General features: G+C 42.0%; 1 protein-coding gene across 1 annotated transcript; it reads right to left on the bottom strand.

Annotated features, from left to right (window-relative positions):
- Positions 1-24,155: 24,155 nt before the first annotated feature.
- LOC138855468 (mucin-22-like) lies at positions 24,156-68,808 on the bottom strand. Its single transcript, XM_070104947.1, has 4 exons — positions 68,625-68,808; positions 68,166-68,335; positions 49,268-51,329; positions 24,156-24,268 (listed from the first exon to the last, which is right to left on the bottom strand). The coding sequence occupies exons 1-4, from the start codon at positions 68,806-68,808 to the stop codon at positions 24,156-24,158; spliced, it is 2,529 nt and encodes an 842-aa protein (XP_069961048.1).
- Between the last annotated feature and the right edge of the window lie 3,281 nt (positions 68,809-72,089).

The raw sequence follows: 72,089 nt of genomic DNA, 5'->3' as shown, positions 1-72,089 counted from the left end.
AGCCTACTAGACTGGAGAATACACTAGACCTCATCTTCACTAACAATGATGATCTGATAAGAAATGTCACCATATCAAAAACAATATACTCAGATCACAACATAATTGAGGTTCAGTCATGTATGCGCGGAGCCCCAGACCGACATAATGAGATTAGTCACGAGGGAGCATTCACCAAATTCAACTTCAATAACAAAAACATAAAGTGGGACCAAGTAAACCAAGTCCTAACCGATATAAGCTGGGAAGATATACTAAGTAACACAGACCCCAACTTATGCCTAGAACAGATTAACTCGGTGGCACTCGATGTATGCACAAGGCTTATTCCTCTAAGAAAAAGGAGGAGTAGATGTAAAACAGAAAGAGACAGGCGCTCCCTTTTCAGGCGACGGAAAAGAATAACAGAGCGTCTAAAAGAGGTCAATATATCTGAAATGCGCAGGGAGACACTGGTCAGAGAAATAGCAAACATCGAACTTAAGCTAAAAGAATCCTTTAGGAGTCAGGAATCGCGGGAAGAACTAAAAGCCATAAATGAAATCGAAAGAAACCCAAAGTATTTCTTCTCCTATGCCAAATCAAAATCGAGAACAACGTCCAGTATTGGGCCCCTACTTAAACAAGATGGGTCCTACACAGATGACAGCAAGGAAATGAGTGAGCTACTCAAGTCCCAATATGACTCAGTTTTTAGCAAGCCGCTAACCAGACTGAGAGTCGAAGATCAAAATGAATTTTTTATGAGAGAGCCACAAAATTTGATTAACACAAGCCTATCCGATGTTATCCTGACGCCAAATGACTTCGAACAGGCGATAAATGACATGCCCATGCACTCTGCCCCAGGGCCAGACTCATGGAACTCTGTGTTCATCAAGAACTGCAAGAAGCCCCTATCACGAGCCTTTTCCATCCTATGGAAAGGGAGCATGGACACGGGGGTCGTCCCACAGTTACTAAAAACAACAGACATAGCCCCACTCCACAAAGGGGGCAGTAAAGCAACAGCAAAGAACTACAGACCAATAGCACTAACATCCTATATCATAAAAATCTTTGAAAGGGTCCTAAGAAGCAAGATCACCACCCATCTAGAAACCCATCAGTTACACAACCCAGGGCAACATGGGTTTAGAACAGGTCGCTCCTGTCTGTCTCAACTATTGGATCACTACGACAAGGTCCTAAATGCACTAGAAGACAAAAAGAATGCAGATGTAATATATACAGACTTTGCAAAAGCCTTCGACAAGTGTGACCATGGTGTAATAGCGCACAAAATGCGTGCTAAAGGAATAACAGGAAAAGTCGGTCGATGGATCTATAATTTCCTCACTAACAGAACACAGAGAGTAGTCGTCAACAGAGTAAAGTCCGAGGCAGCTACGGTGAAAAGCTCGGTTCCACAAGGCACAGTACTCGCTCCCATCTTGTTCCTCATCCTCATATCCGACATAGACAAGGATGTCAGCCACAGCACCGTGTCTTCCTTTGCAGATGACACCCGAATCTGCATGACAGTGTCTTCCATTGCAGACACTGCAATGCTCCAGGCGGACATCAACCAAATCTTTCAGTGGGCTGCAGAAAACAATATGAAGTTCAACGATGAGAAATTTCAATTACTCAGATATGGTAAACATGAGGAAATTAAATCTTCATCAGAGTACAAAACAAATTCTGGCCACAAAATAGAGCGAAACACCAACGTCAAAGACCTGGGAGTGATCATGTCGGAGGATCTCACCTTCAAGGACCATAACATTGTATCAATCGCATCTGCTAGAAAAATGACAGGATGGATAATGAGAACCTTCAAAACTAGGGAGGCCAAGCCCATGATGACACTCTTCAGGTCACTTGTTCTATCTAGGCTGGAATATTGCTGCACACTAACAGCACCTTTCAAGGCAGGTGAAATTGCCGACCTAGAAAATGTACAGAGAACTTTCACGGCGTGCATAACGGAGATAAAACGCCTCAATTATTGGGAGCACTTGAGGTTCCTAAACCTGTATTCCCTGGAACGCAGGAGGGAGAGATACATGATTATATACACCTGGAAAATCCTAGAGGGACTAGTACCGAACTTGCACACGAAAATCACTCACTACGAAAGCAAAAGACTTGGCAGACGATGCACCATCCCCCAATGAAAAGCAGGGGTGTCACTAGCACGTTAAGAGACCATACAATAAGTGTCAGGGGCCCGGGACTGTTCAACTGCCTCCCAGCACACATAAGGGGGATTACCAACAGACCCCTGGCAGTCTTCAAGCTGGCACTGGACAAGCACCTAAAGTCAGTTCCGGATCAGCCGGGCTGTGGCTCGTACGTTGGTTTGCGTGCAGCCAGCAGCAACAGCCTGGTTGATCAGGCTCTGATCCACCAGGAGGCCTGGTCACAGACCGGGCCGCGGGGGCGTTGACCCCCGGAACTCTCTCCAGGTAAACTCCAGGTATACTCCAGACAGCCAGCCCACAAAGTTTCTAACCCTAGTCTTACTACCACTCGCCTAAGTAAAAATATTGACCAGAGTAACAACAGTCAGTCTCATACAAAAACACAGTCATCGAATTCCTAGACCAAGGCGAAACGTCGCCAGCAAACACCACCCCAACCTCACCTGCTAAGCGTGTAGTGACTTGTTTCAACTGTGGCAAACGTGGGCACTATCGATCGGAGTGTTACACACCTAAGTCCCCACAAAGTAACCGTCACAGTCCCCACGCTCAGTATCAAAGTAACCGTAACCGTCCCCATGCTCAATATCAAAGTAACCGTAACCATCCCCACGCTCAATATCAAAGTAACCGTAACCGTCCCCATGCTCAGTCTCGCGAGGGAGTCTGTGTGTACCACAATACTTCCAGTCATACCTCCCATGAGTGTAACAAGCTGCGAAGTATGCTGTCAGCTGAGTGGAGCAAACAATCGTCGCGCAATGCTCGTGCTCGTAGAAGCCCTTCCACTAGTTCGGGGGAAGAGGCGCGTCCACGAAACCAGCAAAAGACATAGTAACCCTCTCGGAGTCGCTGTATTCCGTCGCTGTCCGCAATGCATTCGCCGCCCTGGGCAGTGATACGCTTGCCGACAGTGAGGAAACAGAGTGTCTTGACGTTGTTGCCGAGACTCGTACCGTACCATCCAGGTCGAGCCTCGTCAACATGCATCGAGCCTCAAGCAGCTGTGACTCCGGGGATTCCGTCGGCCTGTCATGCCTTCATGTTCGGTATGACAACCCGTGTGGACCGCTCATCGAGTCCACTGTCCACCATAAGCCTGTTCAGCTTTTCCTAGATACAGGTTCGGTGGTTAACATTGTCCGCTCCACCTTTTTCCGAGACATTGGCCTTCACGCGGCCATGTTGACAGAGCCGTCTGCCATTCAGACCTTGAGAGGAGTCTCAGGTAGTCCGCTGATGGTCCACGGTCGCACAACGTTAGAATTTGCGGTCCAGGGTCACAAGCTGTCCGCAAAATTCTTAGTCGTAGATGGTATTGTTTTCCATGGTGACCTGCTCATAGGGTTCAAAACCATGGCAGATCTTAGGATCCGCTTAGATCCAGCTGAGTGGAAAGCGGAATTCAATGGAGTGGATGTGCCCTTCTGGGGCGTGCGCTTAGGATGCACTACGTGCTACTCTGTCTCAGAGTATGCACAGTGCCTGGAATCGTTGGAAACCGGTGGTTTCCATAGCACATTCTCCCCGGGGTCGGTCTCTTGTCCTGATCGTCCTCGTAGTAGAGCTCGTTGCCCGTCACCTCCTGGCCATCAGCACTTAGTTACCAGTGAAACCCAGTCTGGGGACGCCCAGTCTAACCTTCACTCTAACTCTGACGCTGTTGTAGAGAACAGCAGTTGTCAAGCCGCAGTATCCCTGTCGGCAGGCGACTGTCTGATTCGTGTCATGGCATCAGTGAGCAGAGTTACTGCTTGTACAAAGTATGACGTCACTTTGTCAGCTAACTCGCTCACTCCTGTTACGGTGTACGTGAGCAGAGCTTTTGAAGGAGACCATGTGCTGGTTGACAACGACACGTGCCGAGTCAAGGGCCTCTCCCTTGAACCTTCCTTACACACAGTGCAACGTGGTAAGTTGCAAGTCCTTGTTGTCAACATGCACAGTCGAGAATTTCCCCTGTGGAAGAATACCTCGCTTGTCGACCTTGTCAGATTCCCTCTCCCGGTGAGAGTGGAGGGTGAAGCCCCAGCTGACTTCCTCGTGAGTGCAGTTCTCCCAGGCGAGTCTGCTGCTGACTCTTCCAACACCCGGCCAGTGCAGGAAGATGATCTAGCCTTGACAGACTATCCTGAAGAGGTCCCAAAACTTCTCCAGGTTCTCAATCGTGCACATTCTGCAGTCGCACTAGATGGTGAGTCGATGGGTTTGACCCCACTGATCTCTCATCGTATTCCACTCGACAATGGTACTAAACCCATTTATGTACCTGCGTATCACCTGCCACATGCGCAAAGAGTCTTCGCCGAAGAACTCATCACACGGATGCTCCGTGATGGAGTTATTGAGGAGTCCACTTCCCCGTAGAATGCTCCCCTTATTCTGGTTCCCAAGAAAGACGGAACCTGGCGCCCTGTTATCAATTACAGGAAACTGAATGCATGTACCATCCCAGACCGCATCCCATTGCCAGTTCTGAACGACCTGTTGCAGAACATCGGCAATAATAAGGTCTTTTCAACTCTTGATCTTCTTCAAGGGTTCTGGCAGATCCCCCTTGATGACGAGAGCAAAGAGTTGACAGCTTTCTCTACGCCAACTGGTCATTACCAGTTCAGGAGGATGCCTTTCGGCTTGCGTGGAAGCCTAATCACATTTAGTCGTTTGATAATGACAATTTTCCGTACCCTCCTAGGTGGCACGCTCATGGTCTACCTAGATGATCTCATAGTCATGTCGCAAGATGTCCCGACACATCTCGAGAAACTTGACAGGGTACTGGACAGGTTAGCTCAGGCAAACGTTAAGGTAAAGCTCACCAAATGTCATTTCCTCCGGAAGGAAATAAAATTTCTGGGTCACGTAGTGACTCAGAATGGCATAAAGACGGACGAGTCTAAAATCTCGGCCGTGCAGAAATTCCCCAGACCCATGACGGCGGATGCAGTCCGGTCCTTCATAGGCCTGGCGGGTATCTACCGCACCTTTATTGCAGGTTTCTCCACCATTGCTGCACCCCTGACACGCTTACTCAAGAAGGTCGCCCCTTTTGAGTGGACGTGTGATCAGGAACGAGCTTTTGTCATTCTTAAGAACAAGTTAACATCAGCCCCAACCCTTAGATTCCCTTATTTCACCAAGGCATTTACCTTGACGACTGATGCCAGCAAAGTTGGCATCGGTGCAGTCTTGTCACAGGAATCTAATGGTAAGCAACAGCCTATTGCCTATGCTAGCCGTGTCCTTACTAAAGCGGAAGTCAATTATTCAGTGACAGAGCTAGAAGCTTTAGCCATTGTATGGGCCCTGAGTCATTTTTGGGATATCATCTATCATTATCCCATCAAGATTTACACAGATCATCTACCCTCATTGGCTCTTTTTGCGAATAAGAACCTCTCGGAAAGCATGCTCGATGGTCGCTCACGTTCAATGACTACAACCCTGAAATTTGCTATGTCCCAGGTAAGCAAAATGTTGTAGCTGATGCCCTGTCGAGGCATATAGCATTCGTGAGTGTCGGCAATTCGCTCTCTGTTGACGATCTCGAGAGAGCCCAACGACAGGACCCTGTGTGGTCTCCAGTCCTTCGTTTCCTGACCAAGGAGGACGTTGACTTACAGGTCAAGTCTCCCGTTCCACTGAAGGATTTGGTGGTCAACCAAGGAGTACTGTGCCGTGTTGCACAGCTGGGGGACCCCGGCAGAACCATATACCAACTGGTGATACCAGAGTCCATGATACCAGCTACTCTTAGGTTGATCCACGATGTCCCAGGTGTAGCGCATCCCGGGAAGGACTGCAGTATCAAACAGGCACGAATGAAATATTTCTGGCCTAAGATGGCAGCGGACATTGCCAAGCATGTGCACCAGTGTGTTGTTTGCCTACAGTACAAGGGTACCATTACAGGTCCCCACCCCATTCTAAAGTATCCCATTACAAAGGAGCCCTGGGAGAGAACTTCTGTCGACCTGTTGACGAACTTCTCGACCTCAGAGAAGGGAAATAAGCACCTGCTTGTAATGGTAGATAACTTGACGCGGTACAGTGAATTAGTACCCATTCCTGATAAAACCGCCGAAACGGTCGCTAGTGCTTTCCGAGAGCATGTTGTTCTTCGTCATACCTGCCCACGTGTCCTTCTGTCAGACAATGAGTCTGAGTTTATAAATGGCATAATGCAGGATCTTTGCTCCAGATTTAATATTCACCAAGCGCCAGTAGCTCCACGCCACCCTGCGAGTAATGGGCTGGCTGAACGTACAAATCGCAAAGTCCTGGAGGTGCTCAGGGTAACCGTTAACCCAAGTTGTACTACATGGGATGAGGCTATTCCAGATGTTCAGTGTACATTAAATTCCTCCCTCAACAGCTCGATCGGTGAGACACCTCATTTTGCTTTATATGGCTATGACAAACGCTTACCATATGAAATTCTGTTTGCGCCACCTAGACCTACTTACGATACTGATAACCCCAGTGTAGTAAAGATGCGGACAACGCAGCTTGTCTTCCAGCGGGTACGAGAGAACCTTATGAAAGCTACTGATAGGTTCACGTCTGAGCGCAATGCCGTGCCAAGGAAAGCAAAGTGGAACCAGGTTGCAAAGTTATGTTGCTCAACCCAGCGCAGACCCCAGGTATGCACAAACTTTTCCCAAAATTCGTGGGTCCTTACCGTGTTCTACGACAGCTCCGTGGCAATAAGTTCGAGGTGAGGGAGATTGCTACGGGAACTATTAAGGAAGCCCACCTTGATCACATGAAGTATGTGGACCATGTGCAGGCCGAAGCAGAGCTGGAGTAGCGTGCGTCGCAACACCACAATCAGACCAATGCTAGGGACAACCCGTCTATCCCTTCTCCCACTACTACTGTTACGGAAGACGGCCCAGTAAGGCTCCATACCTATGGCCTGCGACCCAGGACAACAGTACATTTCTGTGACATGGACGTACCTACTGACTTGTCTGACTCCTAGCTAGTTATGCTAATTGTTTGCTTGCAGAAATGGGTATAAATGCGCACACATTGTATAGCTAGTCGATAATGGAGTCAGGGTGGACAACATCATGTAATTATGTAAATACTTTTAGAAGGGTACCCAGAGTGTAATGAATTCCATGGATATAGTATTATTGTAGTTATGTGCACCCAGTGTTTTTATAACAAAAAAAAAACCTGTATTATGGTCAGGGCAGTGCTGCCCCCTGAGTTACATGTCACACCTTAGGAAATGCTACTGTCAGTCATTGTTTGCAGATGTGAGGGTGCAACAACATTAGTAGACGAGTGGTCAACTGATGTTCAGCCCTGCAGACAACCTGTATATAGAAGATTTTAGTTCCAGTGCTGATGTCTCCGGACTCTCTCCTCGATGAAACAGCGCGGGCAAACCAGTTTTCTCTTCCCATGGATGGGAGAGTTTTTTTTTTCCCTGTTGCATTTTTATGTCCATTTTTTATTTACCAGTGAGCGAAAGCCAGTCCCTCTCTGGGGTAGCTAGTGTAATTCCTGTATACCTATGGGCCCAACAGTATTGTCGCGTCGGGACGACGCGAGGTGCGTGGCCGAGCAAATGTAGACAGCCTGTACTGTTAGGGCACACAGCCTAGCCGTCTGCTCTGACTAGTTCATATTTCGCGGCATTCAGGTGCTGCCCTCTGTAGGCTCTCCCAGGTCAGTGGGAGACACAGCCCACACGGGCTCACTCCTAGGCCGACTGACTTGATAGGCACAAGTGCTCCCCCTCCTCGGACTGGCTTTGCAGTCACTCCCTCACACTGCCCGCTGTGTACTCACTCCTACCCAATTAAAGCCAAACTAGTCCACGGCCGTATCATTGCTACCTATGCTACCTTCATCGGCACTAAACCGTGTTCAGCAGCAAGAATAGTAATAACACACTCCATAAGCCTAGTCACCTCTACCTCAACCCACACAATAACACCAGACACCTATAGATCAACCTGCACCATAACCCTAGTCATATCTACTTCAACCCACACCTTACTTCCAGTCACCTCTAAATCAACCCACACCATAACAAAAGTCACCTCTACCTCAACCCACACCATAACCCCAGTCATCTCTATCTCAACCGACACCTTAGCCCCTGTTACTGCTATATCAACCCACACCATAACCCAAGTCACCTCTACCTCAACCCACACCATAACCCCAGTCACCCCTAATTAAACCATACTATAACGCCTGTCATCTCTACCTCATCCATCACCATAACTCCAGTCATCTCTAATTCCACCCACTCATCTCCCAGTCACCTTCGTCTCAACCCACACAATAACTGCAGGCACCTCTACATCATCCCACTCCATAACCGCAGTCACCTCTCCCTCAACCCAGACCATAACTCCAGTTAGCTCTACCTCAACACACACCATAACCCCCATCACCTATACATCAACCTGCACCATAACCCCAGTCACCCTTACATCATCCAACACCATAACCCAAGTCACATATACATCAACCAACACCATAACCCTAGTCACCTCTACCAAAACCCACACCATAACCTCAGCCACCTATATATCAACCCACACCATAACCACAGTCATCTCTACCTCAAACCACACCGTAAACCCAGTGAGCTCTACATCAACCCTCACCATAACTCAAGTCATCTCTACCTCAACCGACACCATAACCCGAGTCACCTATACATCAACCTACACAATAACCCCAGTCACCCATACATCAGCTAACACCATAACCCCAGTCATCTCTACCTGAATCCACACCATAACCCCAGTCATCTTTACCTCAACCCACACCATTCTCCCAGTCATCTCTACCTCAACCCACACCACAACCCCAGTCACCTCTACCTAAACCCACACCATAACTATAGTCATCTCTAGCTGAACCCACACTGTAACCCCAGTCATCTCTACATGAACCTTCACCTAAACCCCAGTCAACTCTACCTCAACCCACTCCATAACCCCAATCACCTCTACATCAAACCACACCATAACCCCAGTCTTCTCTACCTCAACCCTCACTATAACCCGATTCACCTCAACATCAACCAACACCATAACCCCAGTCATTTCTACCTCATCCCACACCATAACCCAAGTCAGCTCTACCTCAACCCACACCATAACCCAAGTCTGCTCTACCTCAACGCACACCATAACCCCAGTCACCTCTAAATCAACCCACTTTATACATCAAGCCACCATTACCTCAATGCACACCATAACCCCAGTAACCTCTACCTCAACCCACACCATAACACCAATCATCTCTACCTCATCCCACACAATAACCCTAGTCACCTCTTCAGAAACCACACCATAACCTGAGTCACCTCTACCTGAACACTCATTATAACCCGATTCACATCAAGATCAACCCACACCATAACTCAACTCATTTCTACCTCAACGCACACCTTAACCCCAGTCACCTCTACGTCAACCCACACCATAACCATAGTCATCTCTACCTGAACCCACACCATAACCCCAGTCACCTCTACATGAACCCACACTTTAACACCAGTCAGCTCTACCTCAACCCACACTATAACCCCAGTCTCCTCAAAATCAACCCACACCATAATTCAAGTCTTCTTTACCTCAAGGCAAAAAATAACCCCAGTCAAGTCTACCTCAACCCTCACCATAACCCCAGTCACCTCTAAATAAACTCACACCATAACTCAAGTCACCTTTACCTCAATGCACACCATAACCCCAGTCACCTCTTCCTCAACCTACACCATAACCCCAGTCATCTCTACCTCAAACCTCCCCTCAAGGAAGGTTCCTTGATGTTGGTGAGGGGCTCTTGATTTAGGGAATTGGATCTGTGCTCCAGTTCCCCGAATTAGGCCTGAATGCCTTCCACATCCCCCCCAGGCACTGTATAATCCTCCGGGTTTAGCGCTTCCCCCTTCATTATAATAATAATAATAATCTACCTCAAACCACACCATAACCCAAATCAGCTCTACCTCAACCCACACCATAACCCCAGTCACCTTTAAATCAACCCACTCTATGACTCAAGCAACCTTTACCTCAATGCACACCATAACCCCAGTAACCTCTTCCTCAACCCACACCATAACCCTAATCATCTCTACCTCATCCCTCACAATAACCCTAGTCACCTCTTCAGAAACAACACCATAACCTCAGTCACCTCTACCTCAACACTCACTATAACCCGATTCACCTCTAGATCAACGCACACCATAACCCCAGTCGCCTCTACCTAAACCCACTCCATAACCCCAGTCATCCCTGCATCAACCCACACCATAACCCCTGTTACCTCTACCTCTACCCACACAATAACCCCAGTCATCTCTTTCTCAACCCACACCATAACCCTAGTCACCTCTACATCAACACACACCATAACCCCAGTCACCTCTACCTCAATGCAGACCATAACCATAGTCACCTTCACATCCACCAACACTATAACCCAAGTCACCTTTACCTCAACCAACAAAATCACCCCTGTCACCTCTATCTCAGCCCACACCATAACTCTAGTCAACTCTACGTCAGCCAACAATATAACCGATTCACCTCTACCTCAACCCACACCATAACCCCAGTCATCTTTACCTCAACCCACTCCATAACCCCAGTCACTTCTACTTCAACCCACAAAATAAACACAGACACCTATAGATCAACCCTCACCATAACCCTTGACATCTCTACTTCAACCCACACCATAACCCCAGTCACCTCTATATAAACCCACACCATAACCCCAGTCACCTCTACCTCAACCCACACCATAACCTCAGTCACCTCTATCTTAACCCACACCGTAACCCCAGTCACCTCTACCTGAACCCACATAATAACCCGTCATCTCTAACTGAACCCACACCATAACCCTAGCCATGTCTATCTGAACCCACTCCATAACCCCAGTCACCCCTACACCAACCCACACCATAACCCCAGTCACCTCTACCTCAAACCAGACCATAACCCTAGTCAGCTCTACCTTAACCACCCCTCAGGGAAGGTTCCTTGATGTTGGTGAGGGGCTCTTGATTTAGGGAATTGGATCTGTGCTCCAGTTCCCCGAATTAAGCCTGAATGCCTTCCACACCCTCCCCCCCAGGCGCTGTATAATCCTACGGGTTTAGTGCTTCCCTTTGATTATAATAATAATAATAATAATAATCTACCTTAACCAACACTTCAACCCCAGTTACCTCTACCTCAACTCATACCATAATCCAGGACTTCTCTACCTCATCCACCACCATAAGCCGAGCCATCTCTACCTCAACCCAAACCATCACCTAGTCATCTTTATCTCAACCCACACCATAACGGCAGTCACCTCTACATCAACCCACACCATAACTGCCGTCACCTCTACCTCAACCCAGACCATAACCCCAGTCAGCTCTACCTCAACCCACACCATAACCCCAGTCATCTATACATCAACCCACACAATAACCCCAGTCATCCACACATCAGCTAACATCATAACCCCAGTCACAATTTCATCATCAAACACCATAACCCCAGTCACCTCTACCTCAACCCACACAATAACACCAGCCATCTCTACCTCAACCCACACCATAACCCCAGTCACCTTTATCTCAACCCAGTCCATAACCCCAGTCACCTCTACATCAACCCACACAATAACCCCAGTCACCTATCCATCAACCCAGTCCATAACCCCAGTCATCTCTGAATCAACCCACACCATAACCCATGTTACCTCTACCTCTCCCCACACAATAACCCCAGTCATCTCTCTCTCAACCCACACCATAACCCTAGTCACCTCTACATCAACCCACACAATAACCCCAGTCACCTATCCATCAACCCAGACCATAACCCCAGTCAGCTCTACCTCAACCCACACCATAACCCCAGTCACCTCTACCTCAACCCAGATCATAACCCCAGTCAGCTCTACCTCAACCAACACCATAACCCGAGTCACCTATACATCAACCTACACCATAACCCCAGTCACCCATACATCAGCTAACACCATAACCCCAGTCATCTTTACCTCAACCCACACCATTCCGCCAGTCATCTCTACCTCAACCCACACCACAACCCCAGTCACCTCTACATCAACCCACACCATAACCCCAGTTACCTCTGCGTCAACCCACCCTTTAGGCCCAGTCAACTCTCCCTCAACCCACACCATAACCCAAGTCATCTCTACATCAACCCTCATTATAACCCCAGTCACCTCTACCTCAATCAACACCATAACCCAAGTCATCTCAATTTCAAACCACACCATAACTCCAGTCAACTCTACGTCTACCAATACCATAACCCGAGTCACCCCTACATCTACACACACCATAACACCAGCCCTCTCTACCTCAACCCACATCATAACCCCAGTCTTCTCTACCTCAACCCTCTCTATAACCCGATTCACCTCAACATCAAGCCACACGATAACCCCTGTCACCTCTAACTTAATCTGCACCATAACACCAGTCATCTCTACGTCAACCCACACCATAACCCCAGTCACCTCTACCTCTATGCACACCATAACCCGTCACCTCTATATCAAACCACACCATAAGCCGAGTCATCTCTACTTCAACCCATACCGTAACCCCAGTCTTCTCTACCTTAACCCGCACCATAATGCCATTCATCTCTACATCAACCCACACCATAACACCAGTCACCTTTATCTCAACCCACACCATAGCTGCAGTCACCTCTACCTCAAGCCACACAATAACCCCAGTCACCTCTACCTCAACCCAGACCATAACCAAAGTCACCTCAACAGAAAACCACACCATAACCCCAGCCACCTCTACGTCAACCAAGAAAATCACCCCACACCATAACCCCAGCCACCTCTTCCTCAACCAAGAAAATCACCCCAGTCACCTCTTTCTGAGCCCACACCATAACCATAGTCAACTCTACATCAGCCAATAATATAACCCGAGCCACCACTGTATCAACCCACACCATAACCCCAGTCATCTCTACCTAAACCCACACCATAACCCCAGTCTCCCCTACACCAATCCACACCATAACCCCAGTCACCTATACCTCAACCCATACCATTACACCAGTCAGCTCTACCTCAATCCACACCATAACCCCAGTCACCTCTACCTAAACCATACCATAACCCAGGTCATCTCTACCTCATCCATCACCATAACTTCAGCCATCTCTACCTCAACCCACACATCACCCAGTCACCTTTGTCTCAACCCACACCATATCCGCAGTCACCTCTACATAATCCCACTCTATAACCGCAGTTACCCCTACCTCAACCAAGACCATAACCCCAGTCAGTTCTACCTCAACCCACACCATAACCCCAGTCACATCTTCATCAACCAACAGCATAACCCTAGTCACCTCTACCTCAACCCACACAATAACCCCAGCCATCTCCACCTCAACCCACACCATAACCCCAGTCACATTTATCTCAACCCACTCCATAACCCAAGTCACCTCTACATCAACACACACAATAACCCCAGTCACCTATCCATCAACCCAGACCATAACCCCAGTAATCTCTACCTCAACCCACACCATAGCCCCAGTCACCTCTACCTCAACCCAGATCATAACCCCAGTCAGCTCTACCTCAACCGACACCATAATCCGAGTCACATATATATCAACCTACACCATAACCCCAGTCACCCATACATCAGCTAACACCATAACCCCAGTCATCTCTACCTCAACCCACACCATAACCCCAGTCATCTTTACCTCAACCCACACCATAACGCCAGTCATCTCTACCTCAACCCACACCACAACCCCAGTCACCTCTACATCAACCCACACTATAACCCCAGTTACCTCTGCATCAACCCACCCTTTTACCCCAGTCAACTCTCCCTCAACCCACACCATAACCCCAGTCATCTCTACCTCAACCCTCATTATAACCCCAGTCACCTCTATCTCAACCCACACCATAACCCAAGTCATCTCAATTTCAAACCACACCATAACTCCAGTCAACTCTACGTCTACCTATACCATTACCTCAGTCACCCCTACATCTACCCACACCATAACACCAGCCCTCTCTACCTCAACCCACATCATAACCCCAGTCATCTCTACCTCAACCTACACCATAACCCCAATCACCTCCACATCAACCCTCTCCATAACCTATTCACCTTTACATTAATCCACACCATAACCCCAGTCACCTCTACATTAACAAACACCATTACCCCAGTCACCTTTACATCAACTAACACAATAACCCCTGCCAGCTCTATCTCATCCCACACCATAACCCCAGACACCTTTACCTCAACCCATACCTAACTCCTGTTACCTCTACCTCAACCCACACAATAACCCTAGTCACCTCTACATCAAACCACACCATAACCCTAGTCATCTCTACCTCAACCCTCATTATAACCCGATTCACCTCAACATCAACCCACACCATAACCCCAGTCACCTCTACCTTAATCTGCACCATAACCCCAGTCATCTCTACGTCAACCCACACCATAACCCCAGTCACCTCTACCTTTACGCACACCATAAGTCCAGTCACCTCTATATCAAAAAACACCATAACCGGAGTCATCTCTACCTCAACCCATACCGTAACCCTAGTCGTCTCTACCTTAACCCGCACCATAACCCCATTCATCTATACATCAACCCACACCATAACACTAGTCACCTTTATCTCAACCCACACCATAGCTGCAGTCACATCTACCTCAACCCACACCATAACCCCAGCCACCTCTACCTCAACCAAGAAAATCACCCCACACAATAACCCCAGCCACCTCTACCTCAACCAAGAAAATCACCCCAGTCACCTGTCTGAGCCCACACCATAACCCTAGTCAACTCTACATCAGCCAACAATATAACCCGAGTCACCTCTACCTCAACCCACACCATAACCCTAGTCATCTCTACCTCATCCGACACCACAACCCATGTCACCTCTATATCAACCCACGCCATAACCCCAGTCATCTCTACCTAAACCCACAGCATAACCCCAGTCTCCCCTTCACCAATCCACGCCATAACCCCAGTCACATCTACCTCAACCCACACCATGACACCAGTCAGCTCTACCTCAACCCACACTATAACCCCAGTCACCTCTACCTAAACCATACTATAACCCAGGTCATCTCTACCTCAACCCATACATCACCCAGTCACCTTTATCTCAACCCACACCATAACCGCAGTCACCTCTACATAATCCCACTCTATAACCGCAGTCACCCCTACCTCAACCGATACCATAACCCCAGTCAGATCTACCTCAACCCACACCATAACCCCAGTCACATATACATCAATCTACACCATAACCCGAATCACCCATACATCAACCAACACCATAACCCCAGTCACATCTTCATCAACCAACAGCATAACCCCAGTCATCTCTCCCTTAACCCACATGATAACCCCAGTCACCTCTATATCAGCTCACACTATAACTCAAGTCATTTCCCCCTAAACGTACACCTTAACCCCAGTCACCTCTACCTCAATCCACACCATAACTCTAGTCACCTCTACGTCAACCCACTCCATAACCCCAGTCATCTCTACCTGAAAGCACACCATAACCCCAGTCAGCTCTACCTCAACCCACACCATAACCCCAGTCACCTCTAAATCAACCCACACCATAACTCAAGTCACCTTTACCTCAATGTACACCATAACCCCAGTAACTTCTACCTCAATGCACACCATAACCCCAATCATATCTACCTCATCACACACAATAACCCTAGTGACCTCTTCAGAAAGCACACCATATCCTCAGTCACGTCTACCTCGACCCTCACTATAATCCGATTCACCTCTAGATCAACCCACACCATAACACCAGTCTCCTCTACCTTAATCCACTACATAACCCCAGTCATCTATGCATTAAGCCAAACCATAACCCCTGTTACCTCTACCTCTACCCACACAATAACCCCAGTCACCTTTATCTCAACCCACACCATAACCCCAGTCACCATTACATCAACCAACACCATAACCCTAGTCACATCTACTTCAACCCAGACCATAACCCCAGTTACCTATACATCAGCCAACACCATAACCCCAGTCACCTCTTCATCAACCAACACTATATCCTCAGTCACCTCTTCCTCAAACCACATCATAACCCCAGTCATCTCTACCTCAACCCACACCATAACCCCAGTCACCTCTCCCTCAACCCACACCATAACTACAGTCTCCTATACATCAACCCACACAATATCCCCAGTCATCTCTACCTCAACCCACACCATAAGCATAGTCACCTCTACCTCAACCCACACCATAATCCCAGTCACCTCTTCCTCAGCCCACACCATAACCCCAGTCACCCATACATCAACCCACACTGTAACCCTAGTCACTTCTACGTCAACTCCCACCATAACTCGAGTCACCTCTTCCTCAGCCTACACCATAACCCCAGTCACCCATACATCAACCCACACCATAACCCTTTACATCAACCCACACCGTAACACCAGTCACCTGTGCATCAACCCACACCATAATCCGAGTCACCTTTACTTCAACTAACACCATAACCCCAGTTAGCTCTACCTCAACCAACACCACAACCCCAGTCACCTCTACCTCAACCAACACCATAGATTGGGGAAGGGCAAAGAAGACCGCAGACACAATATAGTCTAGATGGCCAAGGACTACAAACCTCACTGGGGGTAAGTATAACATCGAGCAAATCTCCTGAGGCGCATATCAATCAGATAACTGCTGCAGCATACGGGCGTCTGGCAAACTTACGGATAGCGTTCCGATACCTCAGTAAGCAATCGTTCACCATTTACGTCAGGCCCATACTGGAGTATGCAGCTCCAGTTTGGAATCCACACCTGGTCAAGCACGTCAAGAAATTAGAGAAACTGCAAAGGCTTGCAACAAGACTAATCCCAGAGCAAAGGGGATTGTCCTACGGAGAAAGGTTGAAGGAAATCGGCCTTACGACAGTGGAGGACAGGAGGGTCAGGGGAGACATGATAACGACATATAAAATACTGTGCAGAATAGACAAGGTGGACAAAGACGGGATGTTCCAGAGATGGGACACAATTGGAAGTTGAAGACTCAGATGAATCAAAGGGATGTTAGGAAGTATTTCTTCAGTCATAGAGTAGTCAAGCCGTGGAGTAGCCTAGAAAGTGACGCAGTGGAGGCGGGATTTGATAAAGCTCATGGAGCAGGGGGAGAGAGGACCTAGTAGCAATCAGTGAAGAGGCAGGGCCAGGAGCTATGAATCGACCCCTGCAACCACAAATAGGTGGGTAAAAATAGGTGAGTAAACACAGAGAGAGACACACACACACACGCACACACACACACACACACACACACACACACACACACACACACACACATACACATACACACACACAAATTATATATATGTCGTGCCGAATAGATAAAGTTTGAGATTTTTGGATTAAATTGCAACACTCTCCTTGCCGAATAAGGGAAGCAAAAATTTGTGTATGCCAAAATTTCACAAAAATCGTTGTCGAAAAAATATATTCCTTTGTGTTTGTTTTTTATTAAAATATTGCAAACTTATCTAAAATATATTTAGTTGGATTATGCTAAATTAAATTACGCTTTTCATAATTAGGTTAGGTAAGTTTTTCTATTGTACTTTTGGTACAAAAATTTTAATTCTTACATTAACACATAGAAAAAATATATCTTTAAACTTTTAAGAGAATATTTTAGAAAGAAATTAATTTTAAATGAGTTCTTGCTAATTGACCAATTGTACTCACTTTCAGAGGTGTGCAGCCTCTTATGACAACCCAACAATCAATGAATATGACTCACTCCTGAGATCAATCTTTAAGAAGGCACTGAATCTGTCACTGGAAGATCAGCTGTGGGATCAGCCAACTCTACCAGTGCGATTGGGAGGTATATGGGTGAGCAAGGCAACACAGGTCAGTGTTCAGTCGTCGAGTGGTCAGTGGTCAGTCGTTACGTGAGGTCACAGACCCTGAGCTGCTTTGGGGATTAGCGTGGACGGTTACAAAGCATGGCTTGCTTCTGCAGTGTTTTAAAAATTGAGGTTGGAGAGCTGAAGGAGGAGGTCTTGCTTCTCCAGGAGGAGATTAGGAGGCTGAAGATCCACCTCAATGGGTCTGGGAGAAAGTGTGAGGTGGCTGGAGTTGTGTGGAATGAGGCTTCTAGCAGTGAGGTGCAATCTGTCTCTCGCTGTGAGGAGGCTGTAGGTGGGGAGGTAGCAACGGCTACCAGCAGTGAGGTGCAGTCCAGCACCTGCTACAAGTGGCGAGTGGTAACCAGTAATGGGAGGAGAATCAGAATAAGGAAAGTTAAGAGTGAAGATCTGAAGGTAGGAAATTGCTTCTCTGTTCTTCAGGTTGAATGTACTTCAGTGGCCAGTGAAGGTAAGGGTACTACTGCCCCTGCTAACAGAGGTAAGCGCATTCTTGTGGTTGGTGACTCTCAGGTAAGATATATTGACCATGCTTTTTGTAATGGGAATATGAAGATGAGAGCTGTATAGCCCTTGTGGCTTAGCGCTTCTTTTTGATTATAATAATAATAATATGAAGATGAGAGTTAGAGTGTGCTTCCCAGGAGCTGGTGTTGGGGACATAGTTAACAGGCTGGATAATATCATGTCAGGTAATGGGAACAAGCCCATTATCTGTCTCAGTGCTGGTGGAAATGATATTGGGAAGGGTAGGAGAGAAGAGCTGCTAGATAAGTACAGGTCAGCTATAGATTTCATTAAGTCTAAGGGAGGGGTCCCAATCATATGTAGCATCTTGCCTAGAAGGGGAGTAGGAAATGAATGGTTGTCTAGGGCAATTGGTGTAAATTGCTGGCTAGACAGATACTGCAAGGAACTTGCAATCCCATTCATTGACAACTGGAACAACTTTTATGGCAAACATGATATGTATGCAAGGGATGGGGTATAATCTCTCTGGAGCTGGGGTGGTAGCACTTGCAAACTCATTTGAAAAGGCCATTGGTGAAATGCCTATGATTTTAAACTGATAGAAGATAGAGGTATGGGTGTGTGTGCGAAACAAGCAGGTTGCAACACTAGGGTTGGAAACAGTAAATGTATAAAAGGCATTCAGCATGAAGTTATGAATAAAGACAATAGATCAGGTCAGCAAACAAAGCGGGACAGCAGACGGCAGCAAGGGACTAGCTCCCTCAAGGTTTACTATACTAATAGCAAGAGTGTAAGAAATAAGATAGATGAGCAAAGATTAATTGCAAGTGCAGGAAACATAGATATTATTGCTATAACAGAGACCTGGCTCAATCTGAAAGATAGAGAAATGCCCTCTGAATGTCACATACAAGGCTATAAATTATTCCACACTGACAGGGTCAACAGGAAGGGTGGCGGAGAAGCGATGTATGTCTGAGACAATTTAAATTGTTGTGTTAGACAAGATATAAAATTAGAAGCGTCAGCCACTGAATCTGTTTGGTTTCAGCTTCTCGAGGGCCGAGAAAAACTAATTTTGGGTGTGATTTACATGGCCCCAAATCATGATAGGGAGTGCAGTAAACTTCTATGGGACGAAATTCCTAAGGCATCTACATACGAAAATGTTGTGCTATTGGGAGATTTCAACTATAGACAGATTGACTGGAGCAATTTGACAGGAAATTTAGAGTCAGGTGACTTTCTTGATACGATCCAGAATTGTTTTTTAAAACAGTTTGTGACAGAGCGAACTAGGGGAAATAACCTCCTTGACTTGGTTCTTGCCAGTAGGGAAACACTAATTAATAATCTTGAGGTTAATGATGAGCTTGGGGAAAGTGATCACAAATCACTCAGTTTTAATATATCATGGAATTCCCCTAATAATGGCAATCAAGTCTCTGTCCCTGACTTTTGCATGGCTGATTTCATAGGACTGAAAAATTACTTAGGTGGGCTGAACTGGAATGACTTGACCAAGGGTCAGGTGGGTGGTGATGGTTGCCGATATGACGCTTTCCAGGGCATAGTTCTAGCTGCTCAGTCAAATTATGTTTGAGGGAAAAGTTCAATAGATAGGAGTAGAGATATAGTAACGATAGTTTCATTACCGGCTACTAGTTAAGGTAGGGTAAGTCACGCTCCCGTTTTTCCCGCCTTTTCTCCCCCACCTTTAAAGTGACAGTTTGATTGCCGGCTGCTTGTTAACGTAGGGTCAGTCTAGCTCCCACTATCTCTTCCCCTCCCTCTTCCCCCCCCCCTTTCTAAAGGTGACGTGTGGGGCTCTGGTCAAACAGTAAATCACTCGACTCACAGCTCCCAACACTACTGTAAGTACATGCCTGCCTTGTATTCTAGTGGATTTATTGGTTAAAAGCTTCACTTTTGACCAATAATAAACTTAGTCCTTTCAGTCTTGCTCTAAGTTGACTGTTGTAATAATCACCACATCTTTTAGGTATTGTACTTATCATGGAGAGTGATTTCTTAAGCAGTGGGTAATCTGTCTATCTTTCCAGCTTGGATGACAGAGAGGGTCACCTGCCAATCAACGAGTAGAACTGATGGAGATGGACTAACGTCCCGAGACTTCCCCATTTTGGATTTAATTACCTGTGCACCTGTATGAAATTGCAGGACGTAACCCCGGTAAAGAACCTGCTTTCCTGTCATCGGGATATAATACTCACGGCTATACTGTGAAGAACTAGCCAGTGGGTTGTAACCAACACCTGCGACCCCCCCCCATCATCGGCAACGGCTACGATTTCAACAACACACAGTGTCACCAACACCAGACACCCAAGTTTTATATTAGCGTTGAATTCAGTTATCATTTATATTTTTCATTTTTCATTTTCTTTAATGTAGTATTAACATTTCATATATAAGTGTTTTATATTTTATATTTTCTGTATAATAAAGTGTTCATGTTTGTTATTATTTCTTTTTCTATTCATTAGTTTTCCTGAGGAGGAGCCAGCCTTGGTAATACTGTCTGAAGTTGTTACAGGGCTGAGTAAGCCTTCACAAGTGGCGACCTTGCCAGGATCAACTCTACTGACTCAAGATTCAACTCCATCTCGAATCTACCATTGGAACTTCAATGCCGCATACCACAGATGGTTACCACCAGCCATGAGTAATCATTCTCTATGGTAGGGCTACAGTACAGGTATTTAAAGGATTTGGTGATTGTTATAGTCTCAATTTATTGTAAGTCAAGTCAAGACAGGAATACTAGTTAATTCTGCCATCTATTTTTGTGTGAGCTTGAAACACTTTGGAGGATTAGACTCTAGGGACCCGAGATTTTCCAGTGACAATTTGTTTCATTGAGCTCTTTATTATATCAAGGGAACTGTCATAGGACACTCTTGATTTGTTGGTGAGAAGATTGGATGGTCAAGTGACCCCATTCTACTTACTGTTTGCTCGGAGCCGGCATAGAACCCTTCATTTTAATTAATACATATTGTTTAATTGAAGTAGGGATCGAGCCCTCTGGTTTATTTACAGTTTGAGCGGAGCAGGAATTGAACCCTCTGTTTTCTTTAATACCCGTTTCATTTCCCCTGATAATTTAAGTTATTCTTGCAAGTATGGAGGAATACCAGTTTTGGATGAACGCTGGAACTAAGTTAGGAATAACAGGGAAAAATTTAGAATCTTTCATTAGTGCTAAGATCCAGGAAAGACTTGAAAGAGAGAGAATTGAGAGAGAAGAGAGACAGTTAGAAAGGGAAAGAGAAGAGAAAAAAGAGAGGGAGAGAATTGAGAGAGAAATCCAAGAAAGACGGTTAGAAAGAGAAATAGAAGACAAAAAGGAGCGTGATAGACTTGATCATGAATAAAGAGCTAGAGTACGTGAGGAACAGGCTAAAATACGTGAGGAACAGGCTAAAATAAGAGAACTTGAGGAAAGAGCAAAGGATAGAGAAGTTGAGGAAAAAGCTAGAGAACGTGAGGAAAAAGCTAGAGAACGTGATGAAAAAGCTAGAGAGCTTGAGTTAATAGAGAGAGAAAAGGATCGCGAGCTCGAAAAAGCTCACCTTGAATTAGAGAATAAAAAGTTAACTCTTACACAACAATTAGAGGAAGGAGTAATTGAACATCATGCAGCTAGTGCACATATTCCAACACCTAATTTACCTCCCTTCACAGAGGGGGAAGACATAACTTCATACATTATCAGGTTTGAAAATACTGCTACCCTCTGTAAATGGCCTGCTGACACCTGGGCTACCAGGTTAGGAATGTTATTTTCTGGTACAGCTTTGAATATCTATGCAACTCTGTCGCAGGATATTATATGTAATTATAACCTACTGAAGAAGGCAATCCTCAAAGCATATCAAAAAACCACTAATTCTTACAGGAAAGATTTCAGGTATGCCACCTTACAGCCTGGCCAGAACTTTCAGCAGTTACAGGTAACACTCTTTCGTTTGTTCGACTTCTGGATAGAGAGTTCAGGAATTGATCACAGTTATGAATCTCTTAGAGACTTCATGGTTGCTGACCAGTTCCTGACAGCTCTTCCTCACCAGATACGAACATTCATTAGAGAATGTAATCTGATTAAAGCTGAGGAAGTTGCTGAGGCTGCTGACCTGTATGCTGTGGCTCACAATTCCTATAAAGACCTAAAGGGATCGAACCCTAAGGGCAAGGGTTCATCAGACCTTAAGAAATCAAAGCCTGTAGTGGAAAGTAAAATGACTTCTTTTATTCCTGTTTGTCATTTGTGTGGTGTTAAGGGACATAAACGTCCAGATTGTTCTTCTAAGAAGGTCCAAAAAGTTGGAAGATGTTTTAAAGACTGTAATGACCAAGCACCCTTCTGTTCAGGAACAGTTAATGGACTTAATGTATCTACCATTTTACGAGACACTGGATGCACATGTATAGTCATTTCTGATAAGCTGTTCCCTAATCTTAAAGAAACTCATTCCTCTGCTATACTTTCAGACTACTTGGGCCGTACGGACACTTTTCCTACCATCCGTTGTTACATTAGGTCTAAATGGTTCACAGGTTGGTCTGAAGCCGTACTAGCTCCCATCACTTCTTGCTCCGTACTAATAGGTAATGTAAAAGGTGCAATTCTTCCTTCTGAGGTTGACCTTTCATCACCAAAGGTGGACATAGACTTTTCAGATCCTCTTCCTGTAGAATCAGAGAAGTCCCTCGAAAGTTCATATGAGACAATGTCTCGTGAGATTCAGGTGGGATTAAAAACCAGTGATGCTACTCTCGAAAGCGAGGTAGTAGGATCACCGGTTCACTTATTAGATGAAAGTGAAGATATCACCTCCGATACCATAAATGTCTTGACTAGGGCTCAGACCAAAGCCCAGGTTTCTCCTACTGTCCATCCTTTGATTTTCCCTGACTTTAAGCCTTTAGACATATCGAAGGACTCCTTTGTCAATTTACAACGTAATTGCCCTTCTCTTCAGAATTGACGTAATGCCGCTAAACAAAATCAAGTTATCCAAAGGAAAAACTTTTCATATAAATTTGAATGTAAAAAATGTATCTTGTACAAGTCAGTATTCAAATTAAATTCAGATGAGATAGACTATTCCATCTTAGTTGTTCCAAGTCAATGCAGAGAGACTGTTCTTAAAATGGCTCATGACCTGCCAGTGGCCGGGCATTTCTCGCATCGTAAAACCTTAAATAAAATTAGGGAAACCTATTTTTAGCCAAAAATGTCCTCAGATGTCACTACCTATTGTAGATCGTGTAAAGTTTGCCAACTGTCATCCTCCCGAGGTACCAGGCAAGTACCTATAGTCAAAATGCCAATCTTTACGGTACCGTTTGAAAGAGTAGCTATTGACATCGTTGGTCCTTTATCTCCACTTTCATCTGGGGGACATATATATTAACGTTAGTTGATTATGCTTCGAGCTTCCCTGAAGCCGTTCCCTTAAAAACCATAACTACTACAGAGGTGGCTGAAGCCCTTTTGTCCATCTTCTCCAGAGTGGGCATCCCTAGAGAAATTTTGTCTGACCGTGGGACACAATTCACATCCTACTTAATGCATCATCTATACCAACTTCTGGGAGTTTTTGTTTAATATGTTTATTATGCACCCCATACCCATCCTGTGGGCGGTAGTCAAAAGATTACAGAGGTACATAATGGGTCCAGGGACTGGGCCTCAAAGTTTTGATAGCTGAGCAAGTTACAGAGGTAATGAATTCACAATTTACAAAGGTAATGAACTCACAATTTACAAAGGTAATGAACTCCAGGTAGGTCTAGTCACAATCATGACAAGTTACAAAGGTATTTACAGATTACAGAGGTACACAATGGGTCCAGGGACCGGGCTCCAAAGTTTTGATGGCTGAACTAGGTACAAGGTAATGAACTCACAAGTTACAAAGGTAATGAACTCACAAGTTACAAAGGTAATGAATACTGTAAGAATGGTTACTTACGTTTATACATGGCTGCAATCATGAACAAATTTTAGAGTAATGAGCAATTCACACTTCCACACCCGGTCACAACTGTAGTGAGTTATTGGTGCAAATGTTGATTGCTGAGTCTCTCTCTCTCTCTCACACACACACACACACACACATTCAAATTTATACACACACACACATAAACACACACACACACACACACACACACACACACACACACATACACAAACACAAACACACACACTCACACACACACACACACACACACACACACACTCATACACACACACACACACACACACACAGGTGCTTGGACTCGACCCCTGCAATCTCAACTAGGTGAGTGCACACACACACACACACACACACACACACACACACACACACACTCACACACACACACACACACACACACACACACACACACACACACACACACACACACACATGCACACATGTGGTAATGCTTTATTTACAGCTAGCAAAGTCAGGGTATTTCTCCAGAATGGTCTGTAATATACCACTGTGGATAAAATACTTTGCCATTTCTTGAACACTTCTGAGTGAGTTGTTTCTAAATTCATTAATTTTATCGCACTCCAGTACATAATGACGCAGGGTGTGACAATAATCCATCTGGCAAAGTTTACATTTCGTTTGGTCTACATCTGGTGGTGGTGATTTAACCTGCCAAAGATACTTGTAACCCAGCCGGAGCCGGGCGGTAGTGACATCCAAGAGTCTGCTTATTTTGTTGGATGCACCATAGACATGTGGCTCCTCCTGCATGATAGAATGATGATAGATGGACTCACTGGTGTCAATCTCCCTGAGCCTTAAGTCCATAAAATTCAGTTGAAGTTCTTTTCGTATTATTGTTCTCAAACTACTACCTGACAAGCCAAGATTGTAATCTACTCCCTCTTTGAAAGCATACAGCTTAGCCAATTTATCAGTTCTATCATGCATCTGAAGACCAATGTGAGATGGAATCCACAGCATGTGCACTCTGACTCCACTGTCCACAATCCTACCATACCTGTGTCTGGCTTCTGACACAAGCATGCCACAATTTATGCTTAATGAGTTGAGAGCATTTATGGATGACAGAGAATCAGTTACAATTAAACTGTCAATCTTTGATACATAGATGCATTTCAGTGCAAGGAGTATGGCAAACAGTTCTGTCTGAAGGGTAGAGGCCCAATTATTGATGCGTGCTCCAATTTCTTTAAGAGAGCCATCACTCTGTACGACAACAGCAGCACTACCAGCTGCACCAGTGGATTGGTGAACAGAACCATCAACGTAAATAATTTGCGAGAGTGTGTGCTGTGTGACTAAGTTATCAATACAGCTTAAGGCCTCATGTTTGGCTTCAAGGCGAAGTTTTGGTTGTGATTTAAGAAGTAGTTTGGGGGGAAATGGAGGAATGGTAGTTTGGAATGGGGTAATATTCCATGGAGCGGAGAAGTGCCGCTGTTGCCTTACTTGACATAGATCATGTATCTGATTCATGCGGAGGTCGGTTCCAGTTTTTTCGATCCATCTGGAGGAGTGTTCACCAGTGCTGAGGAAAGTTTGGAGGGCTTCTGTGCAGGGGTTTGAATGAGCTTGCCTGAGCATATTAACCCCAATTAGGATATTTCTTTCAGTAACACGATCTCTGATGCTTGGAATATCAAGTTCTTTTTGCATATTTAAAATTTTGGCAGTACGAGGGCATCCTAAAATGATCCTCATTGCTTCGTTCTGCAGTTTTTCCAGCCCTCCAAGCTTCCAGTCAGACACAAGAGCAAGTAGTGGCGCAGCATAATCAACCAATGATCTAATATAAGCAAGATACATCATTTTCACAATTTTAACATTAGCACCATACCTGGGGTGAAGCCCTGCCACAACTCTAAGTGCTCTTAGTCGTTCTTTGTATTGGCGACAAAGTCTTGTTACAACAGGTCCAAGTAGTGGAACCTCAAAGCCTAGATACCTGTATCTGCTTACATATTCTAGAAGAGACCCATCATGCAATTGGATCTGACGAACTGTGCCTCTCTGTCGAGGAGGACGCCTATTGAGTATCTTTGTTTTATCAGTAGAGATTATCAACCCCAGGTCCTGACACGAGGCTAGTACATGATTAAGAATGTTTTGGGTGTTGGAGAATCCGGTGGTGTGAATCATTATATCATCAGCAAAACTAATCACATAATGATGGGGCTGACTAGGCATAGCATTAAGTAATGCATTAATTAGAATATTGAACAGTGTGGGACTGAGCACACCTCCCTGTGGGGTTCCTAATTCAAAGTCTTTAGTTACACTTCTATGTCCCTGGAACAACACAGACGATTTTCTGTTGGACAGGTAGCCTTTAATCCAGCGGAGAAGCCATCCTCCAACATCCATTCTGGCAAGTTCACTAATGATTACATGTCGGTTGGCTACATCGAAAGCGGATTTAAGGTCAAGGAAGGTAGTGTAGGAGCTGTCAGTGTGCAGGGTGAGAAAGGTGGCTATGCAATGATGCACGCTCCTTCCATGCATGAAACCATGTAACCGGGGAGACAAAAATTGTTTGATTCTGTACATGAGACGATTAAGAATCATTCTCTCAAATGTTTTACACAAGCAGCTAGTAAGAGATATTGGGCGAAATGCATTTTGTTGATTGGGCTTAGGAATTGGAATGATGAGGCTGTTGGTCCAAGATTGAGGGAGCTCCCCAGTTACATAGCTCATGTTATATAATTCAAGTAATGGATTACCTGGTACTCGACACAGCAATCTGAGTATGTTGTAAGTAATACCATCCTCACCAGGCGACGTGGAGTTGCCCTTAGTTAGTGCTGCATCAAGTTCATAATTAGTGAAAGGAATGTTGCAATCATCTGCCTTGCTGAGCATAAAGCAAACAAGTCTCTCCCTTGCATCATATTTGTCATTTAATTTTGCCTGTGTGGTACTGGGAAGATTGTCATAGCTAGATGTAGCAGCCCAAGCACTGACTAACTCATTCGCCCTATGTAAGGGATGAGGGTGCGCGATCTGCCCAGTTCTGTTACCCTTAATTCTATTTATGTCCCTCCATGCCCGGCTAAGTGGGGTGTGAGCATTAAGACCGTTGACAAATTTTTCCCAGTCGGTTTGCCGCAGCTCTGTCATACGCTCTCTGGCAGCAGCAAGGGCAGTTTGGAAGAGCCTCAGCATTCCAGGGGTACGATGTTTTCTATAGGCTAGGCCTAGTCTGCGAGCAGTACGTTTCAGTGTACGAAGTTTAGAATCATTGTAATAAGTATGGTTTTTGAAGGAGGTATGATTATTATGGAAGTTTGTTGGGTTTAGAGTACCAAGAGGTTGCAGTGGCGGCTCTAAGTAGTTCTGAATACTGCTCACAAGATCATTGTTAAAGGTCTCTACAGAGGAACACTCATAGGAATTATACCAGTCAGTCACATGTGCAACAAAGTCATCATGCTGATCAGTGGGAACATTAAAACGTTTCCGTTTGAATATCCCACCAGGAAGGATAGTATTACCAATATCTAGTGAGGTTAGCCTAGGGAAATGATCAGACGCTATATCTGTTACAATGGAAGACTCACAGCTGGCAGAAGTAATGTTGAAGCCCAGGCACAGATCAAGGACGCCTCCATAGATATGTGTGGGTTCAAGGTCACCTACAATTTGGACATTATCATGACTGTTTAAGAGTGACAACAGTTGATTGCCATTACGATTACCAAACTGTGAGTTTCCAATGCTTTTGTGTCTCGCATTGTAATCGCCAATAATAAGAGTAGGCTCAGAATGAGCACAAGTTGGGAGCTCCAAGTAATTAAATTTATCAGCAGGAGCATACAAGTTAAATATGTTGAGAGCAGAGTTCCCTATATAAATCCTAACACCGTGATATTGTAGCCCCTCTGTTTTCTTGTGTGCAAGAAGTTGATGGGGAAGTGATTTTTTAATATATAGAACACAAGAGTTAGTAGATTTGAGGTTATATGCAACAAATGATGGTAATTTAGGGGGTTGGGATTTTTCAGGGACTCTGCACTCTTGTAGACACACAACATCAATGGGTTCGGTGGTTACTTTATGATGAAGGTCAGAAAGTCAGGAAGTCTTTTTCTAAGTGATGCAATGTTCCAGCTTAATATAGAAAGTTTATACGAGCTCACCAGTTTGATTGTGCTACCTACGTGAGACTGATGAGAAAGGTCTTGGGTAATATGCCAAATGTTTCAGTCTATTTTGATAACATTTACGTAATGACATCTACGTGGGGCGAACATATTTAAACATCAGTTTTGCGTAGGTTACGCTCACATGGCCTCACTGCCAAGCCGAAGAAATGCTTCCTTGGGTATAACAAGATTAGATATCTTAGACTGATACTTTCTAATAACTCTCTGCAGCCTCTCCCCAGTAAGATCAAAGCTTTATTAGAATTTAAATTCCCCAAAACCAAGAAGCTCATGCGAAGCTTTCTTGGTTCTGTAAATTTTTATGCACAGTTTATCCCGAACCTTACTGATCTTACAGGCATCTTATCTGACTTCCTTAAAAAGTCTGTGAAGGAACCTCTTGAACTTTCCGACGTAGCTCGGGAAAAGTTTAATGAGATTAAAAGTATCTTTTCGAAAGACCCTATACTTAAGATTCCAGATATTAATAAAACATTTTGTTTGATAACTGATGCCTCCAATACGGGCTTAGGTGCGGTGTTACTACAATACCATGATGGTACTCCCTTCCCTGTATGCTTCCTAAGCCGGAAACTCCTTCCTGCAGAAACAAGATACTACACAATAGAAAAGGAATGTTTAGCCTTTGTGTGGGGTATCTCCAAACTTAAATTTTATTTCCTGGAAAAAAAATTCATTTTAGAAACGGACCACAAACCTTTGATATACCTAGAAACTTTTAAGGGAACCAACAGTCGCCTCTTAAGGTGGACATTGGCACTACAGGCTTTTAAGTTCCATATTGTGTATATCAATGGTTCATCCAATTATTTCTCTGACTGGTTAAATCGTGACAGTCAGTAGAAGATTTGTTGCCTTACGCGACTTCCACATGTTAGAACTTTTTCCTCGCCTATTCTTCTTATATATAGGAGTAGAGATATAGTAACGATAGTTTCATTACCGGCTACTAGTTAAGGTAGGGTAAGTCAAGCTCCCACCTTTCTTCCCCCTCCTCGAAAGTGATAGTTTCATTGCCGGCTACTAGTTAAGGTAGGGTAAGTCACGCTCCCGTTTTTCCCGCCTTTTCTCCCCCACCCCTAAAGTGATAGTTTGATTGCCGGCTGCTTGTTAACGTAGGGTCAGTCTAGCTCCCGCTATCCCTTCCCCTCCCTCTTCCACCCCCCTCGAAAGGTGACATGTGGGGCTCTGGTCAAACAGTAAATCACTCGACTCACATCTCCCAACACTACTGTAAGTACATGCGTGCCTTGTATTCTAGTGGATTTATTGGTTAAAAGCTTCACTTTTGACCAATAATAAACCTAGTCTTGCTCTAGGTTGACTGTTGTAATAATCACCACGTCTTTTGAGTATTGTACACTGCCATGGAGAGTGATTATTTAAGCAGTGGGTAACCTGTCTATCTTTTCAGCTTGGATGACAGTGAGGGTCACCTGTCAATCAACGAGAAGAACGGATGGAGAAGGACTACCGTCCAGAGACTTCCCCATTTCGTATTGAACTACCTGTGCACCTGTATGAAATTCCAGGACGTAACCCCACATCATTGCAGCAGTAAAGAACCTGCTTTCCTGTCATCGGGATAATAATCACGGCGATTCTCTGTGAAGAACTAGCCAGTGGTGGTCACCAACACCTGCGACCCCCCCCCCACATCAGCAACGGCTACGATTTCAACAAGCAGTGTCACCAACACCAGACACCCAAGTTTTAAATTAGCGTTGAATTCAGTTATCATTTATATTTTTAATTTTTCATTTTCTTTAATGTAGGATTAATATTTCATATTTAAGTGTTTTACATTTTATATTTTCTACATAATAAAGTGTTTATGTTTGTCTGTTATTATTTCTTTTTCTATTCACTAATTTTCCTGAGGAGGAGCCAGCCTGGGTAATACTGTCTGAAGTTGTTACAGGGCTGAGTAAGCCTTCACAAATTGGAAAAGCAAAAAAAGATTATGAGGTTAAAGTTGCAAGAGAATCGAAGACTAACCCAAAAGGATTCTTTCAAGTATACAGAAGTAAGATCAGGGACAAGATAGGCCCACTCAAAAGTTCCTCGGGTCAGCTCACTGACAGTGATAAGGAAATGTGTAGAATTTTTAACACATGCTTCCTCTCAGTTTTTACACAGGAGGATACCAGCGTTATTCCAGAAATGATAAATTATGTAGAACAAGACGATAATAAACTGTGCACGATTAGGGTCAAAAGTGACATAGTCCTTAGGCAAATAGATAAATTAAAACCTAACAAATCCCCAGGCCCTGATGAACTGTATGCAAGGGTTCTAAAGGAATGTAAAGAGGAGCTTAGCAAACCATTGGCTAATCTTTTCAACATATCACTACAAACTGGCATGGTGCCAGATAGGTGGAAAATGGCAAATGTGATACCTATTTTCAAAGCAAGTGACAGGTCCTTAGCTTCGAACTATAGACCAATAAGCCTAACCTCCATAGTGGGAAAATTTATGGAATCAATAATTGCCGAGGCAGTTCGTAACCACCTTGAAAAGCATAAATTAATCAACGAATCTCAGCATGGTTTTACAAAGGGGCGTTCCTGCCTTACGAATTTATTAACTTTTTTCACTAAGGTATTTGAGGAGGTGGATCATGGTAATGAATATGATATTGTGTATATGGACTTCAGTAAGGCTTTTGACAGGGTCCCACATCAGAGACTATTCAGGAAAATTAAGGCACATGGAATAGGAGGAGAAATTTTTTACTGGATGGAGGCATGGTTGACAAATAGGCAGCAGAGAGTTTGCATAAATGGGGATAAATCAGATTGGGGAAGCGTCACAAGCGGTGTTCCACAGGGGTCAGTGTTGGGCCCCCTGCTGTTCACAATCTACATAAACGACATAGATGAAGGCATAAAGAGCGACATCAGCAAGTTTGCCGATGACACCAAAATAGGCCGTCGAATTCATTCTGACGAGGACATTAAAGCACTCCAGGAAGATTTGAATAGACTGATGCAGTGGTCGGAGAAGTGGCAGATGCAGTTTAATATATACAAATGCAAAGTTCTAAATGTTGGACAGGGCAATAACCATGCCACATGTAAACTAAATAATGTAGGTCTTAATATTACGGATTGCGAAAAAGATTTAGGAGTTCTGGTTAGCAGTAATCTGAAACCAAGACAACAGTGCATAAGTGTTCGCAATAAAGCTAATAGAATCCTTGACTTCATATCAAGAAGCATAAATAATAGGAGTCCTCAGGTTGTTCTTCAACTCTATATATCCTTGGTTAGGCCTCATTTAGATTATGCTGCACAGTTTTGGTCACCGTATTACAGAATGGATATAAATTCTCTGGAAAATGTACAAAGGAGGATGGTTTAGAAAGACACGTAAGCAAACACTATAACATATTTATTAGAAAACGTTTCGGTCCTGGGACCGAAACGTTTTCTAATAAATATGTTATAGTGTTTGCTTACGTGTCTTTCTAAACCAACTTGTCGGTATTTATTACCAAGGTTTATACCACAAAGGAGGATGACAAATTGATCCCATGAATCAGAAACCTTCCCTAGGATAGACTAAGGGCCCTGAATCTGCACTCTCTAGAACGACATAGAATTAGGGGGATATGATTGAGGTGTATAAATGGAAGACAGGAATAAATAAAGGGGATGTAAATAGTGTGCTGAAAATATCTAGCCTAGACAGGACTCGCAGTAATGGTTTTAAGTTGGAAAAATTCAGATTCAGGAAGGATATAGGAAAGTACTGGTTTGGTAATAGAGTTGTGGATGAGTGGAACAAACTCCCGAGTACCGTTATAGAGGCCAGAACGTTGTGTAGCTTTAAAAATAGGTTGGATAAATACATGAGTGGATGTGGGTGGGTGTGAGTTGGACCTGATAGCTTGTGCTACCAGGTCGGTTGCCGTGTTCCTCCCTTAAGTCAATGTGACCTGACCTGACTAGGTTGGGTGCATTGGCTTAAGCCGGTAGGAGACTTGGACCTGCCTCGCATGGGCCAGTAGGCCTTCTGCAGTGTTCCTTCGTTCTTATGTTCTTATGAATACACACGAATTTTGTTCCATATTGATGGCCAGTGCTTGAGGGAAAGTGAAGTTAACCCAGTTATACACTCTTAATAGTTAACCAAAGTATACAGACTTAATACTTATCCATTGTATATACACTTAATACTTATCCATTATATATAGACTTAATAACCAAAGTATTAAACCCTCAAAGAAAAGGTCGACTATAATTATCGGGTAGTTGTAGCAGCACGTAAATGACCATGGAAATAAATGGTATAAAATACCGACACAATGGCAATATAAACACAAATGCAGTATAATGTGATCCTTTATTGACTACGTTTCGCCCACACAGTGGGCTTTTTCAAGTCACAAACAGAACTACCTGGGGTGGAAGGAAAGCGAGTATTTATAGTCCGGCTGAGGTCAGGTGAAGAATGCTGCCAAACATGTTTCCAACATCTTTGCCAAAACATCATTCCAAGTATCTACCTCCACAACCACGACCATCAAGGACATCACCAGTAGTAGGCAGGACAAGCCTCCATCCTCTGCAGGGGTATACATAATCCCTTGTAATGACTGCAACAAGTTATACGTGGGCGAAACATCAAGGGACCTCCAAACACGTATTTCAGAACACCAATACGCAAGCAGGTCTGACGACACAAGGAATGCATGCGTACAACACCGTAATTCACACAACCACTTGATAAACTACAGAAACTCAAGACTTATCGCCACAGAAGACAACACCCAATACCGAAGAATCCTGGTATATATATATATATATATATATATATATATATATATATATATATATATATATGCAATAAGATCACAGTAAACAGGTGATTTCAGAATATGCAAAACAACCACTCTGAAAGAATAGAGAAATTCCAAGCGCTTTCGTGACTACTCACATTATCAAGGAACTATGAAAGTAAAGCATCCAAGGAAGCTATATAAGGGGTCTGGCCAGCACCTCACTATCAGATCCCACAACGGTTAAACACCTGACGCGCGCCGACCCAACTTGGATAGGTCCTTTGCACAACTCACCCCCAAACTATTCTACCCAAGAAAATTTAAAAATTATTATTTGTCCAGTGTATTATTAAATTCTTCCCAAATTCTATTAATTATAAATGGATCTAATTTATATAAACCAAAGGAAATATTCATATTATTGTCAAAACTGCTTTTTATGAAACAAGATTCAATTATATTCCTGTCGACCATGGACTTGCTTGATACTACTTTCTCAACTTTTTGAAAATCAATTGGATGGTTAAAATCTCTTACATGAATAAATAGAGCATTGGAATCTTGTCCAGTTCTAATGCTATATTTATGTTGTTTTAATCTTAGTTCGAGATTTTTACCAGTTTGACCGTAATAAACTTTATCGCAAATTTTACAAGGAATCTTATAGACACATCCATCAGCATTTTGGGGGGAATTCTTTATCAAAAGTTTTTTTACTGTATCAAGATTTTTGAATACAACTTTAATATTAAAAGTCTTAAGAAGAGAAGGCATATCAACCAAGTTTTCATGGTAAGGGAGAACCAACATATTTTTAGTTGAATAAGGCTGGTTGTCCCTTTTTGGATTGTAAAAAGTATTTCTAGCAACTTTAAAAGATTTATCAATTACATTTCTTGGGTATTTTAAATCATTACCTATTTCATAAATTTTGGATATTTCCTCATCTATGAACTCAGGACTACAAATTCGTAAAGCTCTCAAAAACATTGATGAGAAAACAGACAGTTTGACTCTATCTTGATGCGAGGAATAATAGTGGACATAGGAACAGTTATTTGTAGGTTTTCTGTAAATTTTAAATTTGAATTCATTATTACCCTTAATAATTAAAACATCTAGAAAAGGCAATGAGTTATTTTCTTCAAACTCAACAGTAAAGTTTATAGAATGGGCTAAGCTATTTAATTTTCCAAGGAAATGGTGTATATCTACATTTTTGGGCATAAGACACAAAATATCATAGACATACTGACCATTTAGCTTACTTAGCCCATTCTATAAACTTTACTGTTGAGTTTGAAGAAAATAACTCATTGCCTTTTCTAGATGTTTTAATTATTAAGGGTAATAATGAATTCAAATTTAAAATTTACAGAAAACCTACAAATAACTGTTCCTATGTCCACTATTATTCCTCGCATCAAGATAGAGTCAAACTGTCTGTTTTCTCATCAATGTTTTTGAGAGCTTTACGAATTTGTAGTCCTGAGTTCATAGATGAGGAAATATCCAAAATTTATGAAATAGGTAATGATTTAAAATACCCAAGAAATGTAATTGATAAATCTTTTAAAGTTGCTAGAAATACTTTTTACAATCCAAAAAGGGACAACCAGCCTTATTCAACTAAAAATATGTTGGTTCTCCCTTACCATGAAAACTTGGTTGATATGCCTTCTCTTCTTAAGACTTTTAATATTAAAGTTGTATTCAAAAATCTTGATACAGTAAAAAAACTTTTGATAAAGAATTCCCCCCAAAATGCTGATGGATGTGTCTATAAGATTCCTTGTAAAATTTGCGATAAAGTTTATTACGGTCAAACTGGTAAAAATCTCGAACTAAGATTAAAACAACATAAATATAGCATTAGAACTGGACAAGATTCCAATGCTCTATTTATTCATGTAAGAGATTTTAACCATCCAATTGATTTTCAAAAAGTTGAGAAAGTAGTATCAAGCAAGTCCATGGTCGACAGGAATATAATTGAATCTTGTTTCATAAAAAGCAGTTTTGACAATAATATGAATATTTCCTTTGGTTTATATAAATTAGATCCATTTATAATTAATAGAATTTGGGAAGAATTTAATAATACACTGGACAAATAATAATTTTTAAATTTTCTTGGGTAGAATAGTTTGTTGGTGAGTTGTGCAAAGGACCTATCCAAGTTGGGTCGGCGCGCGTCAGGTGTTTAACCGTTGTGGGATCTGATAGTGAGGTGCTGGCCAGACCCCTTATATAGCTTCCTTGGATGCTTTACTTTCATAGTTCCTTGATAATGTGAGTAGTCACGAAAGCGCTTAGAATTTCTCTATTCTTTCAGAGTGGTTGTTTTGCATATATATATATATATATATATATATATATATATATATATATATATATATATATATATATATATATATATATATATATATATATATATATATATCTGCTTGAAGACTGCCAGGGGTCTATTGGTAATCCCCCTTATGTATGCTGGGAGGCAGTTGAACAGTCTTATACACTATTATTCTTCACATCAAGATAGAGTTAAACTGTTTGTTTTCTCATCAATTTTTTGAGAGCTTTATGAATTTGTAGTCCAGAGTTCATAGATGAAGAAATATCAAAAATTTATGAAATAGCTAATGATCTGAAATACGCAAGAAACGTAATTGATAAATGTTTAAAAATTACTAGAAATACTTTTTACAATCCAAAAAGGGACAATCGACACTTTTCAGCTCAAAATATGTTGGTTCTCCCTTACCATCAAAACTTGGTTAATATGCCTTCTCTTCTTAAGACTTTTAATATCAAAGTTGTATTTAAAAATCTTGATACAGTAAAAAATAACTTTTGATAAAGAATTCCCCACAAAATGATGACGGATGTGTCTATAAGATTCCTTGTAAAATATGTGATAAAGTTTATTATGGTCAAACTGGTAAAAGTCTCGAACTAAGATTAAAACAACATAAATATAGCATTAGAACGATCGACACCATGCCTAACCCTTCTAGGGTAGGGCAGGTGCTTGAGCCCGAGCTTACAGCTCACAAACCTGTCATTCCCATTAGCTCCTTTGGGGCGGGGATTGCAGACCAGAGGACACAGTTGGTCCCAAACATGAGGAGGTACTTGTGTCTACTACCATGGGAGACTTAGGTCTCAGACACTCTCTAAAGAGGGAGACAAGGCCGGGCCACCAATTGGAAAAGACCTGGGCCACCAATTGGAAAGGCCCGGGCCGGGAGAGTACCGGCGAATCTTTAAGAATAAACAAGCATTAGAACTGGACAAGATTCCAATGCTCTATTTATTCATGTGAGAGATTTTAACCATATAATTGATTTTCAAAAAGTTGAGAAAGTTGTATCAAGCAAATGGATGGTCGACAGGAATATAATTGAATATTGTTTCATAAAAAAGCAGTTTTGACAATAATAAGAATATTTCCTATGGTTCAAATAAATTAGATCCATTTATAATTAATAGAATTTGGGAAGAATTTAATAATATATATATATATATATATATATATATATATATATATATATATATATATATATATATATATATATATATATATATATATATATATATATATATATATATATATATATATATATATATATATATATATATATATATATATATTATTTTTTTATTATCACACTGGCCGATTCCCACCAAGGCAGGGTGGCCCGAAAAAGAAAAACTTTCACCATCATTCACTCCATCACTGTCTTGCCAGAAGGGTGCTTTACACTACAGTTTTTAAACTGCAACATTAACACCCCTCCTTCAGAGTGCAGGCACTGTACTTCCCATCTCCAGGACTCAAGTCCGGCCTGCCGGTTTCCCTGAACCCCTTCATAAATGTTACTTTGCTCACACTCCAACAGCACGTCAAGTATTAAAAACCATTTGTCTCCATTCACTCCTATCAAACACGCTCACGCATACCTGCTGGAAGTCCAAGCCCCTCGCACACAAAACCTCCTTTACCCCCTCTCTCCAACCTTTCCTAGGCCGACCCCTACCCCGCCTTCCTTCCACTACAGACTGATACACTCTTGAAGTCATTCTGTTTCGCTCCATTCTCTCTACATGTCCGAACCACCTCAACAACCCTTCCTCAGCCCTCTGGACAACAGTTTTGGTAATCCCGCACCTCCTCCTAACTTCCAAACTACGAATTCTCTGCATTATATTCACACCACACATTGCCCTCAGACATGACATCTCCACTGCCTCCAGCCTTCTCCTCGCTGCAACATTCATCACCCATGCTTCACACCCATATAAGAGCGTTGGTAAAACTATACTCTCATACATTCCCCTCTTTGCCTCCAAGGACAAAGTTCTTTGTCTCCACAGACTCCTAAGTGCACCACTCACTCTTTTTCCCTCATCAATTCTATGATTCACCTCATCTTTCATAGACCCATCCGCTGACACGTCCACTCCCAAATATCTGAATACATTCACCTCCTCCATACTCTCTCCCTCCAATCTGATATTCAATCTTTCATCACCTAATCTTTTTGTTATCCTCATAACCTTACTCTTTCCTGTATTCACCTTTAATTTTCTTCTTTTGCACACCCTACCAAATTCATCCACCAATCTCTGCAACTTCTCTTCAGAATCTCCCAAGAGCACAGTGTCATCAGCAAAGAGCAGCTGTGACAACTCCCACTTTGTGTGTGATTCTTTATCTTTTAACTCCACGCCTCTTGTCAAGACCCTCGCATTTACTTCTCTTACAACCCCATCTATAAATATATTAAACAACCACGGTGACATCACACATCCTTGTCTAAGGCCTACTTTTACTGGGAAATAATTTCCCTCTTTCCTACATACTCTAACTTGAGCCTCACTATCCTCGTAAAAACTCTTCACTGCTTTCAGTAACCTACCTCCTACACCATACACTTGCAACATCTGCCACATTGCCCCCCTATCCACCCTGTCATACGCCTTTTCCAAATCCATAAATGCCACAAAGACCTCTTTAGCCTTATCTAAATACTGTTCACTTATATGTTTCACTGTAAACACCTGGTCCACACACCCCCTACCTTTCCTAAAGCCTCCTTGTTCATCTGCTATCCTATTCTCCGTCTTACTCTTAATTCTTTCAATAATAACTCTACCATACACTTTACCAGGTATACTCAGCAGACTTATCCCCCTATAATTTTTGCACTCTCTTTTATCCCCTTTGCCTTTATACAAAGGAACTATGCATGCTCTCTGCCAATCCCTAGGTACCTTACCCTCTTCCATACATTTATTAAATAATTGCACCAACCACTCCAAAACTATATCCCCACCTGCTTTTAACATTTCTATCTTTATCCCATCAATCCCGGCTGCCTTACCCGCTGCCCGATCTGTGACCAGGCCTCCTGGTGGATCAGAGCCTGATCAACCAGGCTGTTACTGCTGGCTTCACGCAAAGCTACGTACGAGCCAGAGCCCGGCTGGTCAGGTACCGACTTTAGTTGCTTGTCCAGTGCCAGCTTGAAGACTGCCAGGGGTCTATTGGTAATCCCCCTTATGTATGCTGGGAGGCAGTTGAACAGTCTCGGGCCCCTGTCACTTATTGTATGGTCTCTTAATGTGATATTGACACCCCTGCTTTTCATTCGGGAGATGTTGCATCGTCGGCCAGAAAAGTGTTTAGAATCTTTGAAGGAAAATGGAACTTTCCTTTGATTATTTTTCAGAAATTTCCAAGCATCAGCAATGTGAGGTGGAACTCAAGAGCCATTCTAGCTGTTCTTGTATTCATTATTATACCTACAAGACGGAAGACTGGAGAAGATATGAAGATTCATATCATACACCGGGACAGATTATTGGTTTACTGATCAGATGTTAAATTAAATAGCTTAGCCCAGTCTATAAACTTTACTGTTGAGTTCGAAGAAAACAACTCATTACCCTTCCTAGATGTTTTATTTATTAAGGATATTGACTTTAAAATTTACATAAAACCTACAAATAACTGTTCCTTTATACACTATTATTCTTCACATCAAGATAGAGTTAAACTGTTTGTTTTCTCATCAATTTTTTGAGAGCTTTATGAATTTGTAGTCCAGAGTTCATAGATGAAGAAATATCAAAAATTTATGAAATAGCTAATGATCTGAAATGCGCAAGAAACGTAATTGATAAATGTTTAAAAATTACTAGAAATACTTTTTACAATCCAAAAAGGGACAATCGACACTTTTCAGCTCAAAATATGTTGGTTCTCCCTTACCATCAAAACTTGGTTAATATGCCTTCTCTTCTTAAGACTTTTAATATCAAAGTTGTATTTAAAAATCTTGATACAGTAAAAAATAACTTTTGATAAAGAATTCCCCACAAAATGATGACGGATGTGTCTATAAGATTCCTTGTAAAATATGTGATAAAGTTTATTATGGTCAAACTGGTAAAAGTCTCGAACTAAGATTAAAACAACATAAATATAGCATTAGAACGATCGACACCATGCCTAACCCTTCTAGGGTAGGGCAGGTGCTTGAGCCCGAGCTTACAGCTCACAAACCTGTCATTCCCATTAGCTCCTTTGGGGCGGGGATTGCAGACCAGAGGACACAGTTGGTCCCAAACATGAGGAGGTACTTGTGTCTACTACCATGGGAGACTTAGGTCTCAGACACTCTCTAAAGAGGGAGACAAGGCCGGGCCACCAATTGGAAAAGACCTGGGCCACCAATTGGAAAGGCCCGGGCCGGGAGAGTACCGGCGAATCTTTAAGAATAAACAAGCATTAGAACTGGACAAGATTCCAATGCTCTATTTATTCATGTGAGAGATTTTAACCATATAATTGATTTTCAAAAAGTTGAGAAAGTTGTATATATATATATATATATATATATATATATATATATATATATATATATATATATATATATTTTTTTTTTATTATCACACTGGCCGATTCCCACCAAGGCAGGGTGGCCCGAAAAAGAAAAACTTTCACCATCATTCACTCCATCACTGTCTTGCCAGAAGGGTGCTTTACACTACAGTTTTTAAACTGCAACATTAACACCCCTCCTTCAGAGTGCAGGCACTGTACTTCCCATCTCCAGGACTCAAGTCCGGCCTGCCGGTTTCCCTGAACCCCTTCATAAATGTTACTTTGCTCACACTCCAACAGCACGTCAAGTATTAAAAACCATTTGTCTCCATTCACTCCTATCAAACACGCTCACGCATACCTGCTGGAAGTCCAAGCCCCTCGCACACAAAACCTCCTTTACCCCCTCTCTCCAACCTTTCCTAGGCCGACCCCTACCCCGCCTTCCTTCCACTACAGACTGATACACTCTTGAAGTCATTCTGTTTCGCTCCATTCTCTCTACATGTCCGAACCACCTCAACAACCCTTCCTCAGCCCTCTGGACAACAGTTTTGGTAATCCCGCACCTCCTCCTAACTTCCAAACTACGAATTCTCTGCATTATATTCACACCACACATTGCCCTCAGACATGACATCTCCACTGCCTCCAGCCTTCTCCTCGCTGCAACATTCATCACCCATGCTTCACACCCATATAAGAGCGTTGGTAAAACTATACTCTCATACATTCCCCTCTTTGCCTCCAAGGACAAAGTTCTTTGTCTCCACAGACTCCTAAGTGCACCACTCACTCTTTTTCCCTCATCAATTCTATGATTCACCTCATCTTTCATAGACCCATCCGCTGACACGTCCACTCCCAAATATCTGAATACATTCACCTCCTCCATACTCTCTCCCTCCAATCTGATATTCAATCTTTCATCACCTAATCTTTTTGTTATCCTCATAACCTTACTCTTTCCTGTATTCACCTTTAATTTTCTTCTTTTGCACACCCTACCAAATTCATCCACCAATCTCTGCAACTTCTCTTCAGAATCTCCCAAGAGCACAGTGTCATCAGCAAAGAGCAGCTGTGACAACTCCCACTTTGTGTGTGATTCTTTATCTTTTAACTCCACGCCTCTTGTCAAGACCCTCGCATTTACTTCTCTTACAACCCCATCTATAAATATATTAAACAACCACGGTGACATCACACATCCTTGTCTAAGGCCTACTTTTACTGGGAAATAATTTCCCTCTTTCCTACATACTCTAACTTGAGCCTCACTATCCTCGTAAAAACTCTTCACTGCTTTCAGTAACCTACCTCCTACACCATACACTTGCAACATCTGCCACATTGCCCCCCTATCCACCCTGTCATACGCCTTTTCCAAATCCATAAATGCCACAAAGACCTCTTTAGCCTTATCTAAATACTGTTCACTTATATGTTTCACTGTAAACACCTGGTCCACACACCCCCTACCTTTCCTAAAGCCTCCTTGTTCATCTGCTATCCTATTCTCCGTCTTACTCTTAATTCTTTCAATAATAACTCTACCATACACTTTACCAGGTATACTCAGCAGACTTATCCCCCTATAATTTTTGCACTCTCTTTTATCCCCTTTGCCTTTATACAAAGGAACTATGCATGCTCTCTGCCAATCCCTAGGTACCTTACCCTCTTCCATACATTTATTAAATAATTGCACCAACCACTCCAAAACTATATCCCCACCTGCTTTTAACATTTCTATCTTTATCCCATCAATCCCGGCTGCCTTACCCCCTTTCATTTTACCTACTGCCTCACGAACTTCCCCCACACTCACAACTGGCTCTTCCTCACTCCTACAAGATGTTATTCCTCCTTGTCCTATACACGAAATCACAGCTTCCCTATCTTCATCAACATTTAACAATTCCTCAAAATATTCCCTCCATCTTCCCAATACCTCTAACTCTCCATTTAATAACTCTCCTCTCCTATTTTTAACTGACAAATCCATTTGTTCTCTAGGCTTTCTTAACTTGTTAATCTCACTCCAAAACTTTTTCTTATTTTCAACAAAATTTGTTGATAACATCTCACCCACTCTCTCATTTGCTCTCTTTTTACATTGCTTCACCACTCTCTTAACCTCTCTCTTTTTCTCCATATACTCTTCCCTCCTTGCATCACTTCTACTTTGTAAAAACTTCTCATATGCTAACTTTTTCTCCCTTACTACTCTCTTTACATCATCATTCCACCAATCGCTCCTCTTCCCTCCCGCACCCACTTTCCTGTAACCACAAACTTCTGCTGAACACTCTAACACTACATTTTTAAACCTACCCCATACCTCTTCGACCCCATTGCCTATGCTCTCATTAGCCCATCTATCCTCCAATAGCTGTTTATATCTTACCCTAACTGCCTCCTCTTTTAGTTTATAAACCTTCACCTCTCTCTTCCCTGATGCTTCTATTCTCCTTGTATCCCATCTACCTTTTACTCTCAGTGTAGCTACAACTAGAAAGTGATCTGATATATCTGTGGCCCCTCTATAAACATGTACATCCTGAAGTCTACTCAACAGTCTTTTATCTACCAATACATAATCCAACAAACTACTGTCATTTCGCCCTACATCATATCTTGTATACTTATTTATCCTCTTTTTCTTAAAATATGTATTACCTATAACTAAACCCCTTTCTATACAAAGTTCAATCAAAGGGCTCCCATTATCATTTACACCTGGCACCCCAAACTTACCTACCACACCCTCTCTAAAAGTTTCTCCTACTTTAGCATTCAGGTCCCCTACCACAATTACTCTCTCACTTGGTTCAAAGGCTCCTATACATTCACTTAACATCTCCCAAAATCTCTCTCTCTCCTCTGCATTCCTCTCTTCTCCAGGTGCATACACGCTTATTATGACCCACTTCTCGCATCCAACCTTTACTTTAATCCACATAATTCTTGAATTTACACATTCATATTCTCTTTTCTCCTTCCATAACTGATCATTTAACATTACTGCTACCCCTTCCTTTGCTCTAACTCTCTCAGATACTCCAGATTTAATCCCATTTATTTCCCCCCACTGAAACTCTCCTACCCCCTTCAGCTTTGTTTCGCTTAGGGCCAGGACATCCAACTTCTTTTCATTCATAACATCAGCAATCATCTGTTTCTTGTCATCCGCACTACATCCACGCACATTTAAGCATCCCAGTTTTATAAAGTTTTTCTTCTTCTCTTTTTTAGTAAGTGTCTACAGGAGAAGGGGTTACTAGCCCATTGCTCCCGGCATTTTAGTCGCCTCATACGACACGCATGGCTTACGGAGGAAAGATTCTTTTCCACTTCCCCATGGACAATAGAAGAAATAAAGAAGAACAAGAGCTATTTAGAAAAAGGAGAAAAACCTAGATGTATGTATATATATATGCATGTGCGTGTCTGTGAAGTGTGACCAAAGTGTAAGTAGGAGTAGCAAGATATCCCTGTTATCTAGCGTGTTTATGAGACAGAAAAAGAAACCAGCAATCCTACCATCATGCAAAACAGTTACAGGTACAGTATCTGGCAGGACGGTAGTACTATACTACCTATATATATATATATATATATATATATATATATATATATATATATATATATATATATATATATATATATATATATATATATATATATATATATATATATATATATATATATATATATATATATATATATATATATATATATATATATATATATATATATATATATATATATATATATATATATATATATATATATATATATATATATATATATATATATATATATATATATATATATATATATATATATATATATATATATATATATATATATATATATATATATATATATATATATATATATATATATATATATATATATATTGTAGTTGTGGAAGTTGTAGTTGTGGAAGTTGTAGTACTGGAAGTTGTAGTACTGGAAGTTGTAGTAGTGGTAGTTGCAAAATTGGAAGTTGTAGTTGTGGAAGTAGGAGAAGTGGAAGTTGTAGTTGTGGAAGTTGTAGTAGTGGAACTTGTAGAAGCGGAAGTTGTAGTAGTGGATAGTATTAATGGTAGGTGTAGTAGAGGGAGTTGTAGTAGAGGAAATTGTTGAAGTAGAAGTTGTAGGAGTTGTTGGAGGTGTTGGAGGTTTTCTGATTTTCTTGTGCTGGTGGTGAATTTGGTGATGGTGATGGTGGTGGTGATGATGGTAGTAGAGGAGATTGTTGAAGTTGTAGTAGTAGAAGTCGTAGTAGTGAAAGTTGTAGTACTGGAGGAAGTTGTAGTGGAAGATGTAGTAGTGGAAGTTGTAGTAGTGGAAGTTGTAGTTGTGGAAATTGTAGTAGTGGAAGTTGTATTAGTGGTATTGGTTTTAATGGAAGTTGTAGTAGTGGAAGTTGTAGTAGTGAAAGTTGTAGTAGTAGTAGTTGTAGTAGTGGAAGTTGTAGTAGTGGAAGTTGTAGTAGTGAAACTTGTAGTAGTGGAACTTGTAGTAGTGGAAGTTGTAGTTGTGGAAGTTGTAGAAGTGGAATATATAGTAGTGGAAGTTGTAGTAGTGGAAGTTGTAGTAGAGGAAGTTGTAGTAGCGGAAGTTGTAGTTGTAGAAGTTGTAGTAGTGGAAGTTGTAGTAGTGGAAATTGTAGTAGTGGAAGTTGTAGTCGTGGAAGTTGTAGTAGTGGAAGTTGTAGTAGTGGAAGTTGTACTAGTGGAAGTTGTAGTAGTGGAAGTTGTAGTAGTGGAAGTTGTAGTTGTGGAAGTTGTAGTAGTGGAAGCTGTAGTAGTGGAAATTGTAGTAGTGGAAGCTGTAGTAGTGGAAGTTGAAGTAGTGGAAGTTGTAGTAGTGGAAGTTGAAGTAGTGGAAGTTGTAGAAGTGGAAGAAGTACTAATGAAAGTTGTAGTTGTGGGGGATGGAGTAGTGGAAGTTGTAGTTTTGGAAATTGTAGTAGTGAAAGTCGTAGTAGTGGAAGTTGTAGTAGTGGAAGTTGTAGTAGTGGAAGTTGTAGTAGTGGAAGTTGAAGTAGTGGAAGTTGTAGAAGTGGAAGAAGTACTAGTGAAAGTTGTAGTTGTGGGGGATGGAGTAGTGGAAGTTGTAGTTTTGGAAGTTGTAGTAGTGAAAGTTGTAGTAGTGGAAGTTGTAGTAGTGGAAGTTGTAGTAGTGGAAGTTGTAGTAGTGAAAGTTGTAGTAGTGGAAGAAGTAGTTGTGGAAGTTGAAGTTGTGGAAGTTGAAGTACTGGAAGTTGTAGTAGTGGAAGTTGTAGTAGTGGAAGTTGTAGTTGCGGAAGTTGTAGAATTTGAAGTTGATGTAGTGGAAGAAGTAGTAGTGGAAGTTGCAGTTGTGGAAGTTGTAGTAGTGGAAGTTGTAGTAGTGGAAGAAATACTAGTGGAAGTTGCAGTTGTGGAAGTTGTAGAAGTGGAAGTTGTAGTTGTGGAAGTTGCAGTAGTGGAAGTTGTAATAGTGGAAGTTGTAGTAGTGGAAGTTGTAGTAGTGGAAGTTGTAGTTGCTGAAGAAGTAGTTGTGGAAGTTGTAGTTGTTGAAGTTGTGGTAGTGGAAGTTGTAGTTGTGGAAGTTGTATGGTGGAAATTGTAGTAGTTGAAGCTGTTGAAGTTGAAGTTGTAGTATTGGAAGTTGTAGTAGCGGAAGTTGTAGTAGTGGAAGCTGTTGTATTGGAAATTGTAGAAGTGAAAGTTGTAGTTATAGAAGAAGTAGTAGTGGAAGTTGTAGTTGTGGAAGTTATTGTAGTGGGAGTTGTAGTAGTGGAAGTTGTAGTAGTGGAAGTTGTAGTTGTAGAAGCTGTAGTAATGGAAGAAGTAGTAGTGGAAGTTGTAGTTGTGGAACTTGCAGTAGTGGAAGTTGTAGTATTGGAAGTTGTTGTAGTGGATGTTGTAGTAATAGAAGTTGTAGAAGTGGAAGTTGTAGTTGTGGAAGTTGTAGTAGTGGAAGTTGTAGTAGTGGAAGAAGTAGTAGTGGAAGTTGTAATTGAGGAAGTTGTAATAGTGGAAGTTGTAGTAGAGGAAGAAGTAGTAGTGGAAATTGTAGTAGTGCAAGTTGTAGTAATGGAAGTTGTAGTTGTGGTAGAAGAAGTAGAGGAAGGTGTAGTTGTAGAAGTTGTAGTAGTGGAAATTGAAGTTGTGGAAGTTGTAGTAGTGGAAGAAGTAGTAGTGGAAGTTGTAGTAGTTGAAGTTGTAGTTGTGGAAGTTGTAGTAGAGGAAGTTGAAGTAGTGGAAGTTGTAGTTGTGGAAGTTGTAATAGTGGAAGTTGTAGTAGTGGAAGTTGTAGTTGCGGAAGAAATAGTAGTGGAAGTTGAAGTTGTGGAAGTTGTAGTTGTGGAAGTTGAAGTTGTGAAAGTCGTGGTTGTGCAAGTTGTTGTAGTGTAAGTGGTAGTTGTGGAAGAAGTAGTAGTGGAAGTGGAAGTTGTTATAGTGGAAGAAGTAGTAGAGGAAGTTATAGTTGTAGAATTCGTAGAAGTGGAAACTGTAGTCGTGGAATTTGTAGTAGTGGTAGTTGAAGTAGTGGAAGTTGTCGTAATGGAAGTTGTAGCAGTGGAGGTACTATTAATGGAAGGTGTTGTAAAGGGAGTAATAGTAGAGGAAATTTTGGAAGTAGAAGTTCTTGGAGTTATTGGAGGTGTCGGAGGCTTTCTGGTTTCCTTTTGTTGGTGGTGATTGTGGTGATGGTGGTGGTGGTGGTGATGGTGGTGATCGTGGTAGTCAGAAGTGGAGGAGATTGTTGAATTTGAAGTAGTGGAAGTTGTAGTTGTGGAAGTTGTAGTAGTGGAAGAAGTAGTTGTGGAAGTTGCAATTGTGGAAGTTGTAGTAGCGGAAGTTGTATTAGTAGAAGCTGTAGTAGTGGAAGAAGTAGTAGTGGAAGTTGTAGTTGTGGAAGTTGTAGAAGTGGAAGTTGTAGTAGTGGAAGTTGTAGTAGTGAATGTTGTAGTAGTGTAAGTTGTAGAAGTGGAAGTTGTAGTAGTGGAAGTTGTAGTAGTGGAAGAAGTAGTAGAAGTTGTAATTGTGGAAGTTGTTGTAGTGGAAGTTGTAGTAGTGGAAGAAGTAGTAGTAGAAGTTGTAGTTGTGGAATTTGTAGTAGTGAAAGTTGTAGTAGTGTAAGTTGAAGTAGTGGAAATTGTAGTAGTAGAAGTTGTAGAAAGTGAAATTGTAGTTGTGGAAGAAGTACTAGTAGAAGTTGTAGTAGTGGAAGTTGAAGTTGTGGAAGTTGTAGTAGTGGAAGAAGTAGTAGTGGAAGTTGTAGTAGAGGAATTTGTAGTTGAAGAAGTTGAAGTAGTGGAAGTTGTAGTTGTGGAAGAAATAGTAGTGAAAGTTATAGTTGTGGAAGTTGTAGTTGTGGAAGTTGTAGTTGTGGAAGAAGTAGTAGTGGAAGTTATAGTTGTGGAAGTTGTAGTTGTGGAAGTTGTAGTTTTTGAAGTTGTAGTAGTGGAAGTTGTAGTAGTGGAAGTTGTAGTAGTTGAAGTTGTAGTAGTGGAAGTTGTAGTAGTGGAAGTTGTAGTAGTGGAAGTTGTAGTAGTGGAAGTTGTAGTAGTGGAAGTTGTAGTAGTGGAAGTTGTAGTAGTGGAAGTTGTAGTAGTGGAAGTTGTAGTAGTGGAAGTTGTAGTAGTGGAAGTTGTAGTTGTGGAAGTTGTAGTAGTGGAAGTTGTAGTAGTGGAATTTGTAGTTGTGGAAGTTGTAGTACTCAATGATGTAATAGTGGAAGTTGTAGTTGTGGAGGTTGTATTAATGGAAGGTGTAGTAGACAGAGTTGAAGTAGAGGAATTTGTGGAAGTAGAAGTTGTAGAAGTTGTTGGAGGTGTTGTAGGTTTTCTGGTTTTCTTGTGTTGGTGGTGATTGTGGTGATGGTGATGGTGGTGGTGGTGGTGGTGATGATGGTGATCGTGGTAGTCAGAAGTGGAGGAGATTGTTGAATTTGAAGTAGTGGAAGTTGTAGTTGTGGAAGTTGTAGTAGTGGAAGTTGTAGTACTGGAAGTTGTAGAAGTAGAAGTTGTAGTAGTGGAAATTGTAGTTGTGGAAGTTGTAGTAGTGGAAGTTGTAGTAGTGGAAGTTGTAGTAGTGGAAGTTGTAGTAGTGGAAATTATATTAGTTGTAGTAATGGAAATTGTAGTTGTTGTAGAAGTGTAATTGTGGAAGTTGTAGTAGTGGAATTTGTAGTAGTGGAAGTTGTAGTAGTGGAAGAAGTAGTAGTGGAAGTTGAAGTAGAGGAAGTTGTAGTTATGGAAGTTGTAATAGTGGAAGTTGTAGTAGTGGAAGATGTAGTTGTAGAAGTTGAAGTAGTGGAAGTTGTAGTAGTGGAAGTTGTAGTTGTGGAAGAAATAGTAGTGGAAGTTATAGTTGTGGAAGTCGTAGTTTTGGAAGTCGTGGTTTTGGAAGTTGTTGTAGTGGAAGTGGTAGTTGGGGAAGAAGTATTAGTGATAGTTGAAGTTGTGGAAGTTGTAGTTGTGGAAGTTGTAGTAGTGGAAGAAGAAGTAGTGGAAGTTGTAGTTGTGGAAGCTATAGTAGTGGAAGTTGAGGCAGGGGAAGTTGTAGTAGTGAAAGAAGTAGTAGTGGAAGTTGTAGTAGTGGAAGTTGTAGTTGTGGAAGTTGTAGTAGTAGAAGTTGGAGTAGTGGAAGTTGTAGTTGTGGAAGTTGTAGTACTCAATGATGTAATAGTGGAAGTTGTAGTTGCGGAGGTTGTATTAATGGAAGGTGTAGTAGACGGAGTTGAAGTAGAGGAATTTGTGGAAGTAGAAGTTGTAGAAGTTGTTGGAGGTGTTGTAGGTTTTCTGGTTTTCTTGTGTTGGTGGTGATTGTGGTGATGGTGATGGTGGTGGTGGTGGTGGTGGTGGTGGTGATGATGGTGATCGTGGTAGTCAGAAGTGGAGGAGATTGTTGAATTTGAAGTAGTGGAAGTTGTAGCAGTGAAAGTTGTAGTAGTGGAAGTTGTAGTACTGGAAGTTGTAGTAGTAGAAGTTGTAGTAGTGGAAGTTGTAGTAGTGGAAGTTGTAGTAGTGGAAGAAGTAGTTGAGGAAGTTGAAGTTGTGGAAGTTGAAGAACTGGAAGTTGTAGTAGTGGAAGTTGTAGTAGTGGAAGTTGTAGTTGCAGAAGTTGTAGAATTTGAAGTTGATGTAGTGGAAGAAGTAGTAGTGGAAGTTGTTGTTGTGGAAGTTGTAGTAGTGGAAGTTGTAGTAGTGGAAGAAATACTAGTGGAAGTTGCAGTTGTGGAAGTTGTAGAAGTGGAAGTTGCAGTTGTGGAAGTTGCAGTAGTGGAAGTTGTAATAGTGGAAGTTGTAGTAGTGGAAGTTGTAGTAGTGGAAGTTGTAATTATTGAAGTAGTTGTGGAAGTTGTAGTTGTTGAAGTTGTAGCAGTGGAAATTGTAGTACTGGAAGTTGTAGTAGTGGAAGTTGTAGTAGTGAAAGTTGTAGTTGTGGAAGAAGTACTAGTGGAAGTTGTAGTTGTGTAAGTTGTAGTAGTGGAAGTCGTAGTAGTTGAAGTTGTTGAAGTTGAAGTTGTAGTATTGGAAGTTGTAGTAGCGGAAGTTGTAGTATTCGAAGTTGTAGTAGTGGAAGTTGTAGTTGTGGAAGTTGTAGTAGTGGAAGTTGTAGTAGTGGAAGTTGTAGTTGTGGAAGTTGTAGTACTCAATGATGTAATAGTGGAAGTTGTAGTTTTGGAGGTTGTATTAACGGAAGGTGTGGTAGACGGAGTTGAAGTAGAGGAATTTGTGGAAGTAGAATTTGTAGAAGTTGTTGGAGGTGTTGTAGGTTTTCTGGTTTTCTTGTGTTGGTGGTGATTGTGGTGATGGTGATTGTGGTGGTGGTGGTGGTGATGATGGTGATCGTGGTAGTCAGAAGTGGAGGAGATTGTTGAATTTGAAGTAGTAGAAGTTGTAGTTGTGGAAGTTGTAGTAGTGGAAGTTGAAGTACTGGAAGTTGTAGTAGTGGATGTTGTAGTAGTGGAAGTTGTAGAAGTGGAAGTTGTAGTAGTGGAATTTGTAGTAGTGGAAGAAGAAGTAGTAGAAGTTGTAGTTGTGGAAGTTGTAGTAGTGAAAGTTGTAGTAGAGGAAGTTGTAGTAGTGGAAATTATAGTAGTAGAAGTTGTAGTAATGGAAATTGTAGTTGTTGTAGAAGAAGTAGAGGAAGGTGTAATTGTTGAAGTTGTAGTAGTGGAAGTTGAAGTTGTGGAAGTTGTAGCAGTGGAAGTTGTAGTAGTGGAAGAAGTAGTAGTGGAAGTTGAAGTAGAGGAAGTTGTAGTTGTGGAAGTTGTAATAGTGGAAGTTGTAGTAGTGGAAGATGTAGTTGTAGAAGTTGAAGTAGTGGAAGTTGTAGTAGTGGAAGTTGTAGTTGTGGAAGAAATAGTAGTGGAAGTTATAGTTGTGGAAGTTGTAGTTGTGTAAGTCGTGGTTTTGGAAGTTGTTGTAGTGGAAGTGGTAGTTGTGGTAGAAGTAGTAGTGATAGTTGAAGTTGTGGAAGTTGTAGTTGTGGAAGTTCTTGTAGTGGAACTTGTAGTTGAGGAAGTTGTAGTAGTGGAAGTTGTAGAAGTGGAAGAAGTAGTAGTGGAAGTTGAAGTTGTGGAAGCTAAAGTAGTGGAAGTTGAAGAAAGGGAAGTTGTAGTAGTGAAAGAAGTAGTAGTGAAAGTTGTAGTAGTGGAAGTTGTAGTTGTGGAAGTTGTAATAGGGGAAGTTGTAGTAGTGGAAGTTGTAGTTGTGGAAGTTGTAGTAATCTATGATGTAATAGTGGAAGTTGTAGTTGTGGAGGTTGTATTAACGGAAGGTGTAGTAGACGGAGTTGAAGTAAAGGAAATTGTGGAAGTAGAAGTTGTAGAAGTTGTTGGAGGTGTTGTAGGTTTTCTGTTTTTTTTGTGTTGGTGGTGATTGTGGTGATAGTGATGGTGGTGGTGGTGGTGGTGATGATGGTGATCGTGGTAGTTAGAAGTGGAGGAGATTGTTGAATTTGAAGTAGTGGAAGTTGTAGTTGTGGAAGTTGTAGTAGTGGTAGTTGTAGTACTGGAAGTTGTAGTAGTAGAAGTTGTAGTAGTGGAAGTTGTACTAGTGGAAGTTGTAGTAGTGGAAGTTGTAGTAGTGGAAGTTGTAGTAGTGGAAGAAGTAGTAGTGGAAGTTGTAATTGTGGAAGTTGTAGTAGTGGATGTTGTAGTAGTAGAAGTTGTAGCAGTTGAAGAAGTAGTAGTGGAAATTGTAGTAGTGGAAGTTGTAGTAATGGAAGTTGTAGTTGTTGTAGAAGAAGTAGAGGAAGGTGTAGTTTTGGAAATTGTAGTAGTGGAAAATGAAGTTGTGGAAGTTGTAGTAGTGGAAGTTGTAGTAGTGGAAGAAGAAGTAGGGGAAATTGTAGTAGTGGAAGTTGTAGTTGTGAAAGTTGTAGTAGTGGAAGTTGTAGTAGTGGAAGTTGTAATTGTGGAAGTTGTAGTAGTGGAAGTTGTAGTTGTGGAAGTTGTAGTTGTGGAAGAAATAGTAGGGGAAGTTGAAGCTGTTGAAGTTGGACTTGTGGAAGCTGTAATTGTGGAAGTGGAGGTTGTGGAAGTTGTTGTAGTGGAAGTGGTAGTTGTGGAAGAAGTAGTAGTGGAAGTTGAAGTTGTGGAAGTTGTAGTTGTGGAAGTTGTTGTAGTGGAAGTTGAAGTTGTGGAAGTTGTAGTAGAGGAAGTTGTAGTAGTGGAAGAAGTAGTAGTGGAAGTTGAAGTTGTAGAAGTTGTAGTTGTGGAAGTTGTAGTTGTGGAAGCTGTAGTAGTGGAAGTTGTAGTAGCGGATGTTGTAGTAGTGGAAGTTGTAGAAGTGGAAGTTGTAGTAGTGGAAGTTGTAGTAGTGGAAGAAGTAGTAGTAGAAGTTGTAGTTGTGGAAGTTGTAGTAGTGAAAGTTGTAGTAGTGGAAGTTGTAGTAGTGGAAATTATAGTAGTAGAAGTTGCAGTAATAGAAATTGTAGTTGTTATAGAAGAAGTAGAGGAAGGTGTAATTGTGGAAGTTGTAGTAGTGAAAGTTGAAGTTGTGGAAGTTGTAGTAGTGGAAGTTGTAGTAGTGGAAGAAGCAGTAGTGGAAGTTTAAGTAGAGGAAGTTGTAGTTGTGGAAGTTGTAATAGTGGAAGTTGTAGTAGTGGAAGATGTAGTTGTAGAAGTTGAAGTAGTGGAAGTTGTAGTAGTGGAAGTTTTAGTTGTGGAAGAAATAGTAGTGGAAGTTATAGTTGTGGAAGTTGTGGTTGTGTAAGTCGTGCTTTTGGAAGTTGTTGTAGTGGAAGTGGTAGTTGTGGAAGAAGTAGTAGTGATAGCTGAAGTTGTGGAAGTTGTAGTTGTGGAAGTTGTTGTAGTGGAAGTTGTAGTTGTGGAAGTTGTAGTAGTGGAAGTTGTAGTAGTGGAAGTTGTATTTGTGGAAGTTGTAGTAGGGGAAGTTGTAGTAGTGGAAGTTGTAGTTGTGGAAGTTGTAGTACTCAATGATGTAATAGTGGAAGTTGAAGTTGTGGAGGTTGTATTAATGGAAGGTGTAGTACACGGAGTTGAAGTAGAGGAATTTGTGGAAGTAGAAGTTGTAGAAGTTGTTGGAGGTGTTGTAGGTTTTCTGGTTTTCTTGTGTTGGTGGTGATTGTGGTGATGGTGATGCTGGTGGTGGTGGTGGTGATGATTGCGATCGTGGTAGTCAGAAGTGGAGGAGATTGTTGAATTTGAAGTAGTGGAAGTTGTAGCAGTGAAAGTTGTAGTAGTGGAAGTTGTAGTACTGGAAGTTGTAGTAGTAGAAGTTGTAGTAGTGGAAGTTGTAGTAGTGGAAGTTGTAGTAGTGGAAGTTGTAGTAGTGGAAGAAGTAGTTGAGGAAGTTGAAGTTGTGGAAGTTGAAGTACTGGAAGTTGTAGTAGTGAAAGTTGTAGTAGTGGAAGTTGTAGTTGCAGAAGTTGTAGAATTTGAAGTTGATATAGTGGAAGAAGTAGTAGTGGAAGTTGTTGTTGTGGAAGATGTACTAGTGGAAGTTGTAGTAGTGGAAGAAATACTAGTGGAAGTTGCAGTTGTGGAAGTTGTAGAAGTGGAAGTTGTAGTTGTGGAAGTTGCAGTAGTGGAAGTTGTAATAGTGGAAGTTGTAGTAGTGGAAGTTGTAGTAGTGGAAGTTGTAATTGTTGAAGAAGTAGTTGTGGAAGTTGTAGTTGTTGAAGTTGTAGTAGTGGAAGTTGTAGTACTGGAAGTTGTAGTAGTGGAAGTTGTAGTAGTGAAAGTTGTAGTTGTGGAAGAAGTACTAGTGGAAGTTGTAGTTGTGTAAGTTGTAGTAGTGGAAGTTGTAGTAGTTGAAGTTGTTGAAGTTGAAGTTGTAGTATTGGAAGTTGTAGTAGCGGAAGTTGTAGAAGTGGAAGTTGTAGTAGTGGAAGTTGTAGTTGTGGAAGTTTTAGTTGTGGAAGTTGTAGTACTCAATGATGTAATAGTGGAAGTTGTAGTTTTGGATTTAGTATCAATGAAAGGTGTAGTAGACGGAGTTGAAGCAGAGGAATTTGTGGAAGTAGAAGTTGTAGAAGTTGTTGGAGGTGTTGTAGGTTTTCTGGTTTTCTTGTGTTGGTGGTGATTGTGGTGATGGTGATGGTGGTGGTGGTGGTGGTGATGATGGTGATCGTGGTAGTCAGAAGTGGACGACATTGTTGAATTTGAAGTAGTGGAAGTTTTAGTTGTGGAAGCTGTAGTAGTGGAAGTTGAAGTACTGGAAGTTGTAGTAGTGGATGTTGTAGTAGTGGAAGTTGTAGAAGTGGAAGTTGTAGTAGTGGAAATTATAGTAGTAGAAGTTGTAGTAATGGAAATTGTAGTTGTTGTAGAAGAAGTAGAGGAAGGTGTAATTGTGGAAGTTGTAGTAGTGGAAGTTGAAGTTGTGGAAGTTGTAGTAGTGGAAGTTGTAGTAGTGGAAGAAGTAGTAGTGGAAGTTGAAGTAGAGGAAGTTGTGGTTGTGGAAGTTGTAATAGTGGAAGTTGTAGTAGTGGAAGATGTAGTTGTAGAAGTTGAAGAAGTGGAAGTTGTAGTAGTGGAAGTTGTAGTTGTGGAAGAAATAGTAGTGGAAGTTATAGTTATGGAAGTTGTAGTTGTGTAAGTCGTGGTTTTGGAAGTTGTTGTAGTGGAAGTCGTAGTTGTGGAAGAAGTAGTAGTGATAGTTGAAGTTGTAGTTGTGGAAGTTGTTGTAGTGGAAGTTGTAGTTGAGGAAGTTGTAGTAGTGGAAGTAGTAGAAGTAGAAGAAGTAGTAGTGGAAGTTGTAGTTGTGGAAGCTATAGTAGTGGAAGCTATAGTAGTGGAAGTTGAAGAAGGGGAATTTGTAGTAGTGAAAGAAGAAGTAGTGAAAGTTGTAGTAGTGGAAGTTGTAGTTGTGGAAGTTGTAGTAGGGGAAGTTGTAGTAGTGGAAGTTGTAGTTGTGGAAGTTGTAGTACTCAATGATGTAATAGTAGAAGTTGTAGTTGTGGAGGTTGTATTAATGGAAGGTGTAGCAGACGGAGTTAAAGTAGAGGAATTTGTGGAAGTAGAAGTTGTAGAAGTTGTTGGAGGTGTTGTAGGTTTTCTGGTTTTCTTGTGTTGGTGGTGATTGGGGTGATGGTGATGGTGGTGGTGGTGGTGGTGATGATGGTGATTGTGGTAGTCAGAAGTGGAGGAGATTGTTGAATTTGAAGTAGTGGAAGTTGTAGTTGTGGAAGTTGTAGTAGTGGAAGTTGTAGTACTGGAAGTTGTAGTAGTAGAAGTTGTAGTAGTATAAGTTGTAGTAGTGGAAGTTGTAGTAGTGGAAGTTGTAGTAGTGGAAGTTGTAGTAGTGGAAGTTGTAGTAGTGGAAGTAGTAGTAGTGGAAGTAGTAGTAGTGGAAGTTGTAGTAGTGGAAGTTGTAGTAGTGGAAGTTGAAGTTGTGGAAGTTGAAGTAGTGGAAGTTGTAGTAGTGGAAGTTGTAGTTGTGGAAGAAATAGTAGTGGAAATTGAAGTTGTGGAAGTTGTAGTAGTGGAAGTTGAAGTAGTGGAAGTTGTAGTTGTGGAAGTTGTAGTAGTGGAAGTTGTAGTAGTGTAAGTTGTGGTAGTGGAAGTTGAAGTAGTGGAAGTTGTAGTAGTGGAAGTTGAAGTACTGGAAGTTGTAGTAGTGGATGTTGTAGTAGTGGAAGTTGTAGAAGTGGAAGTTGTAGTAGTGGAATTTGTAGTAGTGGAAGTTGTAGTAGTGGAAGAAGTAGTAGTGGAAGTTGAAGTAGAGGAAGTTGTAGTTATGGAAGTTGTAATAGTGGAAGTTGTAGTAGTGGAAGATGTAGTTGTAGAAGTTGTAGTACTCAATGAAGTTGTAGTAGTGGAAGTTGTAGTAGTGGAGGTTGTATTAATGGAAGGTGTAGTAGAGGAGTTGAAGTAGAGGAAGTTTGTGGAAGTAGAAGTTGTAGAAGTTGTTGGAGGTGTTGTAGGTTTTCTGGTTTTCTTGTGTTGGTGGTGTTTGTGGTGATGGTGATGGTGGTGGTGGTGGTGGCGGTGATGGTAGTCAGTCAGAGTGGAGGAGTTGTTGAAGTTGTAGTAGTGGAAGTTGTAGTAGTGGAAGTTGAAGTAGTTGAAGTTGTAGTAGTGGAAGTTAAAGTAGTGGAAGTTGTAGAAGTGGAAGTTGTAGTAGTGGAAGTTGTAGTTGTGGAAGGTGTAGTAGTGGAAGTTGTAGTAGTGGAAGTTGTAGTAGTGGAAGTTGTAGTAGTGGAAGTTGTAGTAGTGGAAGTTGTAGTAGTGGAAGTTGTAGTAGTGGAAGTTGTAGTAGTGGAAGTTGTAGTAGTGGAAGTTGTAGTAGTGGAAGTTGTAGTTGTGGAAGTTGTAGTAGTGGAAGTTGTAGTAGTGGAAGTTGTAGTAGTGGAAGTTGTAGTAGTGGAAGTTGTAGTAGTGGAAGTTGCAGAAGTGGAAGTTGTAGTAGAGGAAGTTGTAGTAGTGGAAGTTGTAGTAGTGGAAGTTGTAGTAGTGGAAGTTGTAGTTTTGGAAGTTGTAGTAGTGGAAGTTGTAGTAGTGGAAGTTGTAGTAGTGGAAGTTGTAGTAGTGGAAGTTGTAGTAGTGGAAGTTGTAGTAGTGGAAGTTGTAGTTGTGGAAGTTGTAGTAGTGGAAGTTGTAGTAGTGGAAGTTGTAGTAGTGGAAGTAGTGGAAGTAGTAGTGGTTAGTAGTGGAGTAGTGGAAGTTGTTGTAGTGGAAGTTGTAGTAGTGGAAGTTGAAGTAGTGGAAGTTGTGGTAGTGGAAGTTGTAGTTGTGGAAGTTGTAGTTGTGGAAGTTGTAGTAGTGGAAGTTGTAGTAGTGGAAGTTGTAGTAGTGGAAGTTGTAGTAGTGGAAGTTGTAGTAGTGGAAGTTGTAGTTTTGGAGTTGTAGTGTATTAGTGGAAGGTGTGGTAGACGGAGTTGAAGTAGAGGAAGTTGTGGAAGTAGAATTTGAAAGTTGTTGTGGTTGTAGAGTTTTCTGGTTTTCTTGTGTTGGTGGTGATTGTGGTGATGATGTGGAGGAAGTGATGGTGGTGATATGGTGGAAGTGGTAGTCAGAAGTGGAGGAGATTGTTGAATTTGAAGTAGTGGAAGTTGTAGTAGTGGAAATTGTAGTAGTGGAAGTTGAACTAGTGGAAGTTGTAGTAGTGGAAGTTGTAGTAGTGGAAGTTGTAGTAGTTGAAGTTGAAGTAGTGGAAGTTGTAGTAGTGGACGTTGTATTAGTGGAAGTTGTAGTAGTGGAAGTTGTAGAAGTGGAAGTTGCAGAAGTGGAAGTTGTAGTAGTGGAAGTGCTAGTAGTGAAAGTTGAACTAGTGGAAGTTGTAGTAGTGGAAGTTGTAGTAGTGGAAGTTGTAGTAGTGGAAGTTGGAGCAGTGGAAGTTGTAGTAGTGGAAGTTGTAGTAGTGGAAGTTGTAGTAAGGAAGTTGTAGTAGTGGAAGTTGTAGTAGTGGAAGTTGTAGTTGTAGTAGTGGAAGTTGTAGTGGAAGTGGAAGTTGTAGTAGTGGAAGTTGTAGTTGGAAGTTGTAGTAGTGGAAGTTGGAGTAGTGGAAGTTGTAGTTGTGGAAGTTGTAGTAGTGGAAGTTGTAGTACTGGAAGTTGTAGTAGTGGAAGTTGAGTTGTGGAAGTTGTAGTAGTGGAAGTTGTAGTAGTGGAAGTTGTAGTAGTGGAAGTTGTAGTAGTGGAAGTTGTAGTAGTCGTAGTTGTAGTAGTGGAAGTTGTAGTAGTGGAAGTTGTAGTAGTGTGAAGTTGTAGTAGTGGAAGTTGTAGTAGTGGAAGTTGTAGTAGTGGAAGTTGTAGTAGTGGAAGTTCTAGTAGTGGAAGTTGTATTAGAGGACGTTGTAGTAGTGGAAGTTGTAGTAGTGGAAGTTGTAGAGGTGGAAGTTGGAGGTGTTAGTAGAAGTTTAGTGGAAGTTTTAGTGTGGAAGTTGTAGTGGTGATTGTGGTGATGGTGATGTAGTGGTGGTGGTGGTGGTGGTGGTGGTGGTGGTGATGGTGGTGTTGGCGTTGTAGTCGTGGTAGTCAGTAGTGGAGTTGTTGAAGTTGTGGAAGTTGTAGTAGTGAAGTTGTAGTAGTGGAAGTTGTAGTAGTGGAAGTTGTAGTAGTGGAAGTTGTAGTAGTGGAAGTTGTAGTAGTGGAAGTTGTAGTAGGGGAAGTTGTAGTAGTGAAAGTTGTAGTAGTGGAAGTTGTAGTGGAGTGGAAGTTGTAGTAGTGGAAGTTGTAGTAGTGGAAGTTGTAGTAGTGGAAGTTGTAGTTTGTAGGTGGAAGTTGTAGTAGTGGAAGTTGAAGTGGAAGTTGTAGTAGAGGAAGTTGTAGTAGTGGAAGTTGTAGTAGTGGAAGTTGTAGAAGTGGAAGTTGCAGAAGTGGAAGTTGTAGTAGTGGAAGTTGTAGGAAGTGCTGTAGTAGTGGAAGTTGTAGTAGTGGAAGTTGTAGTAGTGGAAGTTGTAGTAGTGTAGAAGTTGTAGTAGTGGAAGTTTTAGTAGTGGAAATTGTAGTAGTGGAAGTTGTTGTAGTGGAAGTTGTAGTAGTGGAGTTGTGGAAGTTGTAGTAGTGGAAGTTGTAGTAGTGGAAGTTGTAGTAGTGAAGTTGTAGTAGTGGAAGTTGTAGTAGTGGAAGTGGAGTAGTGGAAGTTGTAGTAGTGGAAGTTGTAGTAGTGGAAGTTGTAGTAGTGGAAGTTGTAGTAGTGGAAGTTGTAGTAGTGGAAGTTGTAGTAGTGTAGAAGTTGTAGTAGTGGAAGTTGTAGTAGTGGAAGTTGTAGTAGTGGAAGTTGTAGTAGTGGAAGTTGTAGTAGTGGAAGTAGTAGTGGGAAGTTGTAGTAGTGGAAGTTGTAGTAGTGGAAGTTGTTGTAGTGGTAGTTGTAGTAGTGGAAGTTGTAGTAGTGTAAGTTGTAGTAGTTGAAGTTGTAGTAGTGGAAGTTGTAGTAGTGGAAGGTGTAGTAGTGGAAGTTGTAGTAGTGGAAGTTGTAGTAGTGGAAGTTGTAGTAGTGGAAGTTGTAGTAGTGGAAGTTGTAGTAGTGGAAGTTGTAGTAGTGGAAGTTGTAGTAGTGGAAGTTGTAGTAGTGTGAAGTTGTAGTAGTGGTAAGTTGTAGTAAGTTGTAGTGGAAGTTGTAGTAGTGGAAGTTGTAGTAGTGGAAGTTGTAGTAGTGGTAGTGGAGTAGTTTGTAGTAGTAGTGGAAGTTGTAGTGGAAGTTGTAGTAGTGTTGGAAGTTGTAGTAGTAAGTTGTAGTAGTGGAAGTTGTAGTAGTGGAAGTTGTAGTAGTGGAAGTTTGTAGTAGTGGAAGTTGTAGTAGTGGAAGTTGTAGTAGTGGAAGTTGTAGTAGTGGAAGTTGTAAGTTGTAGTAGTAGTGTAGTAGGAAGTTGTAGTAGTGGAAAGTTGTAGTAGTGGAAGTTGTAGTAGTGGTAGTTGTAGTAGTGGAAGTTGTAGTAGTGGAAGTTGTAGTAGTGGAAGTTGTAGTAGTGGAAGTTGTAGTAGGGGAAGTTGTAGTAGTGAAAGTTGTAGTAGTGGAAGTTGTAGTAGTGGAAGTTGTAGTAGTGGAAGTTGTAGTAGGGGAAGTTGTAGTAGTTGTAGAAGTTGTAAGTTGTAGTAGTGGAAGTTGTAGTAGTGGAAGTTGTAGTAGTGGAAGTGGTGAAGTAGTGGAAGTTGTAGTGGAAGTTGTAGTAGTGGAAGTTGTAGTAGTGGAAGTTGTAGTAATGGAAATTGAAGTAGTGGAAGTTATAGTAGTGGAAGTTGTAGTATAGGAAGTTGAAGTAGTGGAAGTTGTAGTAGTTGAAGTTTTAGTAGTGGAAGATGTAGTAGTGGAAGTAGAAGTAGTGGAAGTTGTAGTAGTGGAAGTTGTAGTAGTGGAAGCTGTAGTAGTTGAAGTTGAAGTACTGGAAGTTGTAGTAGTGGAAGTTGAAGAAGTGGAAGTTGTAGTAGTAGTGGAGTGGAAGTTGTAGTGGAAGTTGTAGTAGTGGAAGTTGTAGTAGTGGAAGTTGTAGTAGTGTAGAAGTTGTAGTAGTGGAAGTTGTAGTAGTGGAAGTTGTAGTAGTGGAAGTTGTAGTAGTGGAAGTTGTAGTAGTGGAAGTTGTAGTGGAAGTTGTAGTAGTGGAAGTTGTAGTAGTAGTAAAGTTGTAGTGGAAGTGTTGAAGTGGAAGTTGTAGTGTGGAAGTTGTAGTAGTGGAGTTGTAGTAGTGGAAGTTGTAGTAGTAGTGGAGTGTAGTAGTGGAAGTTGTAAGTAGTGGAAGTTGTAGTAGTGTTGAAGTGGAAGTGTAGTAGTGGAAGTTGTAGTAGTGGAAGTTGAGTTGTGTGGAAGTGGTGGTGATGAGTGGTGTGGTAGTAGTGGAAGTTGTTGGAAGTTGTAGTAGTGGAAGTTGTAGTAGTAGAAGTTGTAGTGGAAGTTGTAGTAGTGGAGTTGTAGTAGTGGAAGTTGTAGTAGTGGAAGTTGTAGTAGTGGAAGTTGTAGTAAGTTGTAGTAGGAAGTTGTAGTAGTGGAAGTTGTAGTAGTGGAAGTTGTAGTAGTGGAAGTTGTAGTGGAAGTTGTAGTAGTGGAAGTTGTAGTAGTGGAAGTTGTAGTAGTGGAAGTTGTAAGTAGTGTGAAGTTGTAGTAGTGGAAGTTGTAGTAGTGGAAGTTGTAGTAGTGGAAGTTGTAGTAGTGGAAGGAAGTTGTAGTAGTGTTGTAGTAGTGGAAGTTTGTAGTAGTGGAAGTTGTAGTAGTGGAAGTTGTAGTAGTGGAAGTTGTAGTAGTGGAAGTTGTAGTAGTGGAAGTTGTAGTAGTGGAAGTTGTAGTGTTGTAGTAAGTTGTAGTAGTGTGGAAGTAGTAGTGGAAGTTGTTGTTGTAGTAGTGGAAGTTGTAGTGGAGTGGAAGTTGTGTAGTGGAAGTTGTAGTAGTGGAAGTTGTAGTAGTGGAAGTTGTAAGTAGTAGGTTGTAGTAGTGGAAGTTGTAGTAGTGGAAGTTGTAGTAGTGGAAGTTGTAGTAGTGGAAGTTGTAGTAGTGGAAGTTGTAGTAAGTGGAAGTTGTAGTGTAGTGTAGAAGTTGTAGTAGTGGAAGTTGTAGTAGTGGAAGTTGTAGTAGTGTGGAAGTTGTAGTAAGTTGGTAAGTTGTAGTAGTGGAAGTTGTAGTAGTGGAAGTTGTAGTAGTGGAAGTTGTAGTAGTGTAGAAGTTGTAGTTGTGGAAGTGGAAGTAGTGGAAGTTGTAGTAGTGGAAGTTGTAGTAGTGGAAGTTGTAAGTAGTGGAAGTTGTAGTAGTGGAAGTTGTAGTAGTGGAAGTTGTAGTAGTGGAAGTTGTAGTAGTGGAAGTTGGAAGTAGTGTTGTAGAGTGGAAGTTGTAGTAGTGGAAGTTGTAGTAGTGGAAGTTGTAGTAGTAGTGGAAGTTGTGGAGTAGTGGAAGTTGTAGTAGTGGAAGTTGTAGTAGTAAGTTGGTAGTAAGTTGTGTAGTGGAAGTTGTAGTAGTGGAAGTTGCAGAAGTGGAAGTTGTAGTAGTGGAAGTTGTAGTAGTGGAAGTTGTAGTAGTTGTTGTAGTAGTGGAAGTTGTAGTGTGGAAGTTGTAGTAGTGGAAGTTGTAGTAGTTGTAGTTGGAAGTTGTAGTAGTGGAAGTTGTAGTAGTGGAAGTTGTAGTAGTTGTAGTTGTGGAAGTTGTAGTAGTGGAAGTTGTAGTAGTGGAAGTTGTAGTAGTTGAAGTTGTATGAGTATTAGTTGTAGTAGTGGAAGTTGTAGTAGTGGAAGTTGAAGAAGTGGCAGTTGTAGTAGTGGAAGTTGTAGTAGTGGAAGTTGTAGTAGTGGAAGTTGTAGTAGTGGAAGTTGCAGTAGTGGAAATTGAAGTAGTGGAAGTTGTAGTAGTGGAAGTTGTAGTAGTGGAAGTTGTAGTAGTGGAAGTTGAAGTAGTGGAAGTTGAAATAGTGGAAGTTGTAGTAGTTGAAGTTGTAGTAGTGGAAGTTGTAGTAGTGGAAGTTGTAGAAGTGGAAGTTGAAGTAGTGGAAGTTGTAGTAGTGGAAGTTGTAGTAGTGGAAGTTGATGTAGTGGAAGTTGTAGTAGAGGAAGTTGTAGTAGTGGAAGTTGTAGTAGTGGAAGTTGTAGTAGTGGAAGTTGTAGTAGTAGTAGTAGTGGAAGTTGTAGTAGTGGAAGTTGTAGTTGTAGTGTGGAAGTTGTAGTAGTGGAAGTTGTAGCAGTGGAAGTTGTAGTTGTGGAAGTTGTAGTAGTGAAAGTTGTAGTAGTGGAAGTTGAAGCAGTGGAAGTTGTTGCAGTGGAAGTTGTAGTGGAAGTTGAAGTAGTGGAAGTTGTAGTAGTGGAAGTTGTAGTAGTGGAAGTTGTAGTAGTGGAAGTGGTAGTAGTGGAAGTTGAACTAGTGGAAGTTGTAGGAAGTTGTAGTAGTGTTGTAGTAGTGGTAGTGGAAGTTGTAGTAGTGGAAGTTGTAGTAGTGGAAGTTGTAGTGGAAGTTGTAGTAGTGGAAGTTGTAGTAGTGGAAGTTGTAGTAGTGGAAGTTGTAGTAGTGGAAGTGGAAGTTGTAGTAGTGGAAGTTGTAGTAGTGGAAGTTGTAGTAGTGGAAGTTGGAGAAGTGGAAGTTGTAGTAGTGGAAGTTGGAGTAGTGGAAGTTGTAGTAGAGGAAGTTGTAGTAGTGGAAGTTGTAGTAGTGGAAGTTGTAGTAGTGGTAGTAGTAGTAGTGGTAGTAGTAGTTTTGGTAATTGTAGTAGTAGTTGTGGTAGTTGTAGTGGAAGTTGTGGTATTTGTAGTGGTAGTAGTAGTTGTGGTAGTTGAAGTGGTAGTAGTATTTGTGGTAGTTGTAGTAGTAGTTGTGGAAGTTGTAGTAGTGGAAGTTGGAAGTTGTAGTGGAAGTGGAAGTTGTAGTAGTGGAAGTTGTAGTAGTGGAAGTTGTAGTAGTGGAAGTTGTAGTAGTGGAAGTTGTAGTAGTGGAAGTTGTAGTAGTGGAAGTTGTAGTAGTGGAAGTTGTAGTAGTGGAAGTTGTAGTAGTGGAAGTTGTAGTAGTGGAAGTTGTAGTTGTAGTAGTGGAAGTTGTAGTAGTGGAAGTTGTAGTAGTTGAAGTTGTAGTAGTGGAAGTTATAGTAGTGGAAGTTGTAGTAGTGGAAGTTTTAGTAGTGGAAGTTGTAGTAGTGGAAGTTCCAGCAGTGGATATTGTAGCAGTGGTTGTTGTAGAAGAGGAAGTTGTAGTAGTTGAAGTTGTAGTAGTGGAAGTTATAGTAGTGGAAGTTGTAGTAGTGGAAGTTTTAGTAGTGGAAGTTGTAGTAGTGAAAGTTGTAGTAGTGAAAGTTGTAGTAGTGAAAGTTGTAGTAGAGGAAGTTGTAGTAAGTTGTAGTAAAGTTGTAGTAGTGGAAGTTGTAGTAGTGGAAGTTGTAGTGGAGTGGAAGTTGTAGTAGTGGAAGTTGTAGTGGAAGTGGAAGTTGTAGTAGTGGAAGTTGTAGTAGTGGAAGTTGTAGTAGTGGAAGTTGTAGTAGTGGAAGTTGTAGTAGTGGAAGTTGTAGTAAGTGGTAGTTGTAGTAGTGGAAGTTGTGTAGTGGAAGTTGGTAAGTTGTAGTAGTGGAAGTTGTAGTAGAGGAAGAGGTAGTAGTGGAAGTTGTAGTAGTGGAAGTTGTAGTAGTGGAAGTTGTAGTAGTGGAAGTTGTAGTAGTGGAAGTTGTAGTGGAAGTTGTAGTGGAAGTTGTAGTAAGTTGTAGTGTGGAAGTTGTAGTAGTTGTAGTTGTGGAAGTTGTAGTAGTGGAAGTTGTGGAAGTAGTGGAAGTTGTAGTAGTTGTAGTGTGAAGTTGTAGTAGTTGTTGTAGTAGTGGAAGTTGTAGTGTGAAGTTGTAAGTAGTGGAAGTTGTAGTAGTGGAAGTTGTAGTGGAAGTTGTAGTAGTGGAAGTTGAAGTAGTGGAAGTTGTGGTAGTGGAAGTTGTAGTGTGAAGTTGTAGTAGTGGAAGTTGTAGTTGTGGAAGTTGTATTAGTGGACGTTGTAGAAGTGGAAGTTGTAGTAGTGGAAGTTGTAGTGGAAGTTGTAGTAATGGAAGTTGTAGTAGTGGAAGTTGTAGCAGTGGAAGTTGAAGTAGTGGAAGTTGAAATAGTGGAAGTTGTAGTAGTTGAAGTTGTAGTAGTTGAAGTTGAAATAGTGGAAGTTGTAGTAGTGGAAGTTGTTGTAGTGAAAGTTGTAGTAGTGGAAGTTGAAGTAGTTGAAGTTGTAGTAGTGGAAGTTGAAGTAGTGGAAGTTGTAGTAGTGGAAGTTGAAGTAATGGAAGTTGTAGTAGTGGAAGTTGTAGCAGTGAAAGTAGAAGTAGTGGAAGTTGTAGTGGTGGAAGATTTAGTAGTGGAAGTTGAAGTAGTGGAAGTTGAAATATTGGAAGTTGTAGTAGTGGAAGTTGTAGTAGTTGTAGTTGAAGTAGTGGAAGACGTAGAAGTGGAAGTTGAAGTAGTTGAAGTTGTAGCAGTATAAGTTGAAGTAGTGGAAGTCGTAGTAGTGGAAATTGAAGTAGTGGAAGTTGTAGTAGTGGAAGCTGTAGTAGTGGAAGCTGTAGTAGTGGAAGTTGTAGTAGTGGAAGTTGTAGTAGTGGAAGTTGCAGAAGTGGAAGTTGTAGTAGTGGAAGTTGTAGCAGTGGAAGTTGTAGTAGAGGAAGTTGTAGTAGTGGAAGTTGTAGTAGTGGAAGTTGTAGTAGTTGAAGTTGAAATAGTGGAAGTTGTAGTAGTGGAAGTTGTTGTAGTGAAAGTTGTAGAAGTGGAAGTTGAAGTAGTTGAAGTTGTAGTAGTGGAAGTCGAAGTAGTGGAAGTTGCAGTTGTGGAAATTTTAGCAGTGGATGTCGTAGAAGTGGAAATTGAAGTAGTGGAAGTTGTAGTAGTTGAAGTTGTGGAAGTGGAAGTTGTAGAAGTGGAAGTTGTAGTAGTGGAAGTTGTAGTAGTGGAAGTTGTAGTAGTGGAAGTTGAAGTAGTGGAAGTTGTAGTAGTGGAAGTTGTAGTAGTGGAAGTTGTAGTAGTGGAAGTTGTAGTAGTGGAAGTTGTAGTTGTGGAAGTTGTAGTACTGGAAGTTGTAGTTTTGGAAGTTGTAGTAGTGGAAGTTGTAGTAGTGGAAGTTGTAGTTGTGGAAGTTGTAGTAGTGGAAGTTGTAGTAGTGGAAGTTGTTGTAGTAGTGGAAGTTGTAAGTTGTAGTAAGTTGTAGTAGTGGAAGTTGTAGTAGTGTGGAAGTTGTAGTAGTGGAAGTTGTAGTAGTGGAAGTTGTAGTAGTGGAAGTTGTAGTGTAGAAGTTGTGTTGTAGTAGTTGAAGTTGTGGAAGTTGTAGTAGTGGAAGTTGTAGTAGTGGAAGTTGTAGTAGTGGAAGTTGTAGTAGTGGAAGTTGTAGTAGTGGAAGTGATAGTAGTGGAAGTTGCAGTAGTGGAAGTTGTAGTAGTGGAAGTTGTAGTAGTGGAAGTTGTAGTAGTGGAAGTTGTAGTAGAAGTTGAAGTAGTGGAAGTTGTAGTAGTGGAAGTTGTAGTAGTGGAAGTTGTAGTAGTGGAAGTTGTAGTAGTGGAAGTTGTAGTAGTGAAAGTTGTAGTAGTGGAAGTTGTAGTAGTGGAAGTTGTAGTTGTGGAAGTTGTAGTAGTGGAAGTTGTAGTTGAGGAAGTTGTAGTAGTGGAAGTTGTAGTAGTGGAAGTTGTAGAAGTGGAAGTTTTAGTTGTGGAAGTTGTAGTTGTGGAAGTTTTAGTTGTGGAAGTTGTAGTAGTGGAAGTTGAAGCAGTGGAAGTTGCAGTAGTGGAAGTTGTAGTAGTGGAAGTTGTAGTAGTGGAAGTTGAAGTAGTGGAAGTTGTAGTAGTGGAAGTTGTAGTAGTGGAAGTTGTAGTAGTGGAAGTTGTAGTAGTGGAAGTTGTAGTAGTGGAAGTTGTAGTAGTGGAAGTTGAAGTAGTGGAAGTTGTAGTAGTGGAAGTTGTAGTAGTGGAAGTTGTAGTAGTGGAAGTTGTAGTAGTGGAAGTTGTAGTAGTGGAAGTTGTAGTAGTGGAAGTTGTAGTAGTGGAAGTTGTAGTAGTGGAAGTTGTAGTTGTGGAAGTTATAGTAGTAGTTGAAGTTGTAGTAGTGGAAGTTGTAGTACTGGAAGTTGTAATAGTGGAAATTGTAGTAGTGGAAGTTGTAGTAGTGGGAGTTGTAGTAGTGGAAGTTGTAGTACTGGAAGTTGTAGTAGTGGAAGTTGTAGTAGTGGAAGTTGTAGTAGTGGAAGTTGGAGTAGTGGAAGTTGTAGTTGTGGAAGTTGTCGTAGTGGAAGTTGTAGTAGTGGAAGTTGTAGTAGTGGAAGTTGTAGTAGTGGAAGTTGTAGTAGTGGAAGTTGTAGTTGTGGAAGTTGTAGTAGTGGAAGTTGTAGTAGTGGAAGTTGTAGTAGTGGAATTTGTAGTAGTGAAAGTTGTAGTTGTGGAAGTTGTAGTAGTGGAAGTTGTAGTAGTGGAATTTGTAGTAGTGTAAGTTGTAGTTGTGGAAGTTGAAGTACTGAAGGTTGTTGTTACTGCAGTTGAACTTGTTGCTGAAAATAATGAAAAAATAAGAGAAAATTAGTCTTGTAAATAATGTGAGATTCTCGACTGATTCAACTACACCTCAGTCTTGGGTAAGAATATATACCTTTGTATTATAATACGTGATAACATGTAATTGATGCCTTTATAGTGTAATACCTGGTAAGATTTTGTAATATGCCATTCTACTGTAATACATGAAAGATTTTGTAATATATTGTTGTATATAAAGTTGGTTCGAAGTGTTCTAAGGGCGCCACACAACTTGCTGTATGACACCTGGTGGTAAACGACAGGTGTCACGATCTTACCAGTCTTAAGACAACATCCACAATATTTAATTTATTTTCTTCACTATAATAGGCTGGTAAAACAACCATCAGAACAGAATTATTCGTGATATAATTCTGTGTTTTCATTTGCTACAAAATGAGTAAAATAAGTAATAATTTATGATGTCGAAAATTTCAAGTTCAGACGTATAATTATTATTTTTTTTAACACATTTGTGTTCCTTAGTACATTGATTGGTTAAGGGGGGTTTATAGCCTATCGAAAATGTGTAGGTCATTATGGTCGCCAGCAACCAAGAATAATTTAATCTCTGAAATAATGCCGCTGTGTATATACGCTTTAGAGCAAGCCACTCTTTCTCTAAAGTGTGCTACACTTTAGAGGAGCCGCGGATCACTCTGAAAGCTTTCACAAGTGCGATAATGGTGTAATAGCGCACAAAATGCGTAACAAAGAAATAACGGGGAAAGTTAGTAGATGGATCTATAGCTTCCTAACAGAAGACAAAGAGTAAGCCTTAGGCAGCTACAGTGAAAAGCTCTGTTCCACAAGGTACACAGTACTTGCCCCAATCCTGTTACTCATCCTCATACCTGACATAGACAGGGATGTAAGCCATAGCAGTGTCTCCCTTTGCGGATAACACCCAAGTTTGCACTACAGTGTCCTCCATCGAAGACTCTGCAAGACTCTAATTGGACATCAGCCAAATCTTTAGATGTGCCACAGATAACAGTATGAAGTTCAATGAAGAGAAATATTCAGATATGGGAAACTTGAGGCAACTAAAACTATATCGGAGTTTACAATAAATTCCAACCACTCAATCGAGCACAAAACTAATGTCAAGGACCTGGGAGTGAAAATATCAGAGGACCTCACTTTCAAAGACCACAACTAGGTATCTAGTACATCTGCTAGAAAAATATTAAATAGGATGGATAATGAGAAATTTTAAAACTAGGGATGCCAAACCCATGATGATTCACTTCAAATCCCTTGTTCTCTCTGGGCTGGAATATTGCTGTACGCTAACGGCGCCTTTCAAGGCTGCCGAAATTATTGACTTGAACAATGTACATAGAACCTTCGCTACACACAAGTACGATAAAACATTTATATTACTGAGAATGGTTGAATTTCCTTTACTTGTATTCCCTGGAACGTAAGCAAGAAAGATACTTGTTAATATGCAACTGGAAAATCCTAGAAGTATTAGTACCAAATTTGCACACGAAAACCACTACCTACAAATCAAAATACTCGGCAGGAAATACAGCATTCCCCCGATGAAAAGCAGAGGCGCAACGAGTACACTAAGAGACAACACAATAAGTGTCAGCGGTCTGAGAAGCTTCAACTACCTCCCAGCATATGTAAGGGGGGACTGCAAATAGATTCCTGGTTCCTGACATGCACCTAACTTTAGTACGTGACCAGCTAGGCTGTGGTTCGTACGTCAGTCTACGTGCAGCCAGCAGTAACGTCCCTGATCGACCGCAAGGCCTGCGGTTCTCTGTGCCGCAGCTGCTTGGAGACTCAGGATTCATTGAGATAGATACATCTCTAGGTAAATGTATCCTGAGTGAATGTACTGGGTAACCAATGAAAAAATTATTATATTTTCCTGATAAATATATAAAGTTGGATTGGAATACGTTTTACAAATTATAATTATTAATAATGCTAGTAATTTAAAAAGCACCAAACCAATAATGATCAAGCAACACTGCCCCAGCATGGAGCTCATGTTGTACCCCAGCATGGAGCTCATGTTAATTACCCCAGCATGGAGCTCATGTTATATCCAGCATGGAGCTCATGTTGTACCCCTGCATGGAGCTCATGTTATAGTCCCCTCCAGCATGGAGCTCATGTTGTACCCAGGATGGAGCTCATGTTGTATCCCAGAATGGAGCTCATGTTATATCCCAGCATGGAGCTCATGTTGTACCCCAGCATGGAGCTCATGTTGTACCCCAGCATGGAGCTCATGTTGTACCCCAGCATGGAGCTCATGTTGTACCCATGCATGGAGCTCATGCTGCACCCCAACATGGAGCTCATGTTGCACCCCAGCATGGAGCTCATATTATACCCCAGCATGGAGCTCATGTTGTACCCCAGCATGGAGCTCATGTTATACCCCAGCATGGAGCTCATGTTACAACCCAGCATGGAGCTCATGTTGTACCCCAGCATGGAGCTCATGTTGTACCCCAGCATGGAGCTCATGTTGTACCCCAGCATGGAGCTCATGTTGTACCCCAGCATACCCACCCCAGCATGGAGCTCATATTATACCCCAGCATGGAGCTCATGTTGTACCCCAGCATGGAGCTCATATTATACCCCAGCATGGAGCTCATGTTGCACCCCAGCATGGAGCTCATATTATACCCCAGCATGGAGCTCATGTTGTACCCCAGCATGGAGCTCATATTATACCCCAGCATGGAGCTCATGTTGTACACCAGCATGGAGCTCATGTTGTACCCCAGCATGGAGCTCATGTTGTACACCCACCATGGAGCTCATGTTATATCCCAGCATGGAGCTCATGTTGTACCCCTGCATGGAACTCATGTTGTACCTCAGCATGGAGCTCATGTTGTACCCCACCATGGAGCTCATGTTATATTTAGCATGGAGATCATGTTGTACCCCAGCATGGAGCTCATGTTGTACCCCAGCATGGAGCTCATGTTATATCACAGCATGGAGATCATGTTGTACCCCTGCATGGAGCTCATGTTATATATCAGCATGGAGCTCATGTTGTACCCCAGCATGGAGCTCATGTTGTACCCCAGCATGGAGCTCATGTTGTACCCCAGCATGTTGCTCATGTTGTACCCCAGCATGGAGCTCATGTTGTACCCCTGCATGGACCTCATGTTGTACCCCTGCATGGAGCTCATGTTATATCCAAGCATGGAGCTCATGTTGTACCCCAGCATGGAGCTCATGTTGTACCCCAGCATGGAGCTCATGTTGTACCCCTGCATGGAGCTCATGTTGTACCCCTGCATGGAGCTCATGTTATATCCAAGCATGGAGCTCATGTTGTACCCCTGCATGGAGCTCATGTTGTACCCCTGCATGGAGCTCATGTTATATCCAAGCATGGAGCTCATGTTGTACCCCTGCATGGAGCTCATGTTGTACCCCTCCAAAGCATGGAGCTCATGTTGTACCCCAGGATGGAGCTCATGTTGTACCCCTGCATGGAGTTCATGTTATAACGCAGCATGGAGCTCATGTACCCCTGCATGGAGCTCATGTTATATCCCAGCATGGAGCACATGTTGTACCTCAGCATGGAGCTCATGTTGTACCCCAGCATGTTGCTCATGTTGTACCCCAGCATGGAGCTCATGTTGTTCCCCTGCATGGAGCTCATGTTCTACCCCTGCATGGAGCTCATGTTATATCCAAGCATGGAGCTCATGTTGTACCCCAGCATGGAGCTCATGTTGTACCCCTGCATGGAGCTCATGTTATATCCCAGCATGGAACTCATGTTGTTCTCCTGAATGGAGCTCATGTTATATCCCAGCATGGACCTCACGCCCCAGCCTGGAGCTCATGTTGTACCCCAGCATGGAGCTCATGTTATATCCCAGCATGGAGCTCATGTTGTACCCCAATGCTCATGTTGTACCCCAGTATGGAGCTCATGTTACATCCCAGCATGGAGCTCATGTTGTACACCCAGCATGGAGCTCATGTTGCACCCCAGCATGGAGCTCATGTTAAACCCCAGCATAGAGCTCATGTTACACCCCAGCATGGAGCTCATGTTACACCCCAGCATGGAGCTCATATTACACCCCAGCATGGACCTCATGTTGTACCCCAGCCTGGAGCTCATGTTGTACCCCAGAATGGAGCTCATGTTATATCCCAGCAAGGAGCTCATATTGTACCCCAGCATGGAGCTCATGTTAAACCCCAGCATGGAGCTCATGTTGTTCCCCAGCATGGGGCTTATGTTGTACCCCAGCATGGAGCTCATGTTATTCCCCAGCATGGAGCTCATATTGTACCCAGCATGGAGCTCATGTTGTACCCCAGCATGGAGCTCATGTTGTACCCCAGCATGGAGCTCTTGTTGTATCCCAGCATGGAGCTCATGTTGCACCCAGCATTGAGCTCATGTTGCACCCCAGCATGGAGCTCATGTTACACCCCAGCATGGAGCTCATGTTAAATCCCAGCATGGAGCTCATGTTGTACCCCAGCATGGAGCTCATGTTGCACCCCAACATGGAGCTCATGTTGTTTCCCAGCATGGAGCTCATGTTACACCACAGCATGGAGCTTATGTTACACCCCAGCATGGAGCTCATGTTACACCCCAGCATGGAGCACATGCTACACCCCAGCATGGAGCTCATGTTGTTCCCCACCATGGGGCTTATGTTGTACCCCAGCATGGAGCTCATGTTGCACCCCAGCATGGAGCTCATGTTATACCCCAGCATGGAGTTCATGTTAGCATGGAGCTCATGTTGTACCCCTGCATAGAGCTCATGTTGTGCCCCTCCAAAGCATGGAGCTCATGTTATATCCCAGCATGGAGCACATGTTGTACCCCTGCATGGAGTTCATGTTATATCCAGCATGGAGCTCATGTTGTACCCCTGCATGGAGCTCATGTTATATCCCAGCATGGAGCTCATGTTACACCTCAGCATAGGGCTCATGTTGTACCCCAGCATGGAGCTCATGTTAAAACCCAGCATGGAGCTCATGTTGTTCCCAGCATGGAGCTCATGTTGTACCCCAGCATGGAGCTCATGTTATTCATGTTGTACTCATTTTGTACCCCAGCATTGAGCTCATGTTGTTCCCCAGCATGGAGCTCATGTTGTATCCCAGCATGGAGCTCACATTGTACCCCAGCATGGAGTTTATGTTATACCCCAGCATGGAGCTCATGTTGCACCCAGCATTGAGCTCATGTTGCACCCCAGCATGGAGCTCATGTTACACCCCGGCATGGAGCTCCAGCATGGAGCTCATGTTACACCCCAGCATGGAGCTCATGTTGTACTCCCCAGCATGGAGCTCATGTTACACCCCAGCATGGAGCTCATGTTACACCCCAGCATGGAGCTCATGTTACACCCCAGCATCATGTTACACCCCAGCATGGAGCTCATTTTACACCCCAGCATGGAGCTCGTGTTACACCCCAGAATGGAGCTCATGTTGAACCCCAGCATGGAGCTCATGTTGTACCCCAGCATGGAGCTCATGTTGTACCCCTGCAGCATGGAGCTCATGTTGTACCCCAGCATGGAGCTCATGTTACACCCCAGCATGGAGCTCATGTTACATCC

Source organism: Cherax quadricarinatus, chromosome 95, assembly GCF_038502225.1.
Source record: "Cherax quadricarinatus isolate ZL_2023a chromosome 95, ASM3850222v1, whole genome shotgun sequence".
In the NCBI taxonomy this organism is placed as follows: domain Eukaryota; kingdom Metazoa; phylum Arthropoda; class Malacostraca; order Decapoda; family Parastacidae; genus Cherax; species Cherax quadricarinatus.
The sequence above is the reverse complement of the archived record's forward strand: the minus strand, read 5'-3'. Positions and strand labels throughout refer to the sequence as shown.

What these genes read in the sequence shown, in the direction of transcription:
- LOC138855468 (XM_070104947.1), bottom strand. Translation starts at nt 68,808, where the DNA reads ATGAGCTCCATGTTGGGGTGCAGCATGAGCTCCATGCATGGGTACAAC. An exon ending in CAACATGAGCTCCATCCTGG is followed by an intron (nt 68,336 to 68,624) that starts GTACAACATGAG and finishes TTGGTTACCCAG; the next exon opens with TACATTCACTCAGGATACAT. An exon ending in TTCCACTATTACATCATTGA is followed by an intron (nt 24,269 to 49,267) that starts GTACTACAACTT and finishes TCCCACGGTCAG; the next exon opens with ACAAAATTTCTCTAGGGATG.